The 72,089-nt window shown below is 41.1% G+C and overlaps 1 protein-coding gene and 1 long non-coding RNA gene across 4 annotated transcripts; both read right to left on the bottom strand.

Annotated features, from left to right (window-relative positions):
• Positions 1-12,194: 12,194 nt before the first annotated feature.
• SDHAF3 (succinate dehydrogenase complex assembly factor 3) lies at positions 12,195-46,501 on the bottom strand. Of its 3 annotated transcripts, none has more exons than XR_010069830.1 (3): positions 18,859-19,298; positions 17,054-17,195; positions 12,435-12,573 (listed from the first exon to the last, which is right to left on the bottom strand). XR_010069830.1 is itself a non-coding variant. In XM_063324885.1 (2 exons), the coding sequence occupies exons 1-2, from the start codon at positions 46,463-46,465 to the stop codon at positions 12,370-12,372; spliced, it is 366 nt and encodes a 121-aa protein (XP_063180955.1). In that variant the 5' UTR covers positions 46,466-46,501; the 3' UTR covers positions 12,195-12,369. The 3 variants fall into 3 exon arrangements, 1 of the variants encoding a protein (XP_063180955.1); XR_010069831.1 differs by having other exon boundaries at positions 19,098-19,298; XM_063324885.1 differs by lacking the exons at positions 17,054-17,195; positions 18,859-19,298 and adding an exon at positions 46,304-46,501 and having other exon boundaries at positions 12,195-12,573.
• LOC134511240 (uncharacterized) lies at positions 17,233-19,450 on the bottom strand. Its single transcript, XR_010069832.1, has 2 exons — positions 19,292-19,450; positions 17,233-19,174 (listed from the first exon to the last, which is right to left on the bottom strand). It is a non-coding gene; the product is annotated as an uncharacterized LOC134511240 (long non-coding RNA).
• Positions 46,502-72,089: the final 25,588 nt, after the last annotated feature.

Here is a 72,089-nt window from a genome sequence, read left to right as displayed (position 1 = left end):
GAAAGGATCAGGCGGGGAAATCGAACCAGAGGAGTGGCTGCAGGTCCTGGGGGTCACCGTCTGTGCCAGCAGCTGACACGTGTTTCTGATGAATCCCCGTGTCTGTCTGTCCGTCTGCTTAAAGGCATGATGCCACTGTCTCACATTCAGCCACCGCCTCCTCCCCATTAATCCTGTTTAGGAAGAGCTACAAATCTTTGCCATAGCCATTGTTGCATTCCTCGAGGGAGTCATTTATGGCTCTAAATTTATAAGTTTGTAATCATTGCTAATTTTGAATAATTATTGAGGCATTTGTTTCTTCTTTAATACCAGCTTGATTAAGAGAGGGAGTTTGTAACGGGATTCTGGTTGGAAGTAAAAGCTGCTGTTAATGCTAAGCCAGCCAATGTCGCTGCCATGAGTTACCAGCAGGTTGGAAGGCACGCAAGAGGTCATGGAAGCGCTCGTTTGGCCCCTGCTGTATTACCAGTAATGCCCTCCCAGTCCCGCAGGCAGGTGTGGAAGCAAGCAGGACACCACAGCAGAGCTCCCGGGTGGAAACACCCCACCGCCTGCCCTTCTTCCAGCTGTCACCTCCCTGGGCTGGCAACACCAAAGCCATGCCCCATTCAGGAGCAGGGTCCCGGGAGGACTCAGGAGCCATAGCCACCTCAGTGACACCCACAGGTCACGGTGCATGGCCTACAGTAGAAGAAGAGCCTGGTCAACATTACCAACAGACAACCACCTTCATCCCACACCGTGTGCTGCATTACCAGTACACAGAGATTCCTACCAAACTCCCAAAACCCAACCTCACCTGCCAGCCCCTTGCCTAAATCCCCATGGATGGAGAGATCCCCACAGACAGAGCTGGGCTCGCCCATCCCCTCCAGATGATGGGTTGGCGTCTAATCTGGATAGTTGTATCAGAAACTGGCTAAACTTGGCTATTTGAGACTTTGTACAAGTACCTGATTTATTTTCAGTTTGCATAAAAATATTTTAAAAACCTCCAAACCCAGCAAATGTACCTGTGGGAAGAGCTTGGTCTTCTTCCAACTGAGGAGCACAAGCATCTTTGGCTCTTGAGGGCAGTTTTGACCGGAGGATCACTAACCGCAGCATCCCCGCGAGGTCCCCTGGGATATCGCCTCAAAAGGGAGGCAGCTCACCCCCCACCTCACAGACCGCCATGGGGGTGGCTGGGGCTGCGGCTGGCATCTCCCCCAAAGCCAGCTCTGCCCCACAGCTGTGTCCGGGGAGCAGGGCATGGCCGGGCTGAGCAGCAAGGGGGAGACTGACCCGCCGCCACCTCCTTTTCTTGTGGGATGGGGGCTGCCAGGGCAGTGCCAGGGGCTGCTGGCACAACGACTTTCAAGGAAGGAAACTAACGCCCAGAGGAAGGACTAAAAATCTCCATGGAAAAGGAAAAATTTCATTTAAAGCCTTTCTGTCTTACATCCCTTGGAGTCCTGTCCTGCAGCGAAAAGAGAAAATCATGGCTATATTGAACACAATTTCATAGCTCAGTTCTGCTTTTGATGAACACTCATTCCTGTTTTGTTTTCTGCACCAATGTTTATGTGTGTGCCCAGGGAACAGGAAGGTTCCCTTTAACCAAATGAAATACTGTTCCTGCCTCTGGACAGACATTATGGATCCTTGCAATTTCTATCTTCCAGCAGGGGAGGCTGAGACTCTGAATTTATTTGTCTGTGGATTTGGGGGTTTTTTCTACTCTGGCTGCATGAGGGTGCATGAGTGATGCTGCTGCTCGGCCACAATCTGTCTCTGCTTTGACTGGAATTCCAGGCACAAGTGGTACCAGCCTGGTGGACCCAGTGAACTTTGCCACCTTCTCCCCTGAATCTGGGATTTATCAGAGGAACGGTACTTGCCCATGTCCTGGATTCCAGCTAGTCGATGACGCTGATGGTTGCAAATCTTATTTCTACAGCGCTGATGGGTTCCTTTTCCGTAGATTACAAAGGGCATTTTTATCATCCGAATTGCATGAGTCAGCAATACAACTCACTAGAATATAGTACCTCTATAAATATTTCATAGAAAGATGCCAAGTACTATAAATTGTCTCATACAGCCACTCCCGAACGCCACTAGAGCACGGTGCACAGCAGAGGCATTGCAAGGCCTGTGGTCCGAAGCCTAGAGGAGGAGCTGCCCGTCCCTCCCATCTGTTGGCAAGGGGAAGAAAATACACTTAAAACCTTTCTCAGACAAAGTATTCACCAGCACACCACCCTCTGTGACAGCTCTGAATTGTCATGGCACACAATCTGGGCAGAATGTCATGGAAAGATTAGGAAAAAAACCTTAATAATTATGGCAGAGACTATGAGCGTAGTGACGAGCCCCATTCCTGGGGCTCGGGAAGCCTTCTCCTCCATGCTGAAGGAGGCTGACCAGGGACGGCATGGGGCAGGGGAGCGGTGTGTGCCCAGAGAGCCGCTGTACCAGGTGCCTCTTAACACCCTTTACAACCTCTTATATCTGTTTATCCCTCTTATATCTGTACATCGCTCTCCAAGGGCGATCTCGGTGCCTGCCCCCTCTCCCCCTGCTGAGCAGATGTGCTTTTTACGCAGCAGATGTTGGTACTTGCTCTGAGGTAAGTAATAGATCTTTCCATTGGCACGAGGAGGGAGAAACGTTTCTAAAAAAAAAATAGAATAACCGGCCTGTTTTGGGGCTTATTGCCAATGTTCATTAAAAAGTTTATGTTATGTTTTTTTTAAATGTGGCATTTTAAGGGTATTCTGTTTAAAAAGTTGGTGCTACAGGCCTTATGTGGTGCCCTGAGGCTGAAAAAACCAGCCTGGAAATGCTCTGATCTCTGATGTGTGAATGCCCGAGGGGAGGCAGCGATAGCACATGGGCTTCTGGGTTGATGGACAAACAGTTCACAGGAACCCAACATCTGAGCAGCCTGTCCACAGCAGAAACTTCGAGTAATTTCCAGAAAGGCTGACCGGCAGTCCAGGACAGAGAAAAGGTACAAAGTTTCCTTTCTAATCCCCTCTGTGGCATGGTAAAAATAAGTCAGAAAGGCAACACGGATCCCTTGGAGAGATGCTGGAGGCCCCTGCTCGTCTTGACAGAGAGGACCTTTTGTGCGGATCCCGGTGCACTGAGTCCCGAGTTTTCTGAAGCTTCAGACATTGCTGTAAAATTGCATCAATTTTAATAATCTTAACCAGGTTTGCAAACCTTAAGCAGGTTTGCTTATCTGCAAAGGGGCAGAGCAAAGGACTCTGTTTCCAGTCTAGGCTTTCAGTTTTTTCAGCTGAAAAGCAAATAGTTCTGAAAAGCCAATAGAAACGCCACCTTGGGACTGGAATAACCGTAGTCAGAACAAACACAGTTGGGACTGCGTTTGGTTTGATGCAATTTTCGGTTTCTTCCATTTTTTTCCCCCTGAGCAAAAGGTAGGGGTTAGCTGTGGGCACAGCACCGCAGGCAGGAGGTGCTTCGCTGGTGTGTTGCATGGGGAAGACGCAAACCCTTTGCAGTCCAAACCTCAGCCCCCTGCCGGCAATGGGCAGATCCCTGCAGGATAACATTAGGATTTCCCTCAGCGGCTTTCTGTGCCATGACGGAAGTGTCCTTTCTTGCCATGCAGAGGATGGAGGTGGCTGCCCCGAGCCCCCTGAAGCTGGTCACACTGCCTGGGGAGGTACCAGGAGTGGGGACCGCGGGAAATGGCCCTGGGGATGGGTCACCCTTTCCCATATGGGGACACTCCCCGGCTCCCACCAGCACCAGCACTCTTTTGGGCCCCGGAGGATGCTGCAAGGGTGTGCCATCCAGTGAAACCTGATTTAGAAAGAAGCCAAATGAAAGCCTGAGAGTGGGGTTTAGCTTTTAATCACGACTACGCATCACGCCTCGCGTTCCCAAAGCATCTGTGCTACAGCCATACGCCATTAATCATCACAGCTATTGGATCGCAGCAATCGAATCCCACAGGTAGCACTGATATTTCATGTTTATAGCTCTCCCCAGCTCCCTTTAGGCAGGGAACAAAGTTTTGCTCTTACAAATGACTACACCATAACTAATTACATAGTGATCCGTTTGTTTTCATAGAAGGGGTTATGTGGTAATGATGAGACCCAGAAGCGATCATAAATCACACGTAAGGTTCATGTGACGCATGCACAGAGCTGCCCAGAGATCTTGCTACGTATATTATGTTCAAGAGTAAGCAATAACATTATTCATTTTCTAAGCCTTTTTTTTTTTTTTCTGGAGTATAGCCTAGGCATTTTCAGATTTCTAACAGTTTAGGTACTTGTAGGAACTTTTTTGTAGTGGTCTTAAGAACCCTTGCCATTAGTTTTTGTAACTATTCCTGAACTTGTAAAGAAATTGCTACAATTTTTAACTTACCAAGTAATTCTTATGGTAATAAAAAGCTGAATTAAGCAGAGTGAAATATGAAGAACAGCAAAGCTGGTCATCTGGGATCCCATACCAGAGGGTAATTTCAACTTTGTAGAATTAAACAAAATCACCACCACCACCCCAACTTTATAGGAATAACCAAGGAAACAAGCTGGGGCAAGATAAAGTTACTTACGTGGAAATCCATGCCACAGCTTAACTATCACAATGCACAGAAAGTTAGCAAAGCAAATCCTGCCAAGTTTGGGATTTGCTCTGAGAAGCCCCTTTGACTCCTCGGTCACTGTGAGCTAAAGATTTGTCGCAGGTAAGAGCAGCAGAGACAGCAGCTCCAGCCCGCGTGTGTGACCTGCTCTGCCCGGATCGCGCCACAGAGGAAAAGCACCGTACGTCACAGCAAGACAGAAGAACAACTGACTTTGAGATAGTATCAATGTCTTAACTTGCACTCGGCATTTGAAGACACTCGGGGGTTTGAAGGACCTGCTACACATCTCCCACCTCCCTCTTCCAGTTCTCTAGATGTTTTCTCAGGAGCTGCTTTACTCTCCCTTCACTGGAAATTGATTTTTACATGGACTTTCGGAGCACATCCAGTTTTTGAGATGGGGGGAATTATATTGTGGCCTATAAACTTGCTGAATATTGGTTTCAAAATAACTACCTACATTGTAGGGTGTCAATAACATCTAAATAGCTTTTATGGGATTGCCTCTAACTCCAAGTACACCCTTGGCATACCAGGTCGATATTCCTTCCTTGCTTTGTCTCACTGTATAGCTTTTAGTGAGCTTTTATTGTGATACCTAGTAAAATCTCTACCACAGTTAGGGATTAGGAATCAAACTAGTAAATTCCTATAACATGTCCCCTGGCATCTCACTTCTGTTTGGTTTTTTTGATTCTGAAAGCCAATTAGACAGGCTTTGAATCACTGCCAGTCAGCAGAGAGGTTCTTACACCCTCAGCCGGGCTGCTTTTAATGCAAGGAGGCTATAGAAGATGTTTACGAACAGCCAGGAGGGGACCTCTTGCTTTGGGAGCCAGCTGTGGCTTTGCAGAGCCAAATGTGAACAGAGAAGAAAAGAAAATGGAGAAGCCGATTCCATCTGATTTATTTGTCCTGGAGCATCTCCATTGGGTGGGCTGCTGTTTCTGGACTAACACACACATCCCTGTGGGAAAGCACAGGGATTCATGTATGTCCCATATCATGACAACCAGAAGAGGCTGCTGATGGATCCAAACGGTTCGGGATGGGGCTGCGCAGCTGCTGCCTTTGCTTCTTCAGCACGGGACTTCAATGCTCATAAACCAAAAGGGGTATTGCTCCACGACCCTCGGAAACCTGTTTGACCGCTGTGTTAGGGATGCCTTGTGCCTCCGCTCCAGGGCTTAAATCCTGTGACATCAAAATAGCTGTAGTCTGGCAGAGTCTCACTTTTTGGTGTGGATATGGTTTGTTTTTTTTTAAAGGGCAACCTATTATGCCTAAGAAGTGTCATTTTTTGATGTTTCAGAGCTGCTTTCAAAACTGTGCCTAAGGAAATACTGCAATAATCTATTTATTGTAGCAACGTGACCAGACACGCTTCATGCTTTGATCTGCAATGGAGCAGGGGCCAGACCTCATGCAGCGTCATCACACCATTACTGATCATGTGCCCACAAGGAACAGGTAGGTCTTTGTGCCTTGCTACGCTGCCGTGCAGTTCCTGCAGCGGGTTTTGCCTCAGGCAGTGGACTAGCAAGGGAAGGCCTCATCCACAACCATTTAGGAGATGGTAAACTCCCTGAATCCATATCCCTCTTGTCCAAAAACAGAGATTATAGAGAAAATGTGGGTAGGTCTTATCGTTAGAAAGCGTCATGCTGCTCTCTGAGCATCTGACTGTGACCAGTGCATGCGCTGAGGGGCTGGAGCAGTGGCTCTGGACGGGGAACGCTGGATCCTCCAAAGGACATGCAACAGGTGGTTGCCCTTGTGTCCACTAAGGCCCTGGCTCCTTCTCTAGCCTCTTCCTAATTCCTTCTCTGCAAAAAGAGACTGTCTTACCACAAAGACTTTTTTTTTTTCTTTTTCCGTCAACATTGTTTTCCTTTGCGATACTGCTGAGAGGTCACTCGAGTTGTCATCTCATGTACCAAAAAATCATGTCAGTGATTTTTTGTGTTCTTTTGTTGGGGGAGGGCGTAAGATGAAGGAGACGGGAAACAGAACAAGTCATTACTACATAAACTCCAGTCTCCATAGCAACAATGAGAAGAGTTTTCCTTCCTCAGTTTTACAATTCCAAACCTATAGTCTCACCTGAGGCTTGGGGGAGCAGCGAGAGGTTAAAACATTTCCTACCTTACTTGCTCATTGCGGAGGGGAAGTACAAGGAGGGAATCCCTCCGCGAGCAAGAAACGTGAACTGTGATCAGCTGAATTAGCCTGCAGCTCCTTATTGCCTCTCCACAGCACCCAAAAAGGGACAATTCAGGCTCTTTCTGTTTGGGTTCCTCACCGATTCCCAATGTGGGTGATATTCAGGATGATACTCATCCTATTTTTGATGTGGGTTTTTCGTAGAAGGGAAGAGCGTGGCCCGTTCCCATTGCTCTGGCAGACCTTCTGTGCTACAGATTCTGTACATTATTCCACCACTGCAAAGCTCAGTGATATCCTCCCTCTGGTACAACCCCAACAGAGTACTGCCAGCTTACTTTCCTCTACATATTTTACTGGTTTTGCTGTTAATCTCTCAGGATAAACATAACCACTATTTTAGATTCTGTACTAGTTGTTTTTCCAGTCAAAACCAGAAATAGGGACCTTTGGGGAAAAAATGGTAAATATGTTAGCTCACTTAACAAATGATTTAAATTTCACTTCATCCCTCAAGGAGCATAATTGGCATAAACCAGCAGGCTCATCTGTGCTGGAAACGGTGTTGCAAATGGTGGGATTTCAACAAACTACTTATTAAGGGCTTTGTAGCAGTCATACACACTTGTCTGGATGTTCCTCAGCATTTATAACAAGTTGACAGACATTCAGTAACTAAAGGTCATTTTATTAAATACGGGATTCTTGTTTTATAGTCTCAAGTACTAGCTTTGAAATTTTTAGAGAGCAGATTAAACACTGAACTCCCCCGACACAAGGATCCGTTGCGCAGCACCATGTATCACATGAACGGGCTTGTTGAAACACCTGACATGTACTCACGACACACACTGCTACAAGCGGCAAAACCACTCAGTTCTTAGTCATTTATACGTTCAATTTATACATTGACTTCTTGCTCTCAGTTTCAATGAATGAAGAATACTTTGTGCGAATGAAGAATATAATGGTTGCATCCAAATAAAATTTAATTCTCTGATCTTCACGTGCCTTAATCAGTAGACACAAACCACTGGAAAAGCTGGGAGGACTCAGTACTGTCGAGCCTGTTCCCAGGGCAGAGCCGTGGCCACTGAAACCGCTGAAAATGTTCTTGCCGAAGCCAGTGCTTTTGCAGCAGGTATGTAACCTCCATGAACAGCAGCATATCATTTACAATGCCATTATTGTCACTTCTAACACCAGCCATTCCATTCGCATCAGTCTTTACAGTGAGCTTCCTGCTGTGGTTCAAAGGGGAGGATTCCCCAGTAGCACCACTCCTCACGGTGAGGCTCTTGGGTACCAAACGCTGGCAGGTGCAACCAAGGCTGGTCCAGCATTGGGACATGGATGGGTAGGAGGAGGTGGTCAGGCAGTTCTTGTTATCCAACAAGCCCTGCAAAACCTCTGTGGCTGCACCTATACCCTCCAGCAGGAACGATTTACCTTGAAACCCTTTCCAAGAGGTCTGAAAATCAACAGTTAAGCAGGACGGCCCGTAGAGACATCTTTTGCCCTAGAATGGGAGATGCCTTTTACAGTGATTCAGCTTTCACCCTTCCTCAAAGGTACGTGGGCCTGCTGTGTTCACGCCTGGAGTAAATCTGTCTGCTGAGAGAGTCAGCCCTCCCTCTGCTAGTAGTTTGGCTATAGAGAGTAAAAATTAAAATAGATGATAACAGGCAGGGAAAGGCACAGTATTGCTCCTTCATTAATTTTCAATATTTTTACCTAGAAGCCAATGAAAACTTGGCCACTGACTCATCGGTGAATAACCAGCCTCTCATAAATACATATCCAAGACGAAGAAACAGAAAGTCCACTGATGATTCAAAAAGATTAAAGTAAATCCAAATAGCTGAGAAATGAAACTCCTTCATAAATCCTACCTTCACTATGTTAAATTATTAATTTATTTTTAAGCGAGAAATAGCACATTATAATAGCTCTTGCTGGGCAGCCAGTTAAAAAAGCATAAACCCACATGACAGAAACAGTAAAACACTGAAAGAATGACATTTTTAGTTGTTCTTTTTAAGATGTATAGCTTTGTATTTTGTATATCAAAACTGGTAATTTTTAATGAGACAGATTTCTGAAAATTGTTTGCTCGTTGATAAGACTTCAGCTCCTGCCTTTTCCAGTTTCAGCTCCCTCTAACTCCTACCGGCTGCCAGGCGATCACATTAAGTATTACCACAGATGAGGTTTAGCCAAATTAACCAGCAAATTTTATCACTCTCTTTTAGTTCTAGAAGAGCCAAACAGATTTAAGGCCAACAAAATACAAAGGATCTTTCTTAATGGATAAGCTGAATGGAGAGAGGTCTTTTAAGGGTGGCAGGAGCTTTTCAGTGTTTAATTGTACAACAGCAACCCACACCAACACGCACAGAACACAGCTTAAAACTTTGTACTCATTTCTAAAGCGATCATAGCTATTTTTCATTATAAGGTGATTAGTATCTTTTTTTCTAAGCAACTCTTTTGCCATTTGAAGTAGCACACTGCTTGTAGTTTTGAAGTGATTGTGATAGATGCTTTCATTTGCTCATTATCCATCAAACCCTGTGTAAAACTCCCCACAAAAAGTGTCCTATACCTTAAAAAAAAAAAAAAATAAAGAAAAAGCATCTTTGTCACCCTACCTTTTAGTGGACAGGATGAGAAGCCCGTTGTCTGCCGTTAACACTTGTAAATCAAAGAATTTCACTCATGCACGGTGGTGTTGGCATTACAAAACTTCTGTGGAGCCACCTGTGCTCATCATTTGTGTAAGCGCTGCTCGGACCAGAGCATGACTTACAATTAGCACCAGCTGCCTGAAAGCCAGCAATCTTTAAAGATGTTTCATTCCTATTGTGGAATTTTGGCTTTAGGAAGAGTTGTTTTAAACAAGAATACAAACATTGTACGAAAGACAAGCTACCATGAAAGAAAAAGTTGTCGGATTTACTAGAAAAGGGGCCGTGGATATAAAGATGTTTACCCTCATCTCCACCTCATTTTAGGTCTTATTGTAAGTTTAATTTTTTCATACCAAATAGCAATTTTTCATTAGAAATTAATTTAGCATCTAGAAATGTGCATTATCTAGGTATATATACGAGTAGGCAGATGCAAAACAAGTATTCCAACTAGTTTCACTGAATGAACGAAGAAGTTTCATTATATATGTTGATAAAAATAACTGTGCTCTAAATTGCAGTATATGAAATCAATTGGAAGCAATTTGGATATTGACTGGAAAGTAGGCACAGGTGTCCTAGCAATTTTACTGTCAAACACTGGTTTTCACATTAAATCTGAGTAGTGACAAAAATTAGTGGTTACTGTACATCTGATGGAAGTGCAACAGAATACATGCCCTAAAACTGGGGAGTTGAACAACATTTCTACAGCCTTCGGAGTTTAAAAAGAAAAAAAAAAAAGATTTAGGTATGTGCCAATGGCAGCATCAGCGACAATTTTCAAGCTTCCTGCATGCCCCCCCAATCTGCTCCCCACCTTGATGCTGGGGCAAGACCTCAGTACACAGCAGGCTACAAAGGAGCCACATTCTCTCCAACCATGCCCTTGAAGGGCCAAGAACCAGGACTTGTGAACCTCAGCCCTGCAGCCTCGATCTTCACCTCCACCCTTCTACCTCTGTTTTGGATCAGGCCCTTGAGGCTAAAGGATGTTCCTGCTGCTCAGGCAGCAGAGGTTGCAGCAGAGGAAGAAGGAGCAAAGCAACCCTACGTTGCAAAGGAGTCTTGCAATCGATATTTTAATAGAAATGAACAACCTGCAACCCAAAATCCTAGCAAAGAACTGGGAAGAGAGGTAAGGGCTGCTCCCCAAATTGCCCCCAGTCAGGATCCAGGAGAGCAGCTATGGCAAACAGCATGTTGTTACAACTCGAGACAGATGGAAATGTGCTTACTTGTCAAAGCTGTTATCCCCCAAGAGGAAAGAAATTATGTTGTCTTGAACACGCTGTGGGTAACAGACAGGGAAAGGTCCAGAAATAGAAAGCAACTAATAAGATTAGGTTTTGGAATATGAAATGAAAGCTGTCTTTTGCACAGAAAGGGGGTGTTTCTTCTTAGCAGATAAAAAAGTAGGACTTTTTTTAGTCACAATGGTATGTGCATTGCAATAGGCACGCACTGTCCTGATGAAGACTTAACCTATTACCTATAAATTACAGAAGTTTGTTATACAGTATTATCAACAGGATAATTTCTGTGATTGAGGAGTTTACACATTCTGGTCTATATAAAATACTGAATAATATGACATACTGAGCTTTAAAGAACTTCTGAATCCTAACTACAGTACAACCGGCTCGTGAATGTTGATTTTTTGTTTTTTAAATTTTCGGTACTAACAGTAATCTGAGTCTAGCTTTGAAAAAAGTGCAGAATTTTCTTCATCAGCCAGTGATTCCTTCAAGGTCCATTTAATGATGAACTAGAACTTTTATTTCAAAGCACATTTCACAATAAAGCTTAAGAAGAAAACGAACTTCCAATTTCAACAGCAATATGTGTTTCTAGTACTGCTCATTTCTTTCCATTGAAGTAAGCCCACTCTAAAACCACACTTTTGTTCTTCCTCTACTGAATCTACATCAGAAAACAGATGCTAATTGCATCTTTTCCATTAAGGCAGAGGATGATACACAAACAGAAAGCTGTTTTGCCCTATGGGTGCTAAGATTAAAAAAAAATAAAACTCTATTTTTAAAATGTTGATTTACTTTTAGCGAATTCTTGAAGTCTCCACCTTCCATTATGTATCGGGTCTGACTGAGGTGGAGTTAATTTTCCCCAGAGCAGCCCTCACAGCGCTGTGCTTTGTATTGGCAGCTGGAAAGGTGTTGGTAACACACCAGTGTTTCGGCTGCTGCTGAGCAGGGCTGGCACAGCATCAAGGCTCTCTCCAAAATCCCCCCTCACCAGTAGGCTGGGAGTGGGCAAGGTTTTGGGAGGGTGACATAGCCGGGACAACTGACCCAAACTGGCCAAAGGGATATTCCGTACCATACTGACGTCTGCTGAGCAATAAAAGCTAAGAGAAAGGCGGGGGGGTGCACGCATTCATTATTAGGAAGTTTGTCTTCCCGAGCAACTGCTACACACACTGAAGCCCGGCTTCCCGGGAAGTGGTTGGACATCGCCTGCTCATGGGAAGTAGAGAATAAATCTTTTGTTTTCCTTCACCTCCATGTGCAACTTTTGCTTTTGCTTTATTAAATTGTCATCATCTTGACCCACAAGGTTTTTTCCACCTTATTTTCTCCCAACCCTGTCCTGCTGAGGTGGAGAATGGTAGAGCGGCTTGGTGGGCACCTGGTATGCAGCCAAGGTCAACACACCACACATTAGGAGAAAAAAATATTGCAATTAACATAAAATTACCATGATTATTCCATTTTAACATTTATTCTTGCATAGAAAGCCAAATAGCCAGAGACATCCGTTTCAGACAAGTTATGACATCAGCAGCACCCATTATTCTACAGAAACCACATTTAAGTGTAACTGGAAAAGGAAGCCTCAAAATGCTTCTGTATGCATTAAAACAATTTTAAAATCCTTTTAGTTATTCTGTTCCGAGTCCTTAGAAATGGTGATTTTTTTATTAGGTTTGGTAGCCTCATCCATCAGTTCCTTCAGCTGCCCAATCTGTTCATCACGGAAGTCATTAAGTTTTTCTTCTGTGAGCTGGATTCCATACACAGTCTTTTCTCTCAAGTTTTGTTTGTCCTCATTAATTTGTTGCTGTATCAGTGCTGCATAGTTCTAATGAGGAAGGAATACAAAGGTCACAAAAACGACAAATGCAGGATTCAGGTCAACCTTTTTTAATGCCATTTTACCGTAATAACATACTCTTACTCAACCTTCTACAACAGTCTATTAACCAACACCAAACGACAAAAAAAAAATATACTTTTTATAAGAAAGAAAAAGTTATTAAGACATTTCTAGTATCTACAGTCAGTTTTAAGTAGACAGTTTAAAATGCATATCATATATGTACAGATTAATTTAATTCTGTCATCTCATGTACTACCACTGAAAACAAAACAAAATTTAATTATAGATCAGATACATCTACATAGTTTTAACTATTAGAACACGTGTTTTCTATCTACCAGGCTATCAATAGGATTCACTTTGTAAACTTATAAATCTGGAAAAGTATTATTCTTGAAGATATGTGTTAGAAAAAGCGATCTATAATTATACAATGTCCTTAAGCCTTTCTGCCTAACCACTCTCTGCATTTCTGGGAACTAATAAGGTCGTTTGCATCCAGCCCTGGACTGCTCCAAAGGTGGTAGGAATTCAGCAACTGTGAGACTTCTGTCGCTCCATCAGCTTTGGAAGAAATTAGGTATCGAAATTAAAAGTTAGGGGAGAATAAGAAGGACAGATACCTGCACATTGCATACTCATTCCCTAAAGGAAAAAAAAAGGATAACCACTTTTCTGTACTGTTTTGAACATAAGTAAATTTGTTATGACTTACTTTCAATCCTGTTCTAAGAAAAAGCATTTGGACCACGTTTACTTAAATAACAGCACTTACATCAGTGGACAGGCAAAACGGTCGGTATGTTTTACATCAATACCAGGCTGGGGACCATTATAAAAGCAAAACTTTCTCAAGGGCAGAAATGGAAGTGGCCAACAGGTCACAGCAGCAATGTGAGCATAGTTGGAAAATCGCTTTCTCACCACTTTGGAGCAACCTTTGACCTTTACGACTTCTCTGAACTACACCACTTGAAAGTTTTGCAAATTTAATTCGGCTACTGGTGGTACCGCTGACAGTTCAAAGCCCATCCAGGGGCTCCTGTGCACTCCCCGTCCCCCTCTGCCCAGCGCCTGCCTCGCTGCAGCCGCTCTCAAAGAAGCTGCGATGAGCGAATTTGTCAAAAGCCTCACGGCGTGCGTACTCACTGAAGTCACTGAACCTACTCGCATGTTTAAAAGTTAAGCCCACATTCAAGCACTGGGCTGGAAGGGAGTCTGAACTTTTATTGTTCCTACAAGGAACTTAAAAACAAACTCCACAATTAAGAAATCAATTTCAAAGTTTAATTTTTATTTGAAAAAATACAGGTTTCCTTCCTATTTTAGTAAGGTATCCTTTAAAGTATCCTTAAAGTTTCAGTTGCAGCTCTGAATATAGTATGAGAAATTGAACTAAAAAACCCATTCTGAATAAATAAGAATGATGACTGTGTTACGTGATAACATCTTTCTTTTTTTTTTTTTAAATAAAGGATTAAATACCATGAGTATTCAAAAGCATGGGATTTTGGCAATGAGATATAAGCATTATTTTAATTTCAAATTTTCAGCTGGAAGGAGCCTCATTATGGAATACTGAATTGTTAATCCAATTACCAGCAAAGTTACTAAAGCCACTGCTTCAGCTGTACGTCTAATAATTCCAGAGAAGTGGGCGAGAAGGAAGAATGTTATTCATGAGTATGTGATAAAATTTCAAAATGACGTTTACTAACACAAATACACTACATTGTTTATAGACCATGCCAAGTCTCACTAAAGTCAGCAGGATCTTACCAGTCCTGCTGCAAAGCTTAATTCATGGCTATTTAAAGAAAATACACAGATAAAACAAACCCAGCCAACAAAGGCAAGTTTATATTAATACAGACTCTGAACTAAACCGATTCTTCATATCTTTTAGAGAGATCTGTAGCAACAGAACTTTGCATTAAAGTTACCTAATAAGAAAAATAACGATTTTTATAATACCAAGATTCTTCCCCACATCACCTCTCCCTTTTTTACATTAAATATGCATTCAGGAACAGTGACACTACTGTCAATCCCTGCAGTAACTCTACACCTCAGTGGTATTGCCTTATGGTAGAGTTGGTCCAAGGTTTAGGAGGAACTAAACAGTTTTTTCCCAATGACTGAACAATAGACAAGAGGAAAAGGGATAATGGGTTAAAAACTCTTCAACTTTGTGATTTACAGAACTTCTCATCAAGGCAGATGGACAAATGCGACCTCTGAAGCAAACAGCAGACCAGTAGCACACTGACATCTTGCGTAACTACTATTCCACCTAATTCTATCTTCAAATTTCTACACAGAACAGTCCACTCAGTACTGACTCTGGACTCCAAAGAAAGAAATTCTCATTCTACCAAACAAAAACATTCACAGCATATAATTCAGAAATAATAGCGAAAGCAAGCAACGTGAAACTCTCCATGTCTTATCAAGAGACCTGACTAAGTGTACAAACCCCGAGAACCCCTCCGTGAGATGTCCTACCACTGCAGGTTCCTCTATGGGACAAAATACCTCCCCACCGCTGTTGATCAACCACCTGGGAGCAGGTTGGGGCTACTGCTGCAGGCATGGGCTACGGTACCTAGAAATAACTGAAGTCCATTTTAAAGACTAGTTACAATTTTACAAACTTTGTTAACTAGAAGATCATCTTTCCCCAAAATATCAAATTAATTACTGGTAAAGAGTCTGCAGTATTTTTTATTCTTTTTTAATCAAGTCATCACCTTTCACAAAGCATCAGCTTTAGAGAATTAAGATCTCAGAGCAGTGGTCCTCAACAAAGCCACAACGCCCACTCTCACGGATGCCCCCCATCCAGACAACACAGCGATGGACTGTATTTCCCCACTCCTTGATGCCAGGTGTTCCACTTTACAGCATTCCGTGCTCCCGTCTGGACATGTCACCACTGGCTCTTTCTCCCCTCACTCATTTTCTAGCTGAACAAATGTTTTGTACATGCCAGAAAGCCTCAATAGTTGTGGGTTCACATCGATTTATAGCGTGAACAAAAATTCAAAATTGGACCCTGAAAACATGCTGGGTTTTGGCTGGCTCATGACAGAAAATTGAACTTTCTCACCTCGTTTTACCAAAAGGCAGTGATGCACCAAAGAAAACATGTTTCAGCCTTTACGAAAGCGCTGGGAAAAGACCAAATATATGGCATATCCCATTTTCTCCGCCTGTGATGCCAGATGAGGAATGAACAAAGCCTGGGGTATTTAAATGTTTAACACATTACTGTTCCCTCAAAAATTCATACTGTTATTCCACGATCAGTGATTTGTGGAAAGGTACTACATAATTTGCTGGTACATAGTTCTGTAATGTAAGATTCTATACAGAAAATGCACCATTTTGCTAACTGCACACGAAATTTAATATGCTGAACTCCAAAGTTCAGTAATAGGTTAAAAAGCATAATGGGGGGGGGGGGGGAACACCACCCAAACGACCAAACAAAACAAGTTAACATTTGTTCTTTCAATAATATACCTCTGGCCATGAAATATGATGATCAAAGTCCCTCTCAGGCAATAAGGAGGAGCAGCATGTTTGCGTATGCTCTAGTTTGCAGTAGAACTTAACAGACACAGAATTTAACTATTTATGACTGCCATCTTCCCTACCAGCAGAACGTTTCAGTTCAAACCCCCGACTTAGCTTTCCCAAACAAGAAAAATTACTTTGCTTCTGCCTTTCATTTTATTTTACATATAACTATGTCTTCCAAATGTAACAAAACTCCTTTTTCAGTCATGACACAAATCCCTGGTGGATATTTCAAGGGCATCTTATTCCAATTACGGTTTGCATTCTGCTCACAGAAACCAGCAACAGGGGACACGAAACGGGAGACAAGCAAACCTGCACCCTCGCAGAGCCAGGCTCAGCGTACACAAGGCTGGCAGAGGCACACAGGCACTCTCCTGCCTTGCATGGATGGTCAAGTGTGACAGGTCAGGCAGGGACAACCTCTGCACCTCTGGGGTTTTTTTGGGTTGGTTGGTTGGCTCTTTGCAAGTAGCTCTTCGTGCAATGATCCACTGCCTGCCCCAGCTGTACATTTTCTAGGCACCCACATGAAAAAAAAAAAACAAACAAAACCCAAACCAACAGCTGAATGGTAAAAGTCTTTGCCCCCTTGTATACGACTACCACAAAAAGCAAAGAGGATCAGAATCAAGCCCAAGTCAAGACAACCTCTCCTGAGCATTTACTGTCAAAAGATGGCAGATTTATCCTGTATTCAATCCCAGCATGCTGGCCATTCAAATCACAGACACCCTCAGAGTCCCACTCCTCCCAGCATCCGTCCCAGTCCAAAAGGAGGTGCAGACTGGCCAGGTCCCTGCATTGCCAACTGTACGTGCAACCACAGAGACACCCCAAAACTCTCCGTATCGTCAGTGCAGAGAGGCAGATGCCTCACCTGAATGCCCTGACGAACGCCTTAGACGTGCTGGTTCTGCCCACAGGTCACGTTAGCATCTACAGCACACAAGCCGAATCTACCCAACAGGTTCTCTTAAAATCCTATGACATGATTAAATACTTGAACCTCTAAGTGATTCCTACAAAAAAAAAAAAAAAAGAAGGTATTTGCTGTAATCAATAGCCACAGGGTTTTTTTATTTAAATTCATTAACTGAAGCAAAATACACGGTTTTCTTCTACTCTCTGATTCATAAGCATTCACAGAATGCACAAATTCATCAAAAGGGCAAGGGGATGGGTGACATTTGAGGTTTTAAATACCACACATTACAGAAAGGGTGTAAGCTTTGTTGTTTTCCAAGTTAAGAAAGGAGTAAATGCAAAAAAAAAAAAAAGCAAAAGCCACACAACCAAAAGCCCCACTCCCTCTTTGCCAGATATATAGACTCCTACCTGGTCCAGTGCATGCTGACAGACATTTATCTCAGATGCGAATACAAAATGCTGATAGACATTTATGATTTAACTGTAAGATTAAATGGGTTAAGAGCTCATTTGCCCATTTTCACTGGGAAGAACAGTAATCATCATTTCTATTTAATCTGGCATCCTCCTCAACATGTACAATGCTACATTTTGGACAATTGCTCAAAAAAAAAAATCTAAGATTCATTTAGATAGAAAAAGTCAGCATACACATGTCTGTTCACAGTAACTACCTGTATGATTCGCTTGCTTGCTAGATTTTCTCTTAAAAAGAGATCTAAAACGTTAATCTCCCTTAAACAGTTGAAGTATAAGGCCAATGTATTTATCCGTTGCAAAAGACTACCCCCACTTGCAGTCAAATTAATAATACTGATAAACAACAACATTACTGGGGCCAGATCAGAAACAACTACTCTGAGACATGTTAAACAAACAGGGCACAGTCAGGCACTGAAAAACACTATCAAATTATTTTTCCCCAGGGTCACATCAAAAAAACAAAGGACAGCCTGACAGGCCACCCTCATCTCCCCGTGGAAGTTAACTTAAAATTGCAGCATTTCAAATTCTTCTGCTGATACTAGGAGCAAAAATCAAACACATGCTGCGAGGATGGTAGCACGAAGAAACAACTGTGAACGAACAGCACAGCAAGGAACAACCTGTTCTTGTTATTGTGCAGAGATATGTTGAATTAATCATTTTTCTACAACTGATTTTACTGTATTTTTTACTACAAAACTGGTCGGTCTGTTAAACTAATTGAGTATCATCAAAAGAGGAATTTTTTATAGACGTGATTCTTAAATGGGAGCTATACCTCATGAAATTCCAGAGCATCTTCATATATTTTACCTGAAGCTGTAAGTATAGTTAGAAATGTAGTAACAAACCCAAGAAAATTCTACCACACTTAAGATCAGCTTAATACACAATTTCAGTGGTACTTTCATACACTTGTGTACACGTTAAGCTGTAACAAGCTATATTTCACCCTACAAGACAACTTAAAATAGCCCACAAACATTTTTAAAATTGCATAAAATACAATTACTGTAAAATGAATTACCCAATCTGAATAAACACCTATATGAAGTGACACATCCTCTAACAGGAACAATGTATTATCAGACCATTTCAAATCACTTTTGTTTTCGTAAAGGACACACCACAATCGTTTAAAAAAAAAAAAGTCAATATACTATAAAGGGTGGTGTGTAAGCCTTCCTCCTGCTTTGGAAAATACCCATCAAATGGTATTTGAATGATACCAGGTAATGACATATGGCTGGCATTATCAGAGCTTCTTACATGGAAAATCCAAATAGTAATTGCTGGGAAAAGGGCAACAGGAGGAGGATGGGAATTTTGCTCTGAGGTACCCAGCACACCAGGGAATCTCTGAGGAATAAAGATGTCCAGCTCCTACTGCAAGTCTTGACAGAAGGTGAAAACACAACTTTCTCTTCTGGAATTTACATCACCTAAGCATACATCATATGCGTAACAGCAAACCAGGGCAACTACTAGTGAGAAGAACTCGCATGAACCTTCAGAGTTTTCTTAACATTTACGGGTCCTACAAAAGCTTGAATGATGCAGGACAAGTCGTTACTGCTGGGTGGCTCTGCAAAAAAAAAATTATTAACTGTAGTGTGAGTATGAGAGGGAAATCTCGAAGATTATTCTCTCAACTTTCCAAAAACACTATAGGACTTTATGTGCGACCCTGGAAAACACCAACATCCAGAGATATGAGGCCAAACTTTTCATTCACGGATGCTCCAGCTCTGGTGCAGCAGCCAATGCTCGCATTCTGAGGCAACAGTCAGGCCTCTAAAACAGCATCGTGCTCCAGTTAAATAAAGCATGAGAAACAAACTCATCTTCATAAAAATAGGGCTAATCTGTAAAAAAAAAAAAAAAAAAAAAAAATCAACAAGCTTATTTATCATAGAAATCAGTGGTTTGTCTCATGTTTTCTTGTTCTAGCATCTCCTTCATTACCAATACCATAGCACAGAATCCATCAACAAGATGCTTAATATCTACTAAGAGACAGAGAGTTGTGCAAAGTAACAGTGAGTTTTCTGGTTTCGAAACCAGGGAGATTTTCCCAGCACGGAGATGTTAAAGAAAGCCACAGCATGGCCCTTCAACAGGATGGTTTGGGCTAAGGTAGCCACAGCTGCGATGTCAGAGACCAGACACGGCGCCTATCTTGATGTATCGCTAAAATAATATTCTAATCCTCCTCGCATTCACACACAAACCTCTGTCACTCAAACTAAACACACTGTAAACTCAAGCTGTTTGGCTTGAGTGAAGCACCACGGTTGCTAACGGATGGGATACCAGCGACTATGCTATAGGCTACAGATGTAATTAGCTGTTCTGTTGCATGATTTATTTATATTTCATGAGAGCAATCTGGTTATAAATGCCGCTGTTCTGAGATCTGTTTACCACCTTCTGACAGCTCTTAGACATAAAGAATAAGACACCTTAAACAAGCTAAAAAATCTGCTATTCCTTTTTCATTTCATATTCCAGCCACCCTTGACATTTTCTGTTACTAACAGAAGAGTTCAGTTAAGCAGATGTTAGGATGTAACATTAAATAGGTACGTTTTACTCAGAGGTTTGCTATGTATAAAAGCATGAACAGTTAAAAAAATGCACTGAGTAGCTTATATGACCAGTCATAAGAACACTAGGTTGAAACTTTAAGCACACATAAGTAAGAGTCGAAAGTGTATCAGAAAGAGTGCCTTATTTTTACTGAAGCTGAAACGCTATTATTTTTTTTTTAAGAAAAAAAAAGCACTCTTCTCAGAAATTAAAGGAAAGCACATTTTCATACATATTTCTGAAAAATTCAGACTATGTGAGAAAAAAAAATTTTTTTAAAGCATTTTTTTCTAATTCAGCAACAGTGCAAAATGCATTCCTCCCAGGACATGACCCCTGTTCTTCCCTTGTGCATCGCTACCTCTTGAGCAGGGGAAAGAAAGTCCCAGAGCGGGGCTAAACCAGAGTAGGCAACTCATGGCCACTGTCCCTGTGCCTCTTCTGATGCGGCCGCTACAATGGCACTCCAGAAAGGGAAGGAAAAACGAGGACTGCAGAGCAGCAGATAAACAGAGTCCGTTTAAGCACAAATGGAAAACACAAAAAGTACAAAAATAGTTTGCCACAAGTCAAACTGGCTCCTCAAGCACCCTTCAAGATCACAAATCCGGAGAACCCATCTCACTATGGAATGGAATACATGTCCTATCCCCAAAGAAAAACACTGCAGGTGAAATAAAACCCTCCCTTTTCTAACAAATATATCAAATTGTAATTACGGAGGTGCTCTAAAAGCAAGTTGTGTGAAGAGCAAGCAGCTAGGGTAAGCTATTTTGTATTTCGGTCCATTATTAGACGGAGAGATTTGCAGAGGCCATTTCAAGCCAAGAGAGGATAGCCTAGCACTTGCGATGGCATTGTCCATATCTAAATGCTACACGTCTAAGTGAAGCTAGAGACGCAGGTTGTCTTTGTGCTGAGCGTCAGAGAGAGACACTTCTGTCTTAGACATGACATGATGACTGAATACAGGGTCCTCCAGAGATGTGAGTCTCATCACTGTGAAAGAAACTACATCTCTCTCTCGCTGACTGTAGGTGACTGGCTTCAATCAACTTCTTCCTTTCTTACGGTAAAAGGAAAGTTTCAATTAGTTGTTTTGTTTCGCTGTTTTTAATTACAAAAGGCAACAAAAGTACCATTTCTCTTTTAATGAATCTACAATTCCTCCCCTGGAGTTTGTTTTCTCTTTGGGTAACCCTGCTGAAGTCAGACTGAGTAACATCCTGACGTGAAACACATGAAGGGAAAAAAAAACCTGCAGTTCCTTTTTATCCTTAGAAAACTTTGAATTACATGTATTTTAATTTCTGAGGACGAAAGACCATGTCACCATTTCTAATTACAACACACAGAGGTAAAACAGATTTCTCCAGGACAAAGTCACTGGGTCATAAAAATGGGAACAACCAGAAAACTTCAAAGTTTTCTAAAAGTTGATCTGAAAGGAAAAGCCACAAGAACTTTAACAGTATCATGGTTTTTTCCAGGAGATTCAGGAAGACTGCTAGAATACGCAATTATCAACCAAATTTCAGGGTAGCGATCACAGTAACACAATGATGCACACACTACTACTACACAGAACTGTTACCGTGTAAGGGGTTTGGGTTTTTGGTGACTTGCTTGTTTGCACTTTGGGAGGAGAGAATAAAAAATTGTTCAGCTAAAATGGAGCCAGGTAATACAATTATGTAATACTTAGTAATCAGCACGGAGAATTATTATTTGATCAGGAAGGTATAAATGGACTACTTTTTTTGAACACAGTTTACTAATATTGTTAAACTGGAAGAAATGACATTTATTTAGAGGAATGTGAAAAAAGCTCAAGAACTAACTCGGCTTTGTTTATAGATTAAATAACATGTTATTTTACTGTCCTATTCTCATGTAGGACTTATGAGATCATAATTTGAGGTGAAAGTGGGAAGTTTGTGGCCTGATTGTCAAAGTAACAATATATCAATGCTATGAAGACCAAAATGGATCACATCGGCATTACAGTACATCAGAGTGACTTTACTGTCATTTGTGGAAAAACAAGCTGTGATTAATTATTTCTTTCTGGATGCACAATACTTAGATCAGTATTGTACATCAGGACCAAAATCTAGGTCACTAAAAGCTTTTTGCACCATCTGATAACAACCATAATCTTTAAGATCCTCTCCATTTATGTTAATAAACTTCATCTCAGGCCTTAAACAGAAAGCTTGAGCTCGTTCTAGGGAAGAAGAAAGGAAAAAAGAAATCATAACATACTTGAAGGAAAAACAACATTTAAGAAAGAAATAAAATTACCAACTAAGATCTGAAAAAGAGAGATCAATCTGAAATGTAGATGCACACAAGAAATGGGGCAGGAGGAAGAGATGGGAGGTAGAACGAAAGAGATGGTCACACGAATGGGTTCCAATGGCTCAACAAGATCCTACGATGGTCCTGTTCCCTGGGACAGGCTGTATCATCCAAAGCGTGAGCTTTCTCCACTGAAAAAAACCTTCTTTTATGAAAGAATGAAAAAAAATATTCTCCTCTGAAGTACATATGAGTATTTGAGGGTCTTTTAAATTGGTACTGGAGACAACATTCTTGGAAGAGAAATATATTTTTTAAAAAAAGATTAGGACTTAATATAGTTAACAATTTAAGAACAAAACATGAAAAATTATTCAGTCTGGACTTTTATCTGTAAAAACTATCACGAAATTACACTGTTTCTAATACCAAACTCTAAGACTACTGTGACTAGACAAATAAGCTACAGACCAGAAAAGTTAAACTTCTTTCAAGAACGTTGTTTCATAATTTCATACAAATCCTAATAAATCCTCAGCAATTTGAAAGATGGTTATTTCTTGACTCAGTTTCTGTTTTGCTTTGACATTTTATGTTGTGCATGGCAGCTCTTTGGCTAATAAAAAAGTTGTCCTGTGCCCTTTTGTCTACTGCTGATGTTTTGTCTGGCAAATGTTATGCTACAATCTAACAGAAAATTCTAGGTTTTATCACGTGCTGCTAAAGCAGGGCAAGGGAAAAGACTAGAAGTGATAGTATCAGTTTGTTTTTAGGAACTTAACCTCCTCAATGCATTAGTTATATTTTAATATTTCTATTTAAATATTAAGCTAGGAAATCTTGGCAAAGTGCTTCACTGCAGACAATTCCCAGACAAATACTAAGTACAGACATTTTACCTAAAAAAACCTAAAGACTGTTTTAGCAACACAATTACACAACTATAATTAAAGCTGACAATGCAAACATCACTTACAGACTCCCGCACCAATTCTCTAAATAGAGGACAAGCATCTTAAATTTGTGGTTATTTCTTTCATAAGTATTGCTTCCAGATTTTCAAGGAAGACAATGATTTCACATCTAGATATTCGCAAAAGGAAAATAGAGACTGTTTCCAAGACAACCACATTAGTTTCCAGACTGCTAGAGACTAACCAAGAACATGCAAAAGATTACATATCCCAGATGATGACACTTGAAAGACTTTCCATGCATGTTCTTCTACTCAATTTATACTCAATGAAGCATTTCAAGCATACAGATATATCCAAAAGAGATTCAGTATTCTTATTTTTCCATTACTCATATTCCTACAGGCTCATTAGAGCCAAAACCTTAAACTAATACAGTATACAGTAATGAAGAAAACCTCAAGTACAAACAAAAACTTAATCTGCAAATAGGCATCTTGCATTGATTTCACTGATACCACAAATAACCCTTCTGCTGAGGGTACACTGAATTTTTTACTTTAATGGACCTGTAGAAGAATAATGTGCTTGAATGAATTAAGTAAAAAGTCATGGGCAATATTTAATAAGCAGACCAGATCATTACTGTAAAAGTCAGATCTGTCCCTCAGGACAAACAGACAGAAACTTCCCCAGTTTTAAATGAACATATTCTACGTTCCCTGTTCCAATACAATACATGGGACACTAATTTAGCAAAGCAAATGTGGCAGCAGAAAATACTGTCAAAGGCCGATTTTCTTGGCCATTCTTACCACAGTTCCCCTAGTAACACGGGAGGGAGACAAGCCCTACCTGCGTGTTTGTGGAGACGTTTAAAACAGACGAGCAAGAAGTCATTAAAGCTTATCTACCTGCTGCTTCAACATGGCATTAACATTTTGAGGTGTGTTCTTCACAGAGACTGTGAAGGAGATTGGTCATCAATAAAAGAAAGCCCACATACAGGTGGACTCGTATGATTTCAAAAATAATTTAAAAATATTACCACTGGGAAACACAGGTGAGTTCTTATAAGCGTGTTATTTAGATATCCAAGTATGGTGTTCAGTCTGGTACTTTTGATAGTCGTACTTTACAGAAATAACTCAGTGTATTTGACCACAATCATTTGTTTACAATTCAGTCCTTCTTGCTTTTAAATAGCAGCAATAGGGCATCTCTGTGAAAATAAATACATACTGATGTAACTGACATTTTCCTTAAGACAACTAACAACATATTGGTTTATATTTGTAAACTCATTCTATGGAAAGAAGGCTTATTACTGCAATTAACATGTACTTCATAGTACCTAATAAAAGGCAAAAAAAGATTAATTCATTAGTCTCTGTGCTACACCCAGTGCAAATGTTTAAAGTTCTTGTTGCTGCATCAAAAGACGTTCAAGTTTTAGACCAGACATACACTTGGTATACGCATAAACATATCTCTGTCAAATAAAGTTAATAATATATATCGTTTAAAAAGTCTTCCATATCCTCAAAGAAGTAGAAGAAATCACAGCATTTCCTTCTTCTTTAGTTCTATTGCTCTCAAAATTACAACAGAAAGTTCTTTACTCTGTTTTATTTTCCTAAAATATTGTGATATAACATATATGCAGCCAGAAAGTCCTCTGATAGAACGGTGCAGACAAAAAAGGTCAGAGAAATTAGAAGTTCCCATCCTGAACATAATTCTAAAATTGTGTTTTTAGCAGTTTCTTAAGGTCAAAAAACTTTAAAGCCTACAAAACTATGTATCTTACAAAGGGTTTTTAAACTGCAGATTTTTATACAATCTCAGAGCTACTTCAGAAGTAGCCACAGAAGTTAACTGAAGAAAACAAATGTGTCATTGGTATGTTCAAGAGCTGCTATAAAGGAGCGTGCATCTCTACTGACTACATCAGAGCCCCCAAATCTGAAAAACCAAAAAAAAATTCTGTAATCATCTGCAAGTCACTATCTATTTATCCCTTTATCCAATTGCTCTGACATTTAAGAGGATTTTTATAGCATCTGTCACAATACAGCAGGTATGGGCTGGGCTGTCACATAAGACTGGAGGGATTAGGTTGAAAAAAGAAAATTCACTGATCTGCTGAACAAGCTTCAAAATTCAATAAAGTACTGTAGAGACAGCTAATTTGAAAGCACTTCTGAAAAACTCCATAAAATATTCTGTACTGTTCTTGGGGAGATCAAATACATATCAAACTCACGCCTGAACACGTTCTCCTGTAATCTCTCTACAGCAAATACTTCAAAATTAACTCACCTAAATCTTATTCTATTCCTTCTTTTTTGTTTCTGCTATTACAGGAGGTTTTCCAACTATTAAAGGGGGCTTGCTTTGAATTAGCAAATGACAAGGAAAACAGGGTAGGGGAGTAATAAAGGGATGGAAATCAAGTAAGTCAAATAGCTTAGAGTTGTACATACTTCATTTTGAAATGAACACTCAGTTAATAGAAACTTAAGCTCTTGCAACAAAAATCAAGACTGCCTGCTTATTCCTAAAAATTCTCACCCACCTAGAACCTCTCCTTTTTCTCTGTGCAACCACAGGCTGTCTGGTCCCAAGCAAAAATGCATGTGGAACTGAAACAGAAAGTAATTTACCTCAATAATTTAAAGGAAAGCATCTTAAAAAGATGAGCCAGGAAAATACCAAAGCAACCTTTCAGAAACACGAACGCACCACATTAAGTTTGGTCAAGCTGGCTTAGCTCTGCACTCTGGCTGCCAACCTCCCAGGTGCTTTCCCAGCTGAGAACCACGGTCTTCAGCTTTGGGTAAAGCATTAACATTTGGAGCGGAAGCAGCCTGCCTGTATAGAAGATATCAAGAATGGAAAGCGCAGCATCTTAGTTCTACTTGTATGTCAAACAACCCTGAGATAAACTACCTCTGCTCTGCGCTAAGCGGTACCATTTAATCATTTTGGTAGGGTACATCCCACCCGCTCAGATGCTCTCTCCACACTAATACAATGATACTTTGATTATTAGCGTCAATGACAAACTGCTCCACTGTTTGTTTATACTGTATTAAGAAACAAGTCCTTTTTCTACTGTATATGATCAGGAAGAGAAAAGAGTTTTACAAACTGATTATATAGTAAGTTCTAGAAAAAACTCGGCTTGCTGTCCATTGATGATGCGAATAAATAGGTTGCCTCCAGGTTTCTACCAGTCAGAGAATACTAAAACTATTCAAAAGGTTTCATTTATGTTTCAAGACTTTTCAACATTAAGGAATTATCTGAACTTACATTTGCATGGCTTTAAAATGACTCTGGACTTGTCTAAAGCAATGCAATGCCATATGAACAATAACAACTTGAATTATTTCTGAGTTGTTTATATGTCTTAACGACTTTTCCTTGCTAGCCAAGAAACATATGGAAAAGAAAGTCTTGGGTACATCTGCCCACAAGCAGGCAGTTACATGAGAATCAGGATGACTTCTTGTCTCACTCTCCATTCTGCAGGATGGCTTTTAGAGCTACCTAATTAAGGTAAACTCCCCATTAAGCTACTCTGCTTTTTAATGTAGTCACAAGATTCCCTATAGAGTTAGGCCAAAATAGCAAACAGGAAAAATCTCTCAAATAAGTTGCCTGAAGACACCAGCAGAACAATCCTGAATAACATTTACATCACGTAGCAGCCAGCAATGCTTCACCTTGAACCGTACTGATGGTAAATTATGGGGTCTTCGTGAGCAGGGGTTTATTTCAGTCTTAAGGGGGGGATGAATATTATGCTTTGCTGTTCTGCAGAATCTTTCATGTGCCTCTGAAAAAAAAAAAAAAAAAAAGAAAGAAAAATCATGCTCACTAAATGGGGGAAAAAAAAAATAGTAATCCTCCAAGTAACATCAATCCCATTGCATTTGTGAAGCCACCAGTCCAGGGGAGAGCTTAAACTAGTCAAACTAAAACTGCTTGGTGATGTCGTGAAAACTTCTCCCACTCTCCAGTATCATGAAGATGAAGGTGGTGAGCACGGCACGCAGAGGCAGCAGGTCACAGCTCTGAGCACAAGAAGGCATTGGATGGCAAGGGTTCTTCTACCACCGCAGTACATGCCCCATTTCTATCACAGAAAAGACGGGCAGATTAGAATAAACAGTTGTTTACACCAAAACCCACTAGGGGCTAGACATTGAAGGCATCTGGATGGCTGGTCCACGGGCCATGGCCCAGTATCGCTTCGGTGTCCTGACTGTACTGCACTTCCCAGCTCACCCCAGCTCCCGGTGCATCTCTGACCCACAGGCACATGCACTACTGTAAATTCAACCATAAGTTGAGTCCACCTGCTGATATAGTGCAGGACTAACCTTTACTATTGACTGCTGCCCTAGAAAACCAGAACAAAACATAACTCATCTCCTCTGTGTCAAAACATAACGTTCTAACATGAATTTTTAATTTCTTAAAAGAGGAAAACACTGAAAACAAGACCATACACCAATGGGAGGGGGGGGATCAATGGGATCATTTGTATTCTACTGTATTTATTTATGAGAAAAATACAACAGATCTCCTCATCTTCAGTGAACTGCTTGCTATATTCACTATGGCAGTGCAAAACATCCTCCTTTGCAGAACCCAGCTTAGTAATGCTTTATTTCATCAGGTGGGTGGAGAATTTCCCTGGGAAAGTTCTGCCACAATTGCTGTCAAAATTATCATACCTATTTGATATACCTTTAGGATCCTATCTTCCCTCAAAACCACTGCCTACAAGCAATCTAATCACAAATGAAAACAAACCAAAAAGTCCCATTGCTCGTGAAAAAGGAAACCTTTAGCAAGTAATCTGGTAACACGTGCCAGCGATAGATGCATCGCTGTACCAAAAGCTTTAATCAACAAATGGGATATGCTAAATAGTACAAGGGGTCATGAGAACTTCACCTCACACAACAGAAGTGAACATCTGAAGGTGAAAAAAAAGACAATGCCAAACAAAACAAATTAAAAGTGCTCATTCACACTGCAATTAAACCCATTACACACCGTTTCGTGCTTTCTGCTAGACTACTAAATAAATTCCAGTGAAGTACTGTTAGGTATCAATCTAGCTAATGCATCCTAAAATTGTAATGCCATGAAAGACTGGAACTAAGTCTTTTGGATGCCATGGAACTGATTTTCAAAAGAAAGATCTGCACAAACTCATACACTTAATTTATTCCAACCTATACATGTTACCATGCATTAAAAGTGTATATTTGTGTAAATAAGTGCACAAACAGTCCATTAAAACCAATACAATAAAAATTAATAATGTAGACAGCATTTGCACCCAGTATACTACTAGTCTCCAACTAACTTCTAACTAACTTCTGTCTCAATGTGAAAATCAGATAAACTAAACCAAAGCATACTGAACATATTGTTGAAATGTCAACACACAGCCAACATCACACCTACATAGTTACATTTATATATAAACTAAACAAATTATTAGGCAAAACACAACTCTGTGATTTACAGTTCTTTGGGACGTATTACTCCTGGATTGAAAACAAGTTATTACATGTACCACAAAGGATATCAGTGTGTGTCAGTGATCACATATTTTCCGAGTACTCAGCACTTGTACTTCAGTCCCATTTAGTTGTGAATGCTGATTTAAATTATGACTTTCTGACTTCTGTCATTGTAATTTTTGAATTTTGAAAAATTTGTTCAAGTTTCGCTTGAACACCAAAAACTTCGTGAATTTTCTCAGCTAGCATTTGAAAACTATACTGTAAGTCAAATCTTTTATCCACATCCTCTACACCAAACAGCAAAAATCAGAAGGATTTGTGACTGGACGAGGCCCTGAGCAACCCGACGTAAGATGGCCTGACTCTCAGTAGGGGGCTGGACCTCCCGAGGTCCCTTCCAGCCACAGTCTTCCAGGCTACCTCTGCTTTATTACTCTACTCATTAAAACGCCGAGATTAGTCCACGTTATATTTTGATGACTATCCCTAAGTAAAAAAAAAAATATTTAAAACACAAATCTCAGGCTACAGATAAAATCGGACGTTATGTTTTGAGGATTACCAGATTTTTAATTTTTTTATATTTTCCAATACTAAATATATTATACTACAGCAAATGGCTGTTTCCACCCCACCCCCCAAGGCAAATGTATAAAAGCAACTAAAGCAACTACAAATTTCGCTTTAAGACAGACAAGTTCACGTACTTAAGAGATTAGTAGCAGAATATTATGGCCATTCAATATTTAGCTGATTTATTCAAACTGTATCTTTTGCTGAATGCATGCATAAGCTAGTTTCCATCCTATTCTTTTGTAACAAACTCAGAACTTCATTGGCAGCTGTTTCTCAGAAAAGAAACACAAACTGCATTTATTTTCCTTACTAAATTGAACGGTCTTTGAAGCATTAGTTGTACAATATGCAAGTGAAAAGAAGAACAAAAACTCCTTTCCACTTGAAACCAAACACACATTATGCAACAGCAACCAAAAAATAACCAATCAAAACTCATATGCAATACATCTTACAGATACCAGTTCATCCAATTAGGCTCAACACCAACAATAAAGCATAAATTAGAAATGCCCTAATCTACAAACTGGCATTACCCAAAGAGAAACAAAGTTTATTTTCCGTCTGCTTTTCCTTGGGTTGCTGTATAAGATGACAGTAGCTCTAGTTTTTCCAGGGAACTTGGGAGTTCCCCTATATCCATCATTACCCAAGCAAATTTAACCAGGCTTCTTCAGGCTGCTCGTCAGTCATACAACACCCTCTTACAGGCACTGCACACAATAAACTTCACAATGTCACAGTCTTGGCCATTGTGGCCTATGAAATCTTGAACTTGGCCCATGCCATTTCAGAAGTGGGTCAGTAGAAGGGAATGACGAGAAAGTGGGCTTAGCTCACTTATCTTATCTTATCACTTAGTGCAAAGGGCAAGTATAAACGGCAGCTGAAACTATTTTCTCAAGGGGACACTGAAAGGGTTAATATAAGTGAACGATCTCATTGCATTGAAGCAGAAATGAAATTTTAAAGAAATAGGAGAATTCAAATAACATTTTTCAGTTCTAGCATGCAGAGTAACGAGACACATGTCTGGCAATCCCTCCTGGTTAGAAAGACAGCAAGGGTTGGATTTGGGTTTGGGGTTTTTTTTGCTTTCTTTTCCTTCCAGGAATATATTTTCCACTTATTCAGAGCAGAACATTCACAATTGCTGCTGTACAGACACAGTGCCCAGGTTTGAGATGCTATTTCATAAAGGCCTAGTCTCCCCTTACGTTACCAGACCAGAACCAGAATAACATTAAACAATTCAGAACTTGCTCCTTGAAACAGCTCAGATCTGCACACGGGTTCCAGAGATTTGGAGCAGCTTAGGTAAATCTAATGATTGAAGAGAATCTGATACTGCAAGAGAAAAAGAATCCAGCAGGAAGCAGCACTTGCACTTGACAGCAGAGGAGTCAGAGCTCTGTCTGCAGTTAATGCCTTAAAACGGTGCCAGGGAATGCTTTGAGAGGCTACCAGACCTCAGCCACCCACCCTGGGAGCTTGGTGCCACGCTCCCCGGCACAGGTTTGGATGAAGGGTAACTAGCTTTCTCCCAGACAACTCCCAGGCCCAGCCAGAGAGCTGGCACAGGTTGTGGACTGCTCCCAGCAGGCATTTTGGATGTGGCCACCCTGCTTTGGGGGGTAAAAGTGTAACAGCAGGGACAGGGGCTGCTCCACTGCCACTGCAGAGCAGCCCCAGGTACATCCCATCCAGCCGTACAGACACAGCTCTAGCCCAGCAGTGCTGGGGCCAAACGGTTAAACTGACAGATCCCACCACGCTCTGCAAGAGGTGTCTTCCCAAGTCAAATGCTCATCTCACACACTGCTTGGTTTTGGCTTAGAGTCTCCTCTGTGATGTGCAGTTTTTGTATTAGGATCGTTCTTTCCAAAACCTTATCACTCAGGCTGTGAAGAGTCCGGGTGGCGGAGTACGCAATCTGAAAGGGACAGGATTTAGCAGTATGTTATAATAGGTTATCAAGCAGAATTAATAAAAAGGTTTGCTTCGATGCAAACAGGTAAATGCTTAAGTTCTTCAACCGCAAAATTCAGACTCCCTTCCCTTAACCAAGTGCTCTAATACATGTATGACTTTACCTTTATAATTCAGTAAAAGAGTTGAAAGGGACATCATCTTCTCCTACAGCAAGCTCTCCACACTTCCTAGCAAGGTAAGCAATAGCTAGAGATTGCTGAGCACATTAATCCTTACTATTTTCTTCCTAACTACTGGTACCGCAATGCCTCAACTTAATTCCAGTTAAAAATCCACTATTTTCTTTTTTCTGTTTTCCTTGTCTTTTCTTATCTAGTTTCATGTCTCATCCCTAAGTGTCACTTATGAGTAGTTTAGATAAAAGCTACTGTCTAAAACTGTGCTGTGTTGAATACAACAGCAACAAAAAGTATTTATTTACTTCCTTAAGCAAGATACAAATTGGTCTTCTATTTGAAAATTTTCAATTCTACTTAGTAAATAAACAAAAAATGCATACCATACCAAGTATTCCTTATATTTTACTGTACGTATTTATTTTATAAACAGAATAAACACATTCCAAGCACCAGTGACAAAATGGCAACAAAATTCCTCAAGTTTGTTCTCTGTAGAATATCTTGCAAAAAATAGGCGGTGGTCTTCAAAAATGCCAGTCACTGTGAAATCAAGCACATTCCAATAACAGAGTTTGAAAGTTCAATGTATGTCGATTTAGCAAAGTGAAAACAAAACAGCAAGAAACCTATAAAGTATTTCACAGACCCCCTGCAGACTTCTGTCTTTGTTTCAGCCAGCAGCGTCACAAACTGCAGCATGTTGGAAAGCTGATTATTTTGTCCAACATACTTTGTTCTAAAAGAACAGCAATTTCAAGATTGTTTTCTTTCTTACTAACCTAAAAGCTCTTCAGACTGATCTCAGTTTCCTTCGGGAACTATTCCATAATCCGGGCAGACAACATCTCATTACACTTAATTTTACTCCTTCGAATTTCACTGGCTACCCCTCTACTGGCATCACCACTGAACTGGCCACCTTCCAACCTAAAGGAATCATCAACGTTCTCAATGACAGACAATTCTGCCAGCGTGAACACAGGTAAAAAAGGGGAAAAATTTCCAATTTTTTGTCACTGATGCTACCAACCAGGTTGCTGTGACTCAATCACAACTGTGCTACTGTCCATTGAGAAGACCGTCTCGCACATCTGCAGTTTCAGAAGAACTCACTGAAATCATCTTATGATTTCAACATGCTTTGCTGCAGGTCATAACCATTAAATACTCAATGAAGCAGATTGTGCCAAACGCCTGAAATACACCATATACATAGAATGTGTATCTATCTATCTATATATATATACAGAAAAACAAAACAAAACAAAAAAAACAATCCTAAAGGGTTGGAAGTAGTTAACATCTAGGAAATTGAGTTTGTGAAACACCTGTTAACACTGGATAGTTGATACTAGTCAATGCTTCAGAAAATGTCCTTAGGAGAAGCAAGTTTGTTGTAATGTCAAATGAAGTCAGAAAAACTTTTTCCTGAAAGTGATATGAATAACACGAAATGCAGACTACAAGATTTCCTAGGAAGAGCTGATGAATATAAGAGCAAGATCCAGAACCCTGAATAATTCCATATTACCCTTTATGAAAAAAGGTAAAGTAATTATTAAACAAATACTAATAAAAAATTCTCAAATATCTTTTGAGGCCAGACACACACAAAATTTCTATTTTAATTGGCTTGCCATTCTGCACTGGACTAAAACATTTTTAAGCGTCCCTTTATATTTTTTCAGTCAGAATAAGTTGAATATAAATGACCACAGGAATGAGTCTGTACCACTGGAAAAACATTCACTCATGACAATTAAAACATCCTAGTTTTAATTCATTAAAAAATACTATTTCTGAAACATCTCAGCAACAGTGTTACATTTACAAATAAAAAATAAGCAAAACAAACTGTTTTCATCTTACAATTACTGCTTTTCCAGAAAATAAAGCGCTATCAAGGTTGTAAAACCAGCAGCAAGGACCAGACAGCGGCAAACAGGAAAGGGCCATATCTAAATCGACACATGGTCTGCTCCGATCCTGCAAGGTCTTGGGCTGCCTTTCTAGCAAAACCCAAACTATAGAACCCAAAATAGAATTTAAAGGAGCTCTTTCCCAGGAAACATGGAGGAATGCAATGATACTGGCACAGACGACTTTTTTCACAGTTAATTCTCCAGGGTTCAAATGGCGTCCCCATATCACCACGGGTTTCCCACCAGCAACAAGAAAGTGATCCCCGTTATTTTTAAGGGGTAAGGGGGGAGAAACATATGTATACATAGAGAGAGAGACTGCTTGCTAATAGATCTTCTCCCACCAGGAACACAAAACTAAACCCTTTAGAACAAGACACACAGGTGAACACGTGTAAAAAAAATATCAACAACTCGTTAGCCATCCCAGGAAGCCTTCCAATACTGGCAGAATGGATCCATACATATGGAAGGTGTTGGGTTTGGAAGGACGGCATCCATCAGCTGAGTCCCGGGTCTGCTGGTCCAACCGTATTTACCAATTACCAAAATAGTCTTCCACTGCAGATGTCTGCAGAGGCCAAGACAGGCCTCATCCACATACAAAACATCAGCTGTTAAAAAGATAGTGTGTTCATCTTTTTTAAAGTTTGGAGACAGCAATATGCCATTATTCATGGCCCAGGACATTTAATCACAGGACAATGTCTTTCCAAAATTTAGAAAAGCGAAACAACAGAATATTCTTGCACAGGATTCCCTTGTCTATTTTCATTGCATGGCTTTTTAGTTCTTCCTTGGCAGATGCACTTACAACTTGGCCAGCTGCTTTTCAATATGCCTAAGGGTTTTATAATGACTTGTCCTAGTGCAAGTCATTGAGACTTGAGCTTCTAAGTCATCCTCCTCATTATAGTTTTTCAGCAACCCTGATACAGACACCCTTCCACCACCCAAAATCCTTCCATAATGAAGCTTCCTGAGTCCTGAAAGATTTCTGGGTCATCCTCTATTCAACTAAAATACTGCTCTACGCAACATTTTGAAGAACAAAGGCACCTTACTCTACATACTGCTGGTTTTCCAGCCCTGAGGTTTAATGCATCAGCAGGAAACAAAACTTCAAACAACTCCATCGTAAAAAATAAATATTTAATTCTTTATAGCACAGGTTGTTCTTATCAAAGAAAACAAAGACAATCCCAGGCAAACTGTCACTAATGTTTCTAAAAACAAAGGTCTACCACAACTGTTTTCCTCTATCTGGTCAAGTTTGGGAAACTAGTCTGCTGCTGAGGAGTGGCACCTGCTGGCAGGCAGGCACTCCACAAAAAATCACAATCACAAATAAAATTTTTAAAAAATAAAGAAAAAAATAGAAAAAAAATCAGAGTTCACGTTATTCACAAAGCAACTTTCACTTGCTGCTTGACTGATAGGATGATGATGTTTTTCTTAACAACGTAACTCCATTAAGTTACAGCGATGGTACTGAATTGCCCGTGAACCAGAACGACACTGCTAGCGCTGCCTATGAAATTTCTTTTCACTAGTCAAACAGCAGCAGAACTAGTGAACAAAACCATCAGTTATACAAGATCTCAGCTTTGTAAAACACTAAGGACATAATACATGTTTGCTATCTAATTAAAACTCTTCACATTATGGATCTCTTAAATAAATTCTTACAATGACTCACTGTAACAGATGTTAAAAAGCTCGCTAGCATGCTTCACTCCGAACAATCAACTAAATTTAAAAATTCAAGAGCCCCAGAAAACAACTGAATATTCCGACTTGCTGTATACCTTAAAATTAATTCTAAGCATGAAACCAAATTTAAACTACTGTAAATGAAGTACCTACACAGAACAAGTCAAGACACTTCAACATGAATCAGAATATCCTTAATTTTACAGCAACCTGCTTGTACCACAGCCTAAAGCTGATCTACAGTTTCCACCTGATGCTATTCTTTTAAGACACAGTTCCCATAACTGTCAGACTATAGCTTTTTGCCTAAAATATCATGGTGATGACTGACACATGCCATATTCATTTTGGAAGGGAGAGAAAAAAAGAGATTCATTTTAAATGCTTCAGCCATTTCCAGGAATGAAAGTAAGAATAAATATGTTTTTATTATATTATATTTTCCTTTTTAAAGAAAACTTCCTACTCTCAAAAACACTATGCAATACCAATGTACTTTGCAACAGTATCTAAAATATGGCATTATTAACAATAAAGCTTTCATTTTGGTGAACAAAATATGCATATTGGGCATCTCCCCTGATACCACAGTAGCAAAGGTGCGCTTTTATGTCACTGAAGTATGACATCTGACATCAGATCTGCAAAGAACTGGCTGGTTATCCAACTACCATTATCCGATGGTATCTATCTGAAACATCAACAATCGTTCAATTGTCAGACTTAGAAATTAAGGGAGTCTGCTGTTGGTAAACACAAGCCATGCTCACAGACTTAGTCTCCAACTGAGCGCTGGTGTCCTTGTCACTCCACTGGGGATCTGGTCACAGCACGTCTGAACTCTCTTCAGCCCCACAACACTAGATGCCTACAGGTGGAAGCCATGCAGCTGCTGTGCATGTGATTCTCATCTCTGTGCTGAGTCCAGGACGTAGCCTAGGTACGTTCACCGACAGACGCATGATGGGTCTTTCACGGCGCCAAGAATGCTTGCTGGAAAGTTTATTTTACTGATGTAGATTACAAGACATGAACTTGTAAAGAAAGACTGCAATGAGGAAAAATAAAGAACAAAATACTACATGGTATTTCAAGAATATGTATCTATTAGGGAGCACAGAAAGAAGACAGTAAGTTACTAAAAGTGCCAGAGAAAAGCTTGAAGAGGAACAAAAGAAGTAAAACTATCCTGTTGGACCATTTAATCACAAGACAATGGGAAAAAACACTCTGAAGAACTCCCAGACCTTGCCAACTGCAAGAAAAAAGGAACTTTTACCATGTCAATGTCTGTTGGAAAAAGTATAGTCATATGCTGATGAAGTTCCTAGAATGTCATTAGGATTTTTTCTTTATTTTTTTTTTTTAATATTGTGAAGGCTAGTGCAGGGTATTTATCTTAGACTGGTTCTCCATCACAGGTTTGATTCAGCTACAAATCCAATTGTGAAAAGCGATTTGAGTAAAAATCATCACAAAAGGAGAGATCACCACTCTAAAAATGGAAGAGCGAAAGAGGAATGTATGAGATCCTTTTGCAGAGAGATCAGAAATATTTCTCAAATAGAAAAAAGAAATAACGGGCTTTAGAAAAGCAAACTTCAGCACGACTGGGGAATGTGAAGTGCCAGCGAAACACCTAAAAGGATAACAGAATGTCACAGGTGCCCTTTTCCCTGCAAACTACTGGGGTACCTACTGGGTTTCGCTGCTGAGTTAGCAAACTACCCCAATGCAAATCAAAACCAGAAAGCACATCAAGAAATCATTATGGTTAAACCAGATGGAAACCACAGTAAAGTTTTTGAATTAAAAACGCTTTCTTAAAATCTGCAGCAGTACATTAATAAATCTATGTGGTTTAATAAATAATTTAAAAAGAACAGAATCTGTGAAAATTCTTATTTATATAAAAGTCAATATCCTACTTGGTTCTAGTCTAGAAGGAAGCCCTCTCAATTTAAGCATTTGCTGCCATCATGTGTACACTTCAAAAACTGCAGTCTTATGAAGGATATTTTCAGTCAAAAATCCACTATCGGACTACGCATGAGGGCATTACAGACTTCACATAGAAGGTGATGAAGTTTGAAAGGCTGCTCATGTAACAGAAATTCTTCCCTCAGTACAGATTGCAGAGCTGATAATATTACACATCAAACAACATACAAACTCAATTCAATTGCACAGACTATGCGCCTTCCGCTGTGATCGTAAAAAGCAAGAAACTGGTTAGGAACTAAATGGTATTTGGTGGCCTACAGAAAATAAACAATTTCTCTGGTTCATTCTATACAGATATTAACACCACCAACACAATTCAATGCATTCAGTCATGACATCTCCAAAGAAGCAATGGTGATGGGGACATGTCTAAAGTCCTCACCCTTCCACCAGGCTGCTTCTGATTCAGATTTAGAAAAAGAAGAAAAAAAAAAAGGAAGAAAAAAAAATGTTGCAGTGACCTAATCATCTGTTCATTTCCTCTAAATTATGGAATAGAATAGTTCAGGAAGAAGAAAAAAATAGCATAAACAGCATAGAACTAGTGCATCAATTTTATATCATTCAGGAATTTCTGCAGAGCAAGGGAATGGGCATCTATGTTTTAAGGATCAGTTGCTACCACTCATGAAAGATGGGTGCAAGATCAATTTAGAAGATATTCTACAGATTTAGGTAGTTACTGCAGGGGAAAAAAAGCTCATCCTGCTCTCTCTCATCTCAGTCTGCTCTGTCTCCCACTAATACTCCTGCAACAACAACAAAGAGAATATTAACAGGACTCAAACTCCCCACGTATCATTAAGCTTAAAAACCAACGCTTGGTAACTATTTCTAATAACACTTCTAACTCGCTTCTAATATAATGAACATTTCATTAAAAACCATCTCATCAACGTTACTTCTGGAAATGACCTTTAAAAACCTATAAATTCAAACACTTTATCAGACACTATGATTAACAAAGTTTTCCAAATCACATCCTTCAAAAAACACAGTTTGAAATTAGCAGTTTCAAGACACAGAAATAAAAATATTTCAGCAGAAATTTTCTGCTCAGTGTATTCCCAGGAGTGAGCTGCATAAACGGCAGGAAAACAATTAGAAGATGTATGGCTGTAGATACAGTCAGCTTCAGCGTTAAAACAGCCAAAGCTCTTGGCATTATGAAAGACAGCTAAAACAACATAAAGATTGATAGAGATGCCACTACATAAGAGATTATCAAGTCGAAATCTGAGGTTCAGCTTCTTGCAAAAAACCATATTTGATTAACTGACTTTAACGTTAGTGAACTGTATAAAAAAGCCTTCATCTCTTAATCGGTTCAAATACATCAGTGTCTCCTAACTACAGGTCTATATTCAGATGTGATACACACATCTGGGGCTTTAAAAATCCTCCAATTTCTATAATGCCACTTGTGCAGACACCTCACATTAAGCTTAAAAAAGAAAAAAAAAAAAAAAAACAATTCTGAAACAATTATCCAGATGTGCTCCAGATTCCATTTTAACTTGCAGAAAATATCAATTTTGTGTCTACACAGGACAGAAAAGCACATCTATACAGTATGCACAATTACAGCACTCATAATATTATTGCAGTAATTACAAAATATGGTACTTGACAGCACTTGTGGAAAGTTGGCAGTGTTTATAGTGTTGATAGTGGAAATGCATTGAAGACATAGTAAAATCTACCACGCTTACAAAACACTACAAGCTGACAATATTCACACAAGTACCAAACAAATGCTAGAAGGAAGGTGTCAATAAAATACAAACAAGCAGAAATCCTTATAAATTCTCAATTCCAATTTGTACTCAGTTTGTCTGTTTGCCCTACTACGTTGTCTTAAAATATGACACAGTTCAAAAGATTTGTGGATCAGTTACCTCAATATTATCTTCATCTGACAACCAAACCTGGTACGGTTCTCCAAATTCCACTATAAAATAATTTAAATAATAAAAATAGACAGTGCTGGAACATCAAGATGGGGGCAAAGCAATTGGAATACTCATCTCCTCTTTTTTTTTTTTTTTTTTTTTTTTAAATTCTAGGAAGAAACAAGAAATCTAACAAGACTCATACTTGCACACATACAACTTCAAGACAACTTTTTAAGACATCATTTCTCTTTCTGTAACCTGTACCGAGCTAAATTCTTTGAAATGGCTGTCAAGGAACACTGAAAAAGCTGAATCAGGCTAAACTGCAGCAAATAAAATAAACTGTTAGATTCAAAGAGTCCTCAGGAATCTGGATGCACACCACCAAAATAACAGATTCCTGATCATTACAGCTCTAACTTGAAAAAATCTGAAGGCCCTGAGAATTATGTACTATTGTGTATATAATTTATACATAGTAAAGACTTTTGATTTCCTAAGTTTCACGCACATACATAAGTAGTACAGTATGTTAGCTAGCATAGCTATGCATATGCTGTGTCTCATATGGCTTGGACAAAATTTTATACCACCACTAGATGGAAACCTGAATTACCTTTTAAACACAATTCTGTAAATGCTCCATTGCTGGTTCTGCTTCTACGGTGTCTGACCATTCCCATTTTCTTATTTAGAGATCTAATCACACGCTGGCTGTCTCAAACTTGTACTCATTAGAAAAGCATCCATGAGCAGGAATGCACAAAACTTCTATGGTGCCTTTGAATGTGAGAGCATCAACATAAATACTGGCCCTGTTTTACCTCACACCAGGACACCTGCTCATTTCCCAAGCCAGTGCTACTCAATGCAAGGAATAAACTGTTATGTTTATTAGAGATTTACCCCACTTCTACAACGATTTAAACTTCTCAATCTAAGTTATAACTAATAAAAACTGCTGTACTCTACCAACAAACTTCAGTTGGGATTTAATTAATGGCACACTTTAAATATCAAAGGCATGTTATATACTTTACAAATACATGCAACAATCAAATAGTCTGAAATTTATAAACCTATTTGCACACCATGTATTTATACAAAGTTACATCACTTTAATGGAATTTATCATGTGACGTGTTATAAACCCAAGGTGACTGGCACATGCAAGTGACTGACGTTACTGCCTGATGTGACCCCAGTGACTCAGGTTTTATTTCCTGCTGTGTTAAAACAGTTGTAAATAAAAACCTCAACTAGCAGACAGGCACAGTTAACAGGACAGCCATCTGACTAGCTACATGCAATCACTGATATGATAATATAGAGATAATTGGCATAGTAACACGACAGAAGCATTGACAGTAATGATGCCACAGCTTATGAAATTTTGAATTTGGAGAATACGGTAAAGGTCTAAAGCAAAATCTCACATTTGACTTTAAGTCCTACTTCCATCAACCCCAGACCAAACCATTGTTGAAACAGAAAAAAAAAATGCAGTCTATTTACACATAACAAAATTAAACAAAAGAAGTTAATCAAATGCTATCCCACACCAGTATGTACACAGAAAAAAAAAAAAAAAAAACCAAACACCAAGAAATCACTGGCCTAAGCAGTGAGCAGATGAATCTGGAAGAGAATGACACTGATTTCCGGATGGGAAGTACCAAATGCCTCTTCCCATCGTGGTCGTGCGCCACACACAAGCCAGCAGGTATCCACAAGGTTACCCCAAGTCTCTCTGCATCAGGAAGCTCCCAGACCACCTGGATTCTCCATGGAAAAGAAGTTCCTTCTTCTAAACCCAAATTTGAAGGAGCACTGAAAGGGCAGAAGTGATGCCATAATATGAAAAGGATCTTATTACCATGAAAATTTGCTATAGGGATCCATGTGGTCAACCTTTGCCTTTATTTTTTTCATCAAAGGGACAATTGCATATGAATGCTGGTTCAGGAAACTCACCAAATCATGGGCGCACCAAGGCAAAATTGCCATCTTATACAGATAGACTTCAAATCTTATAGCAAAGCAGGCCACCATGAACGCCAGGTCAGAGCAGAAGGCTGATTTCCTGCGGCTAGTCATACCTGAATCCCACATGCTCTTCAATTTATGAGCCACAACTCCACAGCTCTCAGGAAAGTGAGAAATTCTTTCCTGCCTTTTAAGAAATATCGAAGAAAATAGAGGAAATTGCCTCCAATTTAGTTCTTACAAATTAATACCCAGTGAACACCCTAAGTGGGGGCTAAATACGTAAGTCTCAGTAGGAATTTGCTCTTAATAAGAAGGTTTTCATCCAGATAGCCATAAAAATCACTAAAAGCAAATTCCAATGTATCCGGTAATGTTACAATGAAATACTACTCTTAAATCCTATTTCACAACTTTTATTAAAGTCATAAAATGGCAAAAACCTTAAAGTCGTATTTCACTTCAAAAAAAAAAAATCTATTTCTTTGTCAGGCAAAGAAGAGATCACTTATATAATGCACTTCACTGAAACTGAGAGCAGAATACAGAAAGTCAGTAGCAGTTTTAGACTTACGCAACCTATATATTTGCTGTAGGACAGTACAAAGGGCAACCCACACGTCCCATTCCTGTTCCAGTCCAACTCCAGCACTGGCTACAGCTTCCTCTTCCACCCATCCAACTTTCTTTAGTTATTTGCTCTTCAAATTCGCCTTTCAACACCTCAATGTTGAGTGCCAGAAGCTTAAAAATAAATCAAGAAGGGGAAGGAAGATCACACTAGCCCAAAGAATTAAGAAGTCAAAAAGATCTGTAAGCGTATCCACTCACGAGCAGAAAAAGATATATCAGGACAACTATGTCCTGGGAAATATCATGAGACCATCCCACAATCATCCCAGCAAACTAAACACTGCAAGTGACACGGGCAATTGAAAACAAGTTTGATGAATGACAATTATTTGTATCACATCAAATATCATACTGATTCAAAAAATTAGCCATTCTTGAGAGCCTACATGACGAGGTTCCCCAGACAGAGAGATACAGCTCTGCCTTAATTTTACCAATATAATGCCTAGACTTGTTAAGAGGAATTAAAAAAGTGTCACCTCTCTTCTGAGCATACAATAGCTGATACCAGCTCCCAGGTCAGTTCATTTGAAAGCTTATAAAAAGGCTTCCAGAGTCAAGAGCGGCCAAAGCATTTCAAAGGCAATTTATTCAATCTATTCGATGTGAGAAAATGTCATGTAATTCTGCTCATCTCAAGATAGTCCAGACCTTCCCATCTACAGGGTCAGGCTTTTTAAACAAACTAAGTACAAAATGATCATTTTCAAAATTAAAAGAAGAATTAACTTAAATGATGTAAACCAAATGATTACTGAAATTACTTAGCTGAATATTCTGCATTATATCATTTGTAACCTGGAATAAAGTAATCGATATTATCTTAGTATTACCTATTCTTAAGTAGGCATTCTCATCAGCTACCATATGATTTAGAAGATTCTTGAACTAATTCACTTGTATCTGTCAACATTAATTCGATAGCATTCCAAGGTAATAATCACTATCAATCTAATTATATCAGCCATCTCCTGTAAATAAGTACCAATTATTTCAATTACAATATTAAACATTTAGAAAATAGAAAGGAACATATATTAATAATTTATATACTTAATTTGAATCTACCTGAATAACCCTAATTCCTGAACAACAAAACTTGCTTTCTTTCTATCGCCCTCTAATACTTTCCAGAGGGTTTCAAGGCTCAAACCATCGATCCAACACCAATGATAGGAAAAAACGCAAAGTTTACTTTGTTCTACTTTTATATAGAAGTATATGTGCTTGCAGACTATTTCTATCAGTCTTATTCACTTATGAACTCTTCCAAGAATATTCAAAGGATAGTCTTCCTATTTTGTAAACGCAAACAGGTCAGTTCAGAGTTCCCATAAAAATGACATCAGCCATCTACACAGCTGGGTTCTAACACAAAACCGCTCAATTCCTGTACGTGGCAAACAAGGGGCAATGTTAGAAGCTACAGTTGCTTGAATGCCCTGTAAAATTAAGACTCCTGTAACAGTTCTTTTTAAAGCTTTTAACAGTAAAATCCTACAGGTTTTTCCCCATGTTTCTGAAGAAATAAAGGGAATTTGCTCAGGTTATTCTCCTTGATAAACAGTCAATGTGCCCAGTTCCCTTGAATCAGCATGATTTAAATACCAAGGGGAAAAAAAGAAAAAACTATAATGCAGTTAAAATGCCAAGCCTGTTAACTAAACAATTAGCAAATACGAAGCAAGCTGGAGGACAAGAAAGTATACCACAAACGCAGACTATGAACTAGTATATTCAAGCACACACAGAAGGTTTGAATATCCTAAAAAAGCCTGAAGAGTTTTAACAAAAGTCAAGCAGTCTCATATTAAAATAAGTCATCCTTGCAAATTTTCATTCAAAAAGCATGCAGGGTGGCTTATTAAGATTACACTTCATAGTGAAGTCCTTATTCAAAGTCAAGAAACATTGATGCAATCATCATAACCATAATCTTTACCCTCTGGTGAATAAACACTAAGATACACTATTTTAATATAAAATAATGAATAATATTTTTCTGTAATATGAGACATCATGCCACTCTATATCAAACACCCTGCATGAAATGCAAGAGATGAGGAAAGAACTTTTCCAGATATAAGTTGAACATTGACAACACTGAAGTGCATACAGTAAGGTACACACATACCTCAATGAACAAGCAAATCGGGAAGAAAACCGGCTGGCATGTGCAACATGCCAAAATACTATTAACAGAGCTGTAACTTTGCATTTTTCCCCACAAAATGGCTAAAACTTAACAGGGAATATAAACACCATTTTGTATTAATGTTGTAGTGATTTCTTTGGGGTTTTTTTTTGGTTGGTTTGGAGGGGTTTTTTTTATAAAAATAGATATAGAGGCTAGAAGTACAGTTATGGTTCACGTATGTAAGGCAGCATACCCCAGCTTCGTGCATTCCTAACTGTGCGATTCATACGCCCTTCAAGAACTGGTGTATGCTGTGTTCTGCAAGAACCATTCTAGAGCCTCCAGCCTATTTCTGATTAGAAGAGTGCCCTGCTGCCCAGGAAGGTGCAAAGAGGACTCCAACATGAATTGGAGCATCTTTCTCTGTTACCTAGTGCAAGTCATCTACAGTCCACCTTCCTCAGTTACCTAGTTCAAGCCGTCAAGGGGCTGGGAACCACAGCAGAGCGTAAGATGCAGAGTGCGTCCCACAAACCAAAAATGCAAGTCGGATTTAAATTCCACCCTTGAAACAGATTACTATTTGGAGGAGAAAAAAAATCCCAGAACAAAACAAAAATTAAAGATGAAAAGAGACATATTAACTATGTGCTAATACCTCCCAGCATCTAGTTAGAAGACAGACATATTTGCAAGGTTCTTTATATGCACACACTCAAAACAGTTATTAAATTAGTTTCCTTTCCTTGAACATATCATAGCTAATGGCACTAAATGTCAGGTTTCAAAATTCAACTTCTGTTCCTTGTAGTCTAATTTTTTTCCCAGTTTTCGCTATAATCTACTTTTAAAACATTTTAAAAATGAGAAACATTTTCACTATTTGTTTGCTTCACAGAAATGGCTAAAAATATTTCAATGTAAATATCTTCTTCCTTTTCTAAAACTATTTTAAGGAAGATTTTAGCACTGAAAATAGCAACCTGTAACTTGTCTTTTTAGCTCATGTTAAAATTGGAAGCAGCGATGCGGAAACATTTTGGCAATATCAAGTAAACGGCAATTGAGAATTACAATAGCATGAGGCATTTGAGAGGTAGATACAAATTTTCCCGACTTCAGGATCTATTATTTGGCAAGAGGCAATTAAAATACACTTATTCCTTTCCTCAGAAGGGAATACCAGGCAGTGTTCTCCCTGCTGGTTCCTGATGCTCTGGCGCAAGGGTGATGGAGCTGTTTCACCCCCAAGATCTCAGCTACACTGGGTGGAAGGGATGGGTCAGATCTCACTGCATTACCCTTCCATTGACAAACTGGGAAGGCACTGGGCGCTGCCTATGCTAACCAGCTTCCAGGACAGAGCAGAATACTATTTTCTTCCACAGAAAGGAAAACAGGTTTGAGATTCAAAAATAATACCGAACCAGTAGTCCAATGAGCACGAAAGCTAATGGGAAGCTTGTCTATAGATGTCTCTTGCAGTTGTTTTAATGCTTTAATTGAAGTTTTTCCCCTATGAAATGTCTGTAACATTTATCTATCGTGTGGATTTTCGGGGTCTATTAATACGCTGGCACCTGCTGGAATTCAGGCATGTGGGGAAATCACCTCAGGAGTCTCCCTCCTTCTGCTGCTCCTGAAACTTCTTACATCCTAATGACTGGTGAGCCGTCTGCTCTGCTGTCCCTGGGGAATCCAGCCACTGAGCTCAGGGGGAGAGGACACGATGTCCACGCGAGACTCGCCTCCTCAGGAAACACTCTGGAAACACATCACTCAGAAACGAAATACAAGTTCACAGGGAAGCTATTTACACCTATGTGTGTAGCTAATTATAATTAATACAATTAGCTGTGCGTGCAGTTATAAATCTATATATACACATTTATATAATGTATTATTTTAAGTTATACAGATAATTTTGTGTGTGTACTTTTACATATGTATATATAGCTAATTGTATAACTGTTGCCATTCTGTTATATATACTTGTGCGTGCCTAGTTAATAATCACACCCAGATGAGGCAAGGAAATAAGAACCCTAAAAAGATAAGCTGCCCAAAGACGCAGAATTACAAGGAACTTCCTAACTCTGCCACAACTCGTGGGTCAGTGGAAGCCAGTCGACACCTCGGCCAACAAGCATGTTCTGTCTCCCTTTCTATGACACATTTCCTTCAACAACGGGTAAGGGCAGGGCTGGCGAGGCTATGGCCGCAGAGGCCGGGCCCCCCTTCCCGAGGTGGCCTCCTGGGCCACCGCCAGCCGGGGGAGGAAGCAGGCGGCGGCCACCGGCAGCGAGGGCCGGGCCCGCCACCCCCCGCCGGGCCCGCCGCCCCCGCGGCTCGGGAGGCGCCCCCCCCGCCCCGTCACTTGCCTCCCATTCCCGCAGGAAGCGCTGGGCCTCGGCGGGGCCGGCGGCCTTGTGCTTCCTGAACTCCTCCTTCACGTAGCGGTCCCCCAGCGCCCGCAGGGCGGGCGGCAGCGCCCGGTGCAGCAGCAGGATCCGCCGGTACAGGCCCCGCGCACCGCCCAGCATGGCGGCTGCCGAGCGGGGCCCGGCGGAGGCCTGAGGCGGCCGCGCCGGGGGCGGGGCGAGGGGGCCGAGCTGCGGGCAGGGCCCGGGGCGGGCCGCAGCACCTTAAAAATCTAAAATCAGTTAATTTTTCATTTCTGTTCTCACCATGAGAAGAAAGAGCTGTGCACTGTGTCCAGCTTTGGAGGCCTCAGCACAAGAAGGACATGGCCCTGTTGGAGCGGGTCCAGAGGAGGCCACAAAAATGATCAGAGGGCTGGAGCACCTCTCCTGTGGGGACAGGCTGAGAGAGTTGGGGTTGTTCAGCCTGGGGAAGAGAAGGCCCCGGGAGACTTTATAGCCCCTTCTAGTATCTGAAGGGGGCCTACAGGAAAGCTGAAGAGGGACATGTCCTTTTTACAAGGACATGTAGTGATAAGGCAAGGCGTAGTGGCTTCAAACTGGAAGAGGGTAGATTTAGATTAGATATCAGGAAGAAATTTTTCACTATGAGGGTGGTGAGGCACTGGAACAGGTTGCCCAGGGAAGTTGTGGATGCCCCATCCCTGTGAGTGTCCAAGGCCAGGCTGGATGGGGCTTTGAGCAGCCTGGTCTAGTGGGAGGTGTCCCTGCCCATGGCAGGGGGTTAGAACCAGATGATCTTTAAGGTCCCTTCCAACTCAAACCATTCTATGATTCTGTGACTTTATACCTGGATAGAATGTGGTACAAATTAATTAGTCCATTAAACCCAAGCTTCATAAGCTTAAATTTGATTTATCTGCATTTTTAAGCATGGGTGAGAAATGAGAGAAGACGTAGCAAGAAATACGTGGGGCTCCTTGGGACTTTGTGCCACCACCTTGTTACCACATGCTTTCTGATACCTCCCACCTATACAGCCCCAGCTGCAACTCCCCAGCTCTCCATGAAGTTTTTTTCATCACATCGAACCCGCCCACATGGGAATATCCTCAAATGTCAACAGTTGTGGATATTTTGAAGGAAGAAAAGAGTCTGAAAATCAGGTGGTGCTGGCAGTGGCGATGAAAGTCCTGCCTCATCATGGGTGCCTGTTAAGTTCCTTCCAGCCAGTCAAATCATTGACACTTCCAAACAAATGGAAATATTTCCATAGTCCCAGTGAGTATTAAGCTTTCCCAGGATACTCAGAAATGTCATAAAAATGTATTGCCACATCAAAAGCCCCAGTCGTTGTATGTGAGCAACAGAGGAAGGAGCAAACTACAGACTATTTCACTCACTACCATTTCTTTACGTTTGTTCATTCTCCCAAGCACTTTGGTGATGGAATACCGAAGTTCCCAGTAATACAGAAGTTACTGAAATAAATGAAAATGGTTATAGTTTCACTTTTTCTCACTGGCAGTTCCCAGTTCTCTTTGTGCCTGTAATGCGCTTGGGATGGGCCCTGGCAGGGGCCTGATCCTCAAATTGATTGATCTCAGTATGTTTTCAAACTGGATTTTCTGCAGATGTTTCTTTGACGAAGGATTTCTGGACCTAATGCATTTTGTTTACCCCTGTGCCCTTCAACATGTTCAATTTTTTAAGACTGAGGTTAAAAAAATTATTTGCTTTATCAGTTTTATTTGCAGTGATGCAATTCCACACTGAATCATCTCAGGGTGCATTCATTTAAAGAATTTATTTAAATCTTTTTTTGCATAATGACCACCGTACTTAAGTTCCATGTTGACAGCTTTCTCCTTGCTACATCCACCCTGTGTGGTTTTTAGGAGCCCTCTTCCTTTTGTGGCCTGCTTAAACCCTCTGCTGGGCGCTTGCTTTGTGGCTGAAAAAGGCTAACCAGGCTGCATCAGCCAGATCTGTGACCTTCAACATTTTTTACACCTTCTCTTTCTGCCCACAGAGACCAAAAGCCATTTTGCTCATCCCGGTGGTTCCTGCCCGACAGAAGAGGAGGATTCCCTCAGCATCTGTGCACCTCCTGGGCTGCTTCAGCTGCGGCTCTTGAGCCTCCCCCTTGCACCTTCCCTAGGCACTGACAGAGGAGCGAGGAATTTGCCAGTAAATTCCCCATGGAGCAGAAGATAGAACTGTAAGCTCAGCAAGCTGTTTGACAACGTGCTAAGTTGTCAGCCTTTGCCCATTAACAATTTTTATATCCCAAAGTCCTCAAAGGGCTCTGCACTATCAGGGAATGTGGAGACGCTTCAGGGGCAATTGAATGCCATATTACTTGTGTATGGGCACAAAAGGACTCACCATGAGAACTCTTTAAGATATAATAAGATATTAGAGGTATTATTTCCATATAATGACCTCTCAATCATCAGTACTCAAAATATCCATGCCACTACTTGAGTCCAGACATAATTTTAGCTAACGTACCTGAGTTGAACTGCTCTGCTTGCCTCTTGCAGACACCTGCCCGTGCTTCCAGGCAGTGCTGCCTCTGTTGGGGACCCTGGGGCATCTGTGCTGCAGCCCCTGGTGCTCCACAGCCTGGGAGCGCTTCTTGGCTTGCATCAAAGAAAGAGGCACCTCAGGAGAGGGATTTGTCCCACCCTTTTTGGGCAAGTGATGGCGATTTATCCCTACTTCTTTTCAGCTGTCCACAGAAGGGTGTACTGGGGTATATGTGATTTAGATACCCCATAAAGGGTTCTTCTGTATCCAGCTGAGCTTTTGAGCTCTGGTCAGTGTTAGTTATGCTAAAATCAGAGAGGATCCAACAAAGACACCAGAGTATCTCTGTCCCGTACTCCATACTGCCTTTGGAGCTGGGGAGGCAGCATCAGCTCTGCCATAGAGCAGCACAAAGTCAGGCAGAGTGGCTTAGACAATATACTACATCTTTATTTACATGGCTAGGACTCTGTGAGTAGCACCTCAGCCTTTTCCCAAGGATACACAAGAAATCTGTGATAAAGCATAGGTGCAAAGTGCTGTAGTTGCTTAGCCATCCCTCTGAGCTAGCAGCAAATCAATAAAAAATAGAAGACAGATTTTGACGCTGTGAATCTGACAGAGTGGCCATGTTGTTTGATACAGTCCTAACTCCAAATGTAGAAAGACTGGAGGAACATTTCCATGTTTATTTTTCCTTTTATCGGTGATGTGTTGACTAAAGAAGATGAAGCTGAAGTATTTATTGAGCTGTTATAATTGCTATAATTTTTTAAATTATCAAGAGCATCCTGAGAGGAATTCTTTTTGTGAATCAAAATAAATTTTTAAATACAGAATGCAAGGACGTGATATTCCTTTCCAGAACTGTTGGTAGTCCTGACAAAGCTAAATTATAATGTTGTCTGTTAAAAAACAGGATCATCTGCAATCTTCCTCTCTAAACTGTGGGTAAATGTTAAAGTACAGTCTAATTTCCTTCTATTAAAAAAAAGGAGCATATAGTCCTGTCCCATGTTTCCTGTCCCATCTTTCTGCATGTGCAGAGCACAACAAAATTGCATCTCGTACTGCAGAACTATGAAGTTTTTAATAAACTCCATAAATATTCAAATATATTCAAGACAGTTCCTTTTTGCATACTATTCCAGACCAGGGCAGACTTTTCTGAATCAGAAGCCAAGCCAAAGATTCGTTATGACAGCACAAATTGCCTGCTAAATATTCTGCGGCATCTTCCAGTGTGCCTCGTAAACTAAAAAGATGCAGAATTATCCCTTCTTTGTGGGAAACAACTGCAAAATGAATAGTTTCGTAAATGACTTAGAAAACACTACGGATAATTGGAGATTCACAGGATGCTTCTGCCTCTGTCGATGTGGAGTAGAGCTTTGTGCTTGATTCAACGGGAGCAAAATTAGTCCTAGCATGGGACAGTCTGCTTCAAAACCCACCAAAATGTTGGACATGCAAACTGTTATACATGGATGCTGTTGAAAAATGGACCAGCTCTTTCCCCAAGGCTTGGGGAAATACAAGTTGATGAAGATACCAGCCATGTTTGTTGTAGAGACAGCAGCCTGTTCCATGCCTGGCCCAGGTGAAACCGGCGTTCTTCACACAGGCTGTGCTTGGTGTGCCCCAGGCTGGTCAGCAGGGCATGGTAGTGAGAGCAGGACAGATGGTTTGCATTCAAAAGCTCCATTTCGGCGAGGAAAAAAGGTGCCATAATAAGTGCTGTTTGGTGTAACTCATCAGGATGTCTTCAGGTACTCATGTATGCATCTCATAGTAAGATGAAACCAAATAATAGAAAGTATTTCTTATGAAATAAATAAAGCACATGACAATTTTGAAAGGGAGAGACAGCCAGCTGTTTCTGGGCTTCAGTCAGTTGCATGCTTGGCGCGTTGATAGCTTTTGGATGGTAAAAGGAAGTTCTGCTTTGGTTCAGCTTATGCTTGAGCTGCTCATTCATTGCAGGATTTCGTGTTCTTTCATCTGAAGCGTATGATCTGTATCATCCAAACCACATTTTTTTGACAGTCAAAAGAAGCAATTCCTGAGGAAGCTCTGCTTGCCTCCTGCAGACTTGAAAGATGCCAAGAGTATTGGAAATCTTCTGAGAATCTAGCTGCCAAACTCTATCAAGTTTCTGCTTGAACATGTGTGAGCAGAGCTTTGCAGCGAGCCAAATATAGGCAGCCTGACGCCAGCGGAGTGCTAGGCTTGTATGTAGACCCTCCTGCTCACCATCTCCCCACCTTCCTCTCTCTACTCCAGTGCCAGATTGCGAAGCAGGGAGGCACCAGCACTTCTCAGGTAAGGGGTTGTGAAAGAAAGGGAGAAGGATTGCCAAGAACCTGTGGGGGTTTTCTCTCAGATCGTTCTTTATCTACTATTCAGCTGAAATTTTCTAAAAGAGTTCAACTCGGTGAACTGATCCAAAACTAAAATTTTGGGGTAGAATGATTAAAGAGCATCAAAACTCTTTTTTGAGTTTTTCCCCTAAAAATATTTTTAGGGGAAAATTCCTACACATTCCCTTATAGGCAACGGTGCCAAATCAGAGTGTGAGCTGGAAAAATCATTTTTGTCCTTAAGCTTTTATTGTTTTCAGCATTCAAAGAAAACACCCAAAAGATTGCCTGTATTACAGAATAATTTTTCTGGGTTTGAAAACTCAAACAGAAACGGAAAATGTCAATATTTAGAATCTCTGCGTGTCTTCTCCTTTTATGAACAACTTTTTTGGTAAATACGCTGCTCATCCACTGGGTTACTCTGCCACATGTGCTGTTCTGTTCGACTGCATTAAAATTCTATAGAAGATGCAATATTCTCCTGTTAATTCACATAAGAAGAGTTTGAAAGAGCATGTTTTGTTATTTCAAACGTAATATAAAGAGTGCACCATTCATGGGTAAATCTTTGTTTTCCTGGTCTACTTAGTCAGTCATCGTAAAACTTAAAGCCATACAAAGATGCTTCCACAAATCCATTAAAATTCCTTCCAGAAGAACACAAAAAGAGCACAGAAATTGTTATGTTGATGGTTGGAACAGAGGGGGAAAACAGAACAAGGGAGAAGATGGCCAAACTAAATAAATTAATGTTTTGAAAAGCTGCAGAAAAGACCGTATGTGTGTGTGTGAATGCAAAACCATAGCTCAGCCTCGGGGCGTCAGGAGGGGAGCACAAGCGAGACCCTTCTGAACAGCAGCGTCCATGGATGCTGGGAGCTCCAGATGACACGCCGTTGGGCCCCAGAGTCTAAGCTCAGGGAATAAAACTAGCTAGGCTACATCACTTCTAAGCTTTCAGCCCAGCTTCACATTAACCCAAGGGGAATTTAAAACACAACATAAACATGTGTTTAAATGAAGTTAGAAGAAAGCTTGTTGTCCTGTCTCCTGTTTTAATTAAATATGTTTTATATGAAAAGCATAGCTTACAAATGCAAGCTATGTGGTTTCTCTGGCAGCATTGCAGCTCTAAGTAAACACACTATAGTATTATTTTGTTTGCTTTCTTCCCTAATTAAGTTTTAAAAGTTTCCTCAGCTCTCTGTGTGGCTGCTTCAGTTTTGGCAGCAGTACTGTGGCAAAGGGGACTGGGAAGAAGACCATGCTTTCCCTTTCTCCTTCCCTCCACCAAGTAAACCAATTGCAGATCAATTGGAAATCCCTTCTGGGTTTTTTTTAAGATATATAGGTGACAGAATACGTGCCCTATGGGTCATACCAGCAGGAGAGCCCATACCCTCTCAGTGGGAGAGCAATGAAGCAGTTGGCTGCACTGGTCATGGGAGGCACAGCTGTGAGCGCCCAGACAGTGCTGCATGTTTCAGAGCAGAAATCAGAGCTGAGCCGCAAAATTTGAAAACAAACAATGAATTTTGTCATCCTTTGAAGGTATTTGGATCCCTCCTTTTACCTTTCTCAGAGGCTATGGGTTTTCAGGTTCAAAGCTTTGCTATAAAACTGTTAGCGTTTCACAAATCTGGATCATTGTCCTCTGTTTAAAAAGAAGCATGCGTAATCCAATGTCATTCATCATTTTGGCATAAACAATATGCTATCAGCAAAGCACATTTCCCATCTCGGGTTCTTCCTAGCCCTTTGATAGCCCTCTGAATGCATCCGCTCTGTCCAGGACAATATAAGACACTGGCCAACTATTGGAATACTTAACTGGCCTTGCATTAAAACACTTGGCATCACCTGTGATGTGAAGTGCTGGATAGGCATCTCTTGTCTCTATCCAGTTTCTGATGTTGTAATCAATCAGGAAAATGAATCCAACACGAAACTGTGCAGCTCTGTAACTTTTTGTGTCTGCTTGTGTCTGTCCCCTACCCTTAAATTCAGCACCACATTGCAGGCTGTGGGGTATCTGGGTGGTTACTCATCCCGGCTGTATTATTCACTGGATCTGGTAATATTTGAGGTTACATTTCTCAGTAGTCAGGATTTTCCTTTGTGGTTTCTTGATATAACATCACATATTAATGGTTAGGATTCAGGATGGAACTATAGGATACCACATGAAAAAAAGGTAGCTTTAACATAAATATTCGAGGTTCCTTAAACCTGTTTCATCCAACAGCACTATCACAGTTCATCAATTCCTCCCTCCGCCCCCTTCCCAAACCACCTGAAGGCAGGATCGGTAGTGATCAAAAGACGAGCTGCATTTCTTAGTATTGAAATGATCGCATCTGTGAAATATGGTTTTTAATAATGAGTTTATTGCTGTTTGCTCTGTGAATTATGGCTTTGCACTTCTCCTAAACCATAACAAAAGTTATTTACAAGGTACCACAGGAATAGTTTTTGGACTGAAAGACAAGTAAGTTAGTGATCATAAACTCCTCGCTGTTCTGTGAAAGTGGCATTTGTTTTTTTACATCTTTGAGATTTAATTTTACACTGAGATGTTGAATGATAATTTGTTCTTGTATGCTATAGAGCAGTAGCAGCTCCAGCTGCTTAGAGAGCACAAAGCCCTTCAATTGCAAAAACAAGCTGTAGGAAAAAAAATATTATCAACTGTTTCAGTCTAATGTGTTAGAGGGTAGGATAGTGACAATCTCTTCAAAAGAAAAGAGATGGAGACTTTCCACTGATGGGAGATAGCAACTACAAAGTGCCATAGCATCGTTTAGTCTCCTTTTTCCTTTTTTTTTCACCGTATTATATCATTTTTATATTCATTAATAGGGTACCAAAAAAATCATGTATATTCTAAAATCCTTGACAATGAGTCTTGAAAGCAAAGTGTTTAATGGTTCAATGATGTACTTCTGGAGCCTGTGGTGAAAACAGCATTCTGTAGGACAGCTGATTTTTCTGTGAGCTCTAAAATTGAAACATTTGCTGCATCATGTTGAGAAATTGGGGAATGCCGTCCAGGTCTAGGGTATAGTCTGTATGTCAAATGTCAGGTTGTTTAAGAAATAGATACCCAAAATGAAACACCACCTTTAAAAAATATCCTGGCATTAATATCTGACAAGTCTTACTGCGTTTAAGGGATCGTTTTTTCTTCATGGAGGAGCACAAGCATACCATGAGCTGTACTGGAGGGGATCAATACTTCAGAAACTCTTCAAAAGGACAAGAATTGTATCCCTCTGTTGTTCATCTTCATATATCAGCTCTTCACAGCTTCCAGAGGGCTTTGCTGTGACTCATTTACTGTCTTCCTGCACTCTGTTTTCAAAGTTATGCCCTGGGAGCAAAACTTCTCATTTAAGACCTGGATTTCAAAGTGCTCTAAAATCCACAGGCATCTCCAACATGTTTTGAAAATTGTTATACCTCATCAGAGCCAGGGGCAGCATTATCCATGCAGGTCTGAAGTCAGTTGGTCTAGCAGGTCTTCAAATAATACCCTTCTTTTCAACCTTCCTAGGAGGATCTCATTTACTACGATCTGAAATCCACTGGGATATGATGATTGTCTTGAAAACTCAGTCGTGACAATGACTGCAGGACACTCCACGGTGGAAATCTGGGGTCATTCCTCCATCCCTGTGGAACTCCTTATAGCATTTTTTGATTCTTGCTTTTTTATTAACAGCTCTGAGAAATCTGAAGGTATGAATCCCATGGAATGTGTATATATTACGGTCTGATGCTGAGCTCAGTTCTTCATCTGACCAAACCGACGTTACTGAAATTGGGTAAACAGACAGCTTAGAAATATTTAACACTGCTGATTGATTAGAAAAAGAGTAAAACAAAGTAAAAAATTGCTTTTGTGATTCTAGAACACAAATCATTTTTCTTGCTGTCAGTAAATGCCTTCGATTCCTGCTCAGCTATTGTCTGTATGATACATGTGCGGTTGTACAAGCAAAAGAATAGATATGCCATAGATATGCTACACCAGTAGTGTCTGCATATATATGCGTGTACCTATTTTTATATGAATGTATATACATACACATACACCCACATGCCCCTCCAAGCACACATGTGTATGCCTATACGCACACACACACACACGCACACAGAGGAGTGCACACAAAACTGTTTTGTTATTGTAGCGGCCTGAAGTAATGTACCAAAACCATATTTCCCCGGTTTACTTTGTAATCAGGTTTTTTAAGGTTTTTAATACGATGACTCTTTCTTTCTGGTAACTCATCCCAGTACTTCCCACAATATAAACTGTACCCTGTGCATGTGTACTTGACACTCACCAGCTGCTCTGCATGCTTGCATTTCAAAATGAGCCTCCAGCTACATTAGGATTGCCTGTGAGTGCTACCTCCCCATTCAACAGGTGGGAAACCTGGGAAACGGAGATATCCGGCAAACCTAACATTCAGTAAGACAGTGGCAGAGGTGGTAAAATAAGACTTTCCTAGGTCTCAATGCAGCGCTTTAGCCAATAGCTCATATTGTCTTTGAGGTTTGCACAGCTTTGTATTAATCCACATTGTGTCAATGTGACGGCTTTTACTAAAATCTTCTTGGACAATACCTAGTCATTGTGTGATAAGTTATCCACACAAAACCAATGTAAAGTCTATGGGAAGTTTAGTACAATCTTTCTATATACACTGTAGAGGCTCACTTGACAAAGGGAGCACGCAGTTATCGAGGTTTGAAGTCTTAACCCTAAAATGAACTGAAAGATGTTCCCGCAGCAGAGTTGCAAATGCCCCTAGCAGCAGAAGACTTGAAAGATACTGATTGTCTCTGATTGATGTTGAGTAATAGAAATATGTCTTAAGGCAAGATTAAAACACTCATTAAAGAGGGAAAATAAAACAGCATTACAAAAAAATGAGGTTTCCCCCTTGCACTTCGGTAGTTACAAAATATTCTTCAGGCTCTTTAATTGCAGCTTGCAAAGGCTCTATACTGAGTCATTTAGTTTGTGTAAGTAACAACCCTGTCCTAGCCTTCTTATTGGCATTTACTCCTATGCCACCCACATTGAACTCCAAGTCTGGATCCAAGGATTGCTGAGCTGTGAAGACTGTATTTGTATAATTCTGCCAGTAACCACCCATATAACCTCAGAAGAATCAAAGAGAACTAAAGATATGCTGAAACATTCAAAAGTCATTTAAACACCACTACCGGGAGATGCTCACAGGTTTAAGGATATTTTCTATGCATCCTATTCCGTTCTCTGGCTGTTTTTTTCAGGGCAGAAAGGGATGGGAAAGGGCCAAAGATGGCTGTTTGTATTTGCTCATTTAGCAAAAAAGGAGTTTTGTATTCCATCCATCTCACCTCCAGATGGTGGTAAGTCAAAATCTCAGCACAGTGCCACACTGCAGGACCAAAGGAAGGCAGCAGAGCATTGCCACAGGGCGAAAAAGCGTTTTTAAAAGGAGATGAGGACTAAAAGCTGCTAAGAATAATTGGCATGGCTACGCTGTTTACCCATTCCACAGTTTGCTCGTTCACTACCTAGTAATCACCCCTTCCTCAGTGGGTAAACGTCTCCTTTTTGCCTGCTTGCTAAAGAAAATGAAGAGATTTACCCAGGGCCAACCAGAGGTCAAAGCAAGAGCAGAGCAGCCTCAGCATCCTCTCCTCCCTCTCCTGGCTTCACCCCTTACCCGGGGAGTTCCCACGTCCAGTTTTGCATGTCCCAGAAGACTTCTGTCTTTGGGCTTGACAGAAGTTGCTGTAAGGCTGGAAACAAAGTCTTCATCACGTCCAGTGTCTGAATTAAGTGACCTGGAGATGGCACAGGCTGTGTGATCCCGAAAAGCAGATTCTTCCAGGATGTCTCAAAGTGAGCGCCCAAAGGTGAATAACGCCAGCTCGCTCGTGAAATGTGCCCCGGGGGAGACTGCAGCTCTGTGTGCAAAGCTCTCCGGTTTGTCTCTACACACGAATGTGAAGAGCACACACCTTCATGCATCCACATACACAAGCAGACCACTGTATTGAAAACGAGACAAAAATTGACGTAAAAGGCCTTTCCCCATTCTGTTTAACTGGCAATAGCAGAGATCTGGCTCACCTGAGGACAAATGTTCTTCCATCTGTGTTTTTAACGAGGGTGCTTAACCCTCCCACCTTTATTTTCTGAGACTTTATAAACATTTTTCAAGTATTTAACTGCCTTTCTGTATTTCCTCATTCTCCCAACTCGGACAAACAAAATGGGTTGATTGGTTTCAGGTTTAAGTAATGAATTTCTCATCATTTTCTCTCCCTGACTCCCATGCAGGAGCATAAGGCTGCATTGTCTGGGATGCACTGGCCTGCTGGAAGATGTTTATTTGTAATAAAGATATACCAAAATCCCCTCTATCCACTGGAAATGATAAACATACGAATATCTCCACAAGTCTTTGGTTTGTTAAAACCCCCTATGTTTACAATTACTATCTTTAGGTCCCAGTTTGACATCACAGTGTCTCTTTAAACAAATAACTCAGGCGATGCAATGCTTTTTGGAGGGGGGGCAAAGGTTACCACTGACTGTCTTCTTGCTGGTCAAGAGATTCAGCAGATTTTTGGGGTTTGGATGGGAAAAAACCCAAACCCCAACTTTTATTATCTGAACAAATGTTTTTTTCTTAACAGTTCCTATGTAACCAAGTTCATGGGAAATGTAAGTCAAAGTCAAACGAGGGAAGAGAATAACTGGGTGGACTCTGGAAAGTGTTTGATTATTACCCAGAATTGTTGTGGAACGCACCTGTGGACACATACACATGTGCACACACCTGCCAGCGTAGAAGGCAGAAGGTTTGTATTAGCACTAAACAAGGACACGAGTGTCACATTTATAGTTTTCAGGCCGCATCTCAGTTGGTTACTGCAGTAAGAGAACCATTAACATACATGACCACTTGCAGAAGTCACGGATGGCATGGTAATGCAGGACAGCAGCCCGGAAATCTGCATCTGATCTATTTTTTTAATCATTATTAGGTGTCACGGTGTTTAACATGAAAGTTCACATCCCGTAAGAGCTCTGTTTAAAGAAGTTACACATATCAGCAAATATGGAAGACATTTTCTTGCTCTTAAAATTTTTTTTCCCCAATACAATACAGCCATTCAGAACCAGAACCCAGGATGTCATATCCAAACAAGCAGCTTTGCAGACGCACACATTCCTGTTTTGTCCTGCATCCTGAATGCTGCCAGTCAGGAATCAAATGCCAATTCTGACGCTCTGAAATTATTTGAGGAGGGAAATCCAGCCCACAGTTGTTCCATTGCTAGTATCCCTGCATCCTCTGCAGGGGATGTCTAAATCCAATGTATAGAAGGATACATCTGCTATATATGGTCTGGTAAGGACTTTCTGTAATATTTTGACTGACAGATCGTTTTTATCACAGATTTCTGGTTTTTTTGCTACAAGGAAGACCACTTTTAGATCATTATAATCACAGAAAACTATAACACCTTATCATTTTTTTCTTTTCCGTGTTTTGCCTCTTCTCCTCCCCTTTCCTCCTTCTCCCCCTTTCCCCTTTTCTTTTCTTCCTTGCAACCAGCACTGTGAAAAGCCCATTGTCAAGCAGTGGGGTTGTGACATTAGGGTCAATTCCCTACCCCTTTGCTCATATTCCCTCTTCTGCTCTCCAAGGGATGAAATCTAAGTGAGAGAGTAACGCACGAAATTGTACAGAGATTTGGACTTGCTTATGTTATACCCAGAGCCTACAAGATGATGCTTCACTTTGAGTGACTCCCGCTAAAATCAACGTGCAACAGTTGATTGGACTCAAGTCTCCGTGGGTTAGGGTGACTGCCTTTAATGCAGAGCTTTCTAGCGATGCGTTGCTCATATCTGCTGCACTTGCTTCCATGCACAATATTGGCCCTTTTTGGACAGCCTGCATTTTGTTCTCACCACCTAGAAACCTGTAAAACCCTGGACTAGATCTAGTCCATGCTGTATCCCTCAGCTCTGGATTGATTTGCTTCCATGAACTGGAGCCAAAGCTTTCCTTTCAGCACAGCATATTCCTCTTCTGGATGCTACGCTGATACTGGAGTTGTGTAACATTTCCAACCCAGTGTCGCTCACTGAAGAAATTGGCACAGCCTACCCGTTTTAGAAAGCAAATATGATGATTTTTGGAGGTGCCGGTTCTGCTGAACTGCATCATCTTGTTGAGGCAACAGAACTAAAAATTATAGGAGCGGAGCTGATGGAAGACAAGGGATTGCAAAATGATACACTTGGAACATAAGAAGTGTGAGCTGGTAGGAAATTTATTCTCTTTGCTATCGTTAGCATTTACATTTTCAGAAACAGACATGTTTTGATTGCCTCCTTTATTTATTTTTAATAACACTATTTGCAAGAGAAATACCTTTCTGCTGGAGCACCGTGTGTTTGGGGTTGATTATGTATAATTTTCTGCAAAAGACTTATAGACATTGCATCATGCTAAGAGAAAAATGCACTAATAGCAGTGCGGTGCAGAAATCAGGACTGTGTCATTTTAGGATATCAGAAACCCCTGCTTACACATCTCTTTCAAGACCAGAGGAGACACGCTTGTGCATTTTGGGGTCTTGTTTGTGGATTTCAGCTGGTTACACCCAGCGTAAGTTGCTTTAACTCCTTTTTTTCATCTGACAGCCATTACTGAAGACAATAGGGGAGCTTTGCACCATCAGAGGACTTGGCCAGTGTTTTGCTTGTTTGTTTGTTTTTCAACAATAAACAAGTGGTACATAAGTAAAATACCTTATATTCTGTTTTGCAACTTCTATTGTATTACTTGAGATGACTGTGGATGTTCTGATTTATCATCCCGCCTTTCAGAAGGATGACATCCCCTTTCCTCGCAGAACCGTTTTCTGCATGTAATCCTCCTGCAAACACTCCTACAGCCATCTGCATTGACCAGTAGATGTCATTGTGTTTCCACCGCAGGAGCACATTGAACATATTCATCTGGCTGCAAATGCATGTCCAGTCCTGCAAACAATGCTGTTGACTATTTAGGACTTTTTCTACCCTGCAGCAAAATATTTGTTAAAGATGCTTAGCCAGAAGAGTGAAAATTAAGTTCCAAGCATTTGATAGCTGTGACTAACTAGCCAGAATAGCCTTGGTCTCAGCTAATACAGTGCCAATGGTGTTATACAAACACAGCTTACTCAACAGGACATAAATCATTGTTAATAAACTATTACAAAAGATGCCAACAGAAGAGGACAGAAATAATGTCTCATGGAATAGTCAGCTTCTTTAAGTAACCAGCTTGCTTTGCTGTGAGGTAATCTGCACTTCAGTACTTGAAGAGGTAGAATTGAGGATTTATACTTCAGAACTTTTTAGACCTTCAGAGTGTAATGAAAAGTGGCTGCAGCCTGTTATTTTTCAGCTATTTTATCCTGGACTATGTTAACAGCTTCCTAATTTGCATGATATAATAATATTTGTGATGTAATTAGAAAGTTCCATTTGAGGTCAAAATATGGTAGCAATAGAGAAGCAAACACTTGGCAGTCATCCCAGAGGTAGGGTTTTCCAGAAAGTCTGACATATTTTTTATCAGCAAAAACTCAAGAGACATCATTTTAGGTTTTATTTTTAGCCGTCGTTTCATAAACTTAATGAATGTAAATGGGCTTTGATATCTAAAAAGCTACATTCTCAATTGCAGCTCATTTCCCAAGCTAAAGAAGAAGCACAAGATGAACAGAGGGTGAAGTCTGCTTGCGACATCCGCGCCAGAAATGGCATGTAGGGCCAAATTCCTTGCTGGCAGCAACCAGCGAGGCTCCGCTGGCTCGAACAACACAGGAGACCCTTGACAGATTCAGCAGAGAGCTGGCCTTTTGCAATGTGTTTTGAGTCCCAGGGGCCGGCCACAAAAGTGAGTGAAGTCAACGGAAATCTTTTGCTTGCCGCAATGGGCCGCGGACGAAGGCATGAATCAGGTTTTCTGGAGGCCGGGCGCAGCACATCTGTGTTGGGGTGAGGCAGCCGAGAGGCGCGGGTTTGGATTTGAAAGGACGAGCTCCATCTCACAAGTCTCTCTCTGCTCGAGCTTAACTAGCTCAGGAATAACCTGAGATGATAAATGACCTTCTTCCCCTGCAATGCCTATGGGAGCTATAAGGAAAGTGGCTCATCCTCCTGCTTGCTCATGGAAACACCAAAGCCCCTTTCTGGCCTGGAAGACTTTTGCATGGGGAGGAATCACAGAATGGTTTGAGTTGGAACAGAACCTTTGAAGATCAACACCTCCAACCCCCTGCTATTGGCAGGGACATCTTTCACTCGATCAGGTTGCTCAAAGCCCCGTCCGACCTGACATTGAACACTTCCAGGGATGGAGCATCCACAACTATGGATGGGAACTGTGGCTGTTTCCAAGTTCAGATATGAGGCATACGCTGTAGGTAGAGAGACCCTGTAACTGAGGACCCCTTTGGCTGTCTAGACCACCAAACCTTTCCACTGGACGAGCAGAAGGGTGCCCAGTGGGGGCCCATAGGTACTGCTGCAGTTTCCTCTGGGCTGTAAGATGCCTGGGGCAAGAACAAGGATCAGAGCAGCATCACCTGCAAATACAGGAGCGATCCACAGCATAGAACTTGTCTTTACTAATATTGCAATGACATCCCTCATAAAAAAAATAATTGTGTGACAAAATATAAGCCTAACACTATTAATGATTCCAGCTACAGGTGACATACCCATTTCCCACACACGACTCCACACTCTTGTCATACATCCTACTGCTGCTCACTCTCCGAAGCACGCGGAGAAAATTCCGCGCTCCTCAGCTGAGGCTGGGCTCGGGCTGCTGAGCTCCCAGTGCTATGCTTCCAGGCTTTCACATTTACCTGGGACTTCTCATCGGAATAAGATAATTTAGAACTGCCCTCGGGTAACTTTTTAGATCTACATCAGCTGAGCCATAAATAAGAAACATGCAGCCGCTGTCTCAAAAAGCTGTATTCCCAGCTTAGTGCTTCCCCATCTGATTCCTCTCACTCCTCCTCCCTGTCCCACGCAGCCACGGCTTGCTGGCACATTGAGGATTTAACCAACTAAAAGCACATCAGGAACTTTTCTACTTCCAGGTACACACAGTTTTCAGGCAACCTACTACTTCATTACAGTGCGATGCTGTCAAACATACACAAAATGTAAAGGAGAAGAAAATAGAGCCCTGTTTTTCCATCTGCCTGAGGACATCCACATGCAGGCAGAGACGGTGGCATGTACGTTGCTGGATTGGATGTGGGAGCCCAAAGAGCTGGCTTCAATCTGGACTCCAGCAAGTCTCCTCTGTGCCATTTTTCCGTCTCAAACAGGGGAGGTAATGCTATTCATTATCTCGTTTCACCTGAGGAAAAATGTTATCAAGGTTAGTAAGGCACTTCCATACTACAGAGACTAGAAAATTCCCACGCCTGCAGAAGATCACGAAGAAGCGACTGACTCTACTTGTTGTACCAAGTGCAGAAGCTAAGGGAGAGGATCACTAATTTAAAAATTACAGTAAAAATACTGACCTATCTCACTTCCTAAGCATGCCTTGGGTATCCTCGCCAACACAAATGTTCCAATTAAAAAAAAAAAAAATTAGCAGTTGATGATGTAATTAGAGCCTGCGTTAGAACACACTTCCATATGGGAGATGAATGAAGACTTTTTGAATATTGCACATTTGGATAAATCCAAGGTTTGCTGTATTTGGAGCTGCCACTACCTTAATATTCTTTAATTTTGAATGTAATCATGCACGAGCTTGAGTTATCTTTCCTCGCTTAGAGCAGATCTGAGCATGGGAACGGTCAGGTGGAGGTGGAGGTTTTGCAGCAGGGTTCGGGGAACCAGGGCTGCCCTCCGCAGTGGCCGGGGAGATGTGTGATCCTGGGGTGGCTGCGCTGCCGGCCTGTGTGGATGGCACTGCAGGAGCATCTCCAGTGGGGTTGATTCCCCCTCATCGCAGAGGCCTCAGAGAAGTACAGACCCTCTGAGGAACTCAGGGATTTCCTGAGTCTAATCCAGGAATCCCTGGCTTTAGACTCATCACCTGGGATTCCTCTGCACACCACGGAGGCAGCTCACGCACTGCACACCCTGCCTTGCACAGCCATGAGTCTATAAGACATAGCACTGAGCGGCATAAAAAGAGGTGTACTGGAGGGTTGGGGATTTTTATTTTTTTTTCTTCCATGGTATTTTGTTTCAGTTGCCTTTCTTTACCCCTCTGGGTGCAACTAGGCTCTCCTAACTTTAGCTGCCATAAAGTTGGGCAGGGAGGCTAATTCACTTCTCTTGGCTCCCTCTGCAGTTGGGACCACCATGTCCCAACAAAATCTCATCACGTCTTAAGAGACGAGTCTAACACTGATGGTTTAACCCCCCTTTGGCCCCTTGAGGCATCTGGTCATGTCACTGCCCAGCTCAGGCACTTGACTTCTGAGGGACCAAAGACAATGGAGTGACTCCTGACTCCTGGTGGGTGCTGTGCCCACCTTTGTGAGCCATAAGGGCAGGCTGCGCACCCACCAGGCTCTGCATCCTCCAGCCTCAGGGTAGCTTTACCTACACCTTGAATCTCTTGGCCATTTTTAAAAGAAAGAAAATATCGAACTTTGCAACAGCTGAAAATTTAAGCAAGAAAACCTGGTCGTGTTCATGCATAATAATTACTCTTCAGCAGGGTTATTTTGCATTCTACCTGTTCTTAGTACAGTATCATCGCAAAACTCTTGGTGTGCTCAGTGTGGAAAGTCAGTTGAGATGCTATAATGATGTCGAAATGAAATGCTGTCAGTGCAAATCCATAAAATGACATAACGGTGTCAGAAATGAAAGGGAATCATATCAGAGTGTGTTCCAGCACCACTCAAAAATTTGTGAGAGGAAAGGGTGCCACAGTTTGGGGACAATGTTTGTTATGACAGAAATGCTCAAACAGCTTAAAAGGGAAACTGCGTTTGCCAGCCGCATCACTTTTTAATCTAACAGATTTATCAAGAAGTTCTGCTAATTTCCTCTATAAATATCTCTGTGAGAGGAACGGTGCTTTGTGTTGCAGAAAGTGGTTTTTAAGTAGTCGCAACTCCGGGTCTCTTCTGAAATGGAACAGGAAGGTTCATTGCATTGTTCACTTAAATAGATGGTCATTTCTCTTCTGAGAGAAGGAAAAAGAAAACACCTCTCATCCAGTTATCCTTCTTGAGGAAACCCACATCGCCATGTCTGTCACACCCACGCCATCCTAAAGAAAGGATTCTCTAAGAATCACAGGTAGGACAAACCCAAGCCTGTTTTTTCTACTTTGTAATGGTTACAAGTGCCTAGAAATTCCCACACCCTTTGGGGAAGGGTCTGTATTTTGCAGCTGTTCACCTCCCTACCATGTAACATCATGCTCGGAAACAAAGACTGGGGCAGAAGAAGAAGAAGGGGGGCTGGGGAGCTGGCTTCCAAGGTGACCTGTGTTCGGCGACCGGCTGGGCATCAATCTGCCGGTGGGAGGTGGTGAGCAGTTGCCTTTGCTTTGCTTGCTGGTTTTTTTTCTCTTTCCTTCACCCATTAAACTGCCTTTATCTTGACCCGTGAGTTTTCTTGCTTTTGCTCTTGCTATTTCTCCCACTGTCCCACTGGGTGGGGGGAGTGAGTGAGGGGCAACGAGGGGGTTTACATGCTGGCCGGAGCCAACCCAGCAGGGAGGTGAACTGACCGGCACCGCCGAGTAAAACACAGACCTCACAAGCTTTGGTAATACTTTGTATTTGCCTTATTAAGTCTGCCTCATAGGCTTTGCTAAGCTATCTCATAACCAAAACTATTTCTAAATACTTCTAAAGTCGTCCTTAAGGCCAAGCGCTGCGGGAGGACCTAGCAAAGGGTGTAATAGCGTGCTGCAAGGGCAAGCAGCCAGCCTCATCTGCTGCAGCACAGGCACAAAAATTCGGCTGGTGGCTCCTGTCCCCGCCCCGTCCAACAACTGATCTACAGCACATCACCGCAAGATGAGAATTTGCAACGGCTCAGCGCTGACCTGACTTTGCTTCTGGGGAAGCCCGTGGTAAACCTCCTCTGGCACCAGTGGGAGCAGCCTGACTCCAAAACGCTTTTGACTTGGTTTGCTGATGGTAATGACTTTTACTATGGCGTCTGAGGCTTGATTACCTTCATTATTAAAAAGAAGTGGTATCATTTCTCTTTGGAGCGCTCAGACTTCAGCTTCTCCTGCCTAAAATCTGGGACCACATCACGTTTGTCCCTGTGTTTGAACAGCCAGCCATAGTGGTTGGAGCAGCAGACGTGCCAGGCCAGGGGATGCTCTGGTTACCTAGCAGTTTAAAGAGTCAAAGATTAAACTCACGGCGTATGCACACACAGAGCAAAACCCCCTCTATCTGCTGGTTCTCAGTGGATCTCCTGGATTATATGCAGCTACAGGGCTAAATACTCAGACTGTATTAGAGACGGTCTGCAAAGTACTCCTGACAAGTCAAATTAATGCAGCTTGCAGTGCTTATATCAGCGTCCACAAGTATCCTAAATACTTGGGTTTGACAATGTTCTTGGTAGAAGCAACAGATCAGGTATGTAGCGACACAGCTGTCTCGTGATATCTCTCCTAGGAGAGAGTGACCCCTCCTTGAGACACATCCATCCTTCTCCACCTCAGCAATGGAAGCTGAGGGTGCTGGCCTGGATTTGAGAGGCCTGGATTTTAGGTGGCTAAAATAAGGCAAGCTGCAAAGACCATGTTAATGAAGCTTACTGGCCAGATTGCGTCCGACGTTTGCTGGTAGAACCTTCAGAAAAGACAAAAGAGGTTGTCTTGTTCAGCTGATTTAAGAAATCTCAACTGATGAGAAGAATTTTTCTAAGTGCCTATCCACTGTAGGGGCTTACACTGCCTTTGCCAGTGCTTGATTTCAACAACAAAGTAGGTTCTGATTACTTTTTTTCAGCCAAAGTTGTCTTTCAATAAAAACTGTAAATTTGCTTACTCAAAAAATGTTCCGTGACTTGATTTAAGAGGGTTTTCTCTTCAACTGCTCATACTGAAAAAAAAAGACAAAATAGTATGGAAGCCTAAAAAGTCCACACTGATGTTTTACAACACATTTTCATTCTGTGATTACAAAGTTTCTTTCGTTTCCTTTATACAGAACCAAAGACCTTAAAGAAACACTCAAAGCTGAAGTAAAATGTTTAATTTCAAGTCAAGAAAAATGTTTTACATGACTTGAAAAATTGATCAGAATTTCTGATTTCTGCAACATTCAGAATAATTATTGAATGATCATTCAAAATAAGTTTTTTAAAAGATCCATCAGACTTTCCAATGGAATAAAATCCTGCCTAAAATGCCTGGACTTTTTGAAAAGTCATATTAGCAATATTGCTAATTTCAAGGGAAAGATATTTTTCTGCAATGATTTTGCAACTTATTTCTTCAATAGAAATAGTGGTAGGAAAAATTCAATTTCATTTCTAAATAGGTATTCAAGCAGATTAAAACTCCTCAGGAAATCTCTGAAGGTGCTGCTGATTTCAACTAAATAACTTTCTTCAGATATTTGCAATTTTGACAAAATCTTTCCATTTGACTAGGACTAGCTCATTAGGCTTTCATTTGTGTAAAATATGCTCCCCAAAGTGGTAAAAAAAAGAGGAAAATCATGTTTCACATTATGGTAAAATGGGGATGTGTTCTAAAGCCCTTCAATTAAAATTTGAATTTCTTCAAGGAAGGTTGAATATTCTTTTTTCCCCTGTATAAACAGGATTTTCACTCAAAGGAACTCTCCAAGTTCTTCTGTACATTCATATATTTAAAAAGTAAGTCTATTACTATGGCAAATGTGTCTCCCTGGAAAAAGCTATTGCCTTTTCCATTCTATTGCTTTAATTTTCCACTACTCTCGTACGTTGGAATACTCCAGGTGGGTGCTGCGTGTGCTTCTGATTATGCTGTGTTACACAGCAGGGAAACCTCTTATCTCAGACGGGTTGCCTGGTTGAGAAAAAAACACATTTAAGGTAGTAAACACAGCTGTGGAAGAAGTATTTTCTATTTCCTAGCTGTTTGTTTTAATGTACGAAAATGACATAATTATGGAAGTTTGCAAAAATGCCAAAATGTAAAACACAATAATAATTTGGTCTATGTGTTTCTATTATAGCCTATATGTCTTCAGATATAGCTTTGAACAGTCCAAGAAAACCTTTAGAAATGTCTTTTCTGCTTTGCGCTCTATTTTGCCCTGATAAATAAAATACAGAATTTCAGAGAAAAGGAATTTAGAAGTAATCTCATGGTTACACTGCTATTAAGAAGTTTTCAAATCTTGTTCTTGTCGTTTTTCATGCCAGCTTGGAACTTTTGGCTTGAAGATTTGTGTTTCTATTGTTTCCTTTTTGACTCTGTGCAAACACTTTAAAGATAGGAAATTTGCAGATCTGTGAATAAAATAAAAAAAAAAAAGAATAGAGGTTTTGTAAATCTAACCACCGCAACTTCATTTGAAGAAAATGAAATCTGAACTCTGAAAGAGGACAATGACTTTTTTTTTTCCAGCTTGCAAAGAAACAGAGTAATGCAATCCCTTTTATTTCCTATTTAAATGAGGCTGAAGCGTTTTCATCTGTGGTGTGTAAAGTCTGCTTTGCAAAGAATAAATTCGGAGCGCACACTTTGTAAGTATTTGCTGAGAGCACCGGGCTTATATTGGTTGAGTAAACAGCACAATACTATTACAATTATAAAAACAAAATGTGGAGAAATATGATTGTCACCTTTTTTTTTTTTTAACACTCTATTACTTTCTGAAGTCCTAGTGGGGAAAGATTGAATGTGAAGCCCTCAAAAAGGAGCTCTGCTCCATTCGAGCTGCAACTGTTCTCCATCACCTATTATTTCACAAAAGAAGAACCAGATTTTGATAGAGATCCTCAGTCCAAACTCTGCCCGCAGACACCCAAAGCCATCTCCCCTGAAATCCTATGTAAGATAACACTAACGGTGTCCTGCACGCTTCAGCCTATGGAAGATTTCATCTTTTATATCACGACATGTAAGAACACAAAGGGCTGCATAAAGTTCGTTTGACTGTGGCTGGAAAGACTCACGCTGGCACCAGCACGCCCTTGGATCACGCTGTACCATCCTTTCGCTCCCTCCACAACTATTATTTCGCTGCCCAGAATTGTTGTAATACGACTGCCTCCCTTCACAATCTCTGCATTTTATCTAGCTTCTTTTCCAAAGCCAGGGAGCACAATTGTCATCTCTTGTATAACACAGCAAAAAGGCCGAGGACAGGCTTTGGAGCAATGGCTTTCTCTGCTCGGCAGTCCACCCGTACCTTCTCCAGACCATAAGTACATTGAGGCGAAGAACAACAGCAAGCACGACGAGGATTTCTGAGCTGCCTACAACCAGTAACGAGTGCCAGAGGAAGAAAATATTTCATGTCCAACTCATCACAGCAGAATCCTCCAGCAAAGTGGGATGGAGAAGAAAGAGGGCAGGTGGGAGCCTCTAAAGCATGGGTATGGAAACAGGTAGGATAAGGCAGAAGCTACAGCTCTGTGGTTCAAGGTATTGAACCAGAAGAGGGAGCGTGGGCACACAAAACATCCATCTACCTCCACTGAAGCCAGCAGGAACCCTTTCTATTGTTTTTAGCAGGACCTGGGTCGTCTTGGTGGTTTATATCAGGTGGGTTCCCCATAGAGATGAGGAAAAAGGAAGAGGCAGCCGTGCCCACCTTGTAAAGAGCTGTAGGATTGACTGCTGGTCCTTCACGTGATGAAAAGTCCCAAGCACAAATCCAGGCATCATCACGCACCCACCATTTCTAACAAAGAGGGATTCTGAAGTCAGGGTGATGGCACACTAACCATGAGGACTTTATTTGGCAGCACATGAGAAAAAAACCAAAGTGGTTTTTATGAAACTGACAAAAAGATTACTGAAGATATACAGATTTGAAGGCCAGAAGGGACCGCAGTGATCATTTGCTCTGATTTCCTGCACGGCACAAGTCATACAACTTAATTTGGTCACGTCTGCATCATTTGTTCATCCTCTGCTTGATCCAAAGATCTCACTTGGAAAGGGAGGCATCTTCTTTAAAAAGTACAGGTCATGCAGAAGCCACCACAACCTCTTTTTTCCAAAGTTTAATTTACACTTTTCAGAAAGGAGAACAACGAAAAAAGATAAAACATGTCTTATTTCTAATCCAAATATATTTTCAGCTAAATATCTTTAATGAAAATTCTTCTCCTTCTGTAGGTGTTCGCCCAGGTGGTACTTTACCTCAAAATACATGCCTGTCTCAAAGTCTCTTAAGAAAAACACCTTATTTCTCATTCCCAAACCAAGGCATTTTCCTAATAATAAAAGAACTAGCAGGCTCGCAGAAGCACAAATGATACAGCCCTAAGAGCTATTTTTCAGTCACTGACTAGAGAACACCCTGATGAAGAAATCTGAGCTGAAGAAGAAAATAACCTCTATTTTTCCAATAAATGAAGATCTTCACAGGAATGTAAAATGAATCTTAAAGCAGAGCACAAAGATGTAATTCAAACATGGAGACCAGGAAAAGAAGAAAAGTCTTTTCCTCCACGCTTATGAATATGACAGTGACCTTACAGAGCCCCTTGAAGAGACAGCACTGACAACGCAGCCAGTGACATCCAGCTTCCCTGCAGGGCTGCTCGCAGCTGCAGGCTGGATTGCGAAAGATGAAGGAGGAGAAGGTTCCCCTGTGCTGCATAGGAAAATTTTTAGGAGGCTGAGTTTGGATTATGGCAGCGTACATTTTAGTGAAGGACACAGAAGCTAAGGCAGAAGGTGAAATACAATTAATACAGCCCTGGAATGCAGTCACAGGGGAAGTCCAGCATATATATATATATTTGAAAAAAAATAATAATAAGGCTAAGCTGTAATATGAAGTGGGTTTTATGACAGAGGCAAGTTATTAAGTCATTTTATAGATATTACCTACTCCTAGCTAGCTTATATACTGTCAGTGAGTACATATCGATAAACTTAAAAGGCGAGGCCAGATAGATCATGTAACATAAGTAATGAGGACAGAACCGTATGACAAGAGACGTGCTTTTGCTATTTTCACCTTTAACCTGCAAGGTGTCCCGGCCCCTTGTTGAACGTGGCTTCTCGCATTCGCTGCTCGAGCAGCCTAATTGCTGTGTTTCATTTCTGCATGGGTTGATATGGCTTAATGTTGCCTGATTCGAGGGGTTGCACAGGCACGCTAAACCCCACACTAACCTTAGCGTTAGCTTAACGGGAGTTTTGGAGCGTTTGTGCTAACGCTGCCATCATCCACAAATCCTTTGAGGCCCAAATTATAAAAGTTTGGCTGAGCTCTGTCGAATAACAACATATTAGGTCATTATTAAAAGAGTAAAAGGAAAACGGCGAGGTTAATTCCCCAGGTTCGTAGGGGGAAAATCGGCGTTGCCCCCGCGGGCGGGCTTCCTCCAGCCCCTCCGCCAGCAGCCCCAGCCCTGCCCCGCTCCGCTGAAAACACACCAAAGGGCTTGAAGAGCTGCGCCTCAAATTCTTTGACCGGTCATCTTTTAACAGGGATGTCAGAGATCTGGGAAAGCATTCCTGCGGCATTGGGATGCAAAGGGATTTATCTCCCATCTGAAGTCCTGCAGAGAGGCAGCGACCCTGCTCCTATCTGAGAGGCCGAGAAGTGAGTTACGGCTGAAGGAGATGTGACAGGCGGGAGAGAATAAGCAGAGTGAAAGGCTCAACTGGAGACGAATCAACCCTCTTCCTTGAGGAGCAACTGCGCTTGGCTACTTGGAGCTAAAAGCCGCAGTAATAAATTTTGAGGCCTGAAAAGATCATTACAGTCATCCAGCCCAGCTGCCCACTCATCCGGGATGCTGGGTTTCCTCAAGTCATTCCCTCCTGCCCCTCCCGCCACCACAGCCAAGGTCGTTTCCTCCTCTGCTCTTGGTCGGAGGCCCTCCCCCATGTGCCAGCTCCACCACCGCTCCGACTGCTATGCCAGACCTCTGCAGTGCCCTCCCCGCAGTGGCACCGCAGTCAGGCAGCAAGGGCAGCCAGTGCGAATCCCTGGAGGTATTTAAAAGAGGGGTAGACATAGTGCTTAGGGAGAGGGCTTAGTGATGGTTTTTGTCAGAGTTAGGTTGATGGTTGGACTAGATGATCTGAAAGGTCCCTTCCAACCTAGCCGATTCTATGATTCCATGAAATATTTTCCTGGAGTATTTCTGGCAAAGAGACCTCTTACACCTGGCTCCCCAGAGATGCTGGCTCACACTCTGCATCAGAGCAGCACCTCCAGCAGCAGTTTTGCCCATGGGGCTCCATGTCCATGCTCAAACATCTGTTGTGGACACCTCAGGCAACTGCATGGGGAGCCATGATCCTGTAGCTCTTGCTGCGGACCCACACTGCTGATCTGAAGGTGGCTCCATCTGATTTGTGTCTTGTCTTTCCTGGAAACCACAGGGCCTCACATCAGTCGAAAAACCTACAGCTTCTGGAATAACAACGCCCAGCTACCCGGGAAGAAGGCAGGCAGAAGAACAACTCAGTTGGGAGAAGCTGGGTATACTGATGATGTTTCTCTGCTGGCCTCCATGACCTCAGAAAGTAGCTGGTGTTACACCACGATGGAAGCACATGGGCTGGAAAGGGGAAGAAACCCACAGACAGGATTTTGCTTGTACATCCTGCCCATCCCTGGGCAGGTCTCCTTGTTCATAAAGATGGGTCACGTCCATG

The sequence above is a fragment of the Chroicocephalus ridibundus genome, chromosome 2, assembly GCF_963924245.1.
Source record: "Chroicocephalus ridibundus chromosome 2, bChrRid1.1, whole genome shotgun sequence".
In the NCBI taxonomy this organism is placed as follows: Eukaryota; Metazoa; Chordata; class Aves; order Charadriiformes; family Laridae; genus Chroicocephalus; species Chroicocephalus ridibundus.
Note: the sequence above shows the minus strand (reverse complement) of the source record. Positions and strands in the feature narration are given on the sequence as shown.

Bases quoted from the DNA above. Each gene is read 5' to 3' on its own strand.
- SDHAF3 (XM_063324885.1), bottom strand. From the start codon at position 46,465: ATGCTGGGCGGTGCGCGGGGCCTGTACCGGCGGATCCTGCTGCTGCAC. The intron at 12,574-46,303 runs GCAAGTGACGGG...CTTCCTCATTAG, and splicing joins GCTTCCTGCGGGAATGGGAG to AACTATGCAGCACTGATACA.